Source organism: Telopea speciosissima, chromosome 1 (assembly GCF_018873765.1).
Source record: "Telopea speciosissima isolate NSW1024214 ecotype Mountain lineage chromosome 1, Tspe_v1, whole genome shotgun sequence".
Taxonomy (NCBI): Eukaryota; Viridiplantae; Streptophyta; class Magnoliopsida; order Proteales; family Proteaceae; genus Telopea; species Telopea speciosissima.
Genome location: NC_057916.1, coordinates 57256708 through 57328796, shown reverse-complemented (window position 1 = coordinate 57328796; position 72089 = coordinate 57256708). Strand labels below are relative to the sequence as shown.

At 40.8% G+C, this 72089-nt stretch overlaps 1 protein-coding gene across 1 annotated transcript; it reads right to left on the bottom strand.

Moving 5' to 3' along the window:
- Positions 1 to 32237: 32237 nt before the first annotated feature.
- Positions 32238 to 66089, bottom strand: LOC122648284 (T-complex protein 1 subunit alpha-like). The gene is made up of 17 exons (XM_043841517.1): positions 65911 to 66089; positions 65771 to 65835; positions 63231 to 63320; positions 62897 to 62983; positions 62725 to 62784; positions 62556 to 62606; positions 61960 to 62055; positions 48908 to 48973; positions 46027 to 46244; positions 45307 to 45403; positions 44083 to 44169; positions 41241 to 41375; positions 40729 to 40833; positions 37617 to 37745; positions 37419 to 37522; positions 32561 to 32651; positions 32238 to 32470 (listed from the first exon to the last, which is right to left on the bottom strand). The coding sequence occupies exons 1-17, from the start codon at positions 65981 to 65983 to the stop codon at positions 32387 to 32389; spliced, it is 1638 nt and encodes a 545-aa protein (XP_043697452.1). The 5' UTR covers positions 65984 to 66089; the 3' UTR covers positions 32238 to 32386.
- Between the last annotated feature and the right edge of the window lie 6000 nt (positions 66090 to 72089).

Genomic DNA, 72089 nt, shown 5'->3' with positions numbered 1-72089 from the left:
CCTTCTTCCTTCTTCTCCTTCTTGTTCTTTCTCTCCTTTCTTCCCTCTCATCTCTCTTTCGGATTCAGTTCTGCCAAGGGTTCTAAATGAATCCAAAAGCCTCCTATTTATAGCCACAAGCCAACTAAGGCATGTTTGGCAACAGTCCCCTCTTTTAAAAACTGATTTTTGAAACTGATTCTGTTCAGTTCAGGGTCTACTGGTGGGGTCCACACTAAACCAGGGATATGAGGTGGTCCCTCAGAGTCCCCACTATCACTAGAGAGTGTCCATGGTCAAGTTGGGTGGTCCCCATAATTATATTAATTAAATATATGCAAAATCAGCCACTGGGCGATGTCTCTGGGCATGGCTGCATTGCCCAGTGCCATCGCCCAGAGAATTCCTGCAACATAATTCAAAGGGGAAAAGCACAGGGGTTTGACCCTGGGTTAGGGTATTGTCCCCACATGCCCACCATGGGTTTTTATATAATTTTTCAGAGGTGGGTCCCACCACTTGAAGGAGAAGAGAGATTACCTGGGATCCAAGTCATACATCAGGCTGTGAGCTGTACAAGAGCAGGGGTCTGCTGTCCATCTTCTCACAAGTGTATAGGAGGACATGCACTGAGTTTCCTCATTGATCCATACCACTGGAGTGATGCTCCACAGTGAATCTGATTGCTTGATCAGAGGTTCCTGCACTTCAGTCAGATTCCAGCCAGTTAGAGGGCAGGGTTTGACATTTCTCCCCACCTTACAAAAATTTTGTCCTCGAAATTTGCTTACCTAGTAATCCAAAAAGTTGAGGATACTTCTCCTTCATTTCTTCCTCAAGTTCCCATGAAGCTTCTTCTGCTGGGTTTTTTTCCCATTGAACTTTCACGAAAGCGACGGTGCGGTTTCAGAGGTTATGCTCTTTTCTGTCCAATATCTCTGTGAGATTTTCCTCATAAGTCATATCCAAGTCCAACTGTTTGGGTTCAGCTGATAATACATGCGTCGGATTGTTCATGTTTTTTCGTAGCATTGACACATGAAAAACATCGTGGACACATGATAAAGATGGCGGTAGAATCTGTATGCTGCAGGTCCCACTCTATTGAGAATTTCATATGGACCAATAAATCTTGGGCTCAACTTGCCTTTCTTGTTGAAGCGCAGTAGTCCTTTGGTTGGAGACACTCGAAGAAACACCTTTTCTCCGATCTCAAATTCAGTATCCTTCCTTCGGTTGTCCGCATAACTCTTCTGTCTCGACTGGGCTGCCTTGATCTTCTCTCTTATGACATCTACTTTGTTGCAGGTCGCTTATATCATCTCAGGTCCGAGATACTTCCGCTCACCAACTTCATCCCAATAAAGAGGAGTTCGACTCTTCATGCCATAGAGTGCTTCGAACGGTGCCATGCCAATGGTGGAGTGGTAACTGTTATTGTATGCAAATTCCACCAGTGGCATGTGAGCATCCCAACTGTCGTTCATTTCCAAAATACAGGCTCGGAGCATGTCTTCCAGAGTCTGAATGGTTCTTTTTTACTGTCCGTCCGTCTGCGGATGAAAAGCTGTACTGAGATTCAATTGAGATCCCAATGCCTTTTGTAGACTTCTCCAAAACCTTGAAGTAAATCGAGGATCTCTGTCAGACACAATACTGACAAGCACGCCATGTAAGCAGACTATGTTGTCAATGTATATCTGGGCAAGCTTTTCCATCGGATAGCTTATTTTAATCGGTATGAAATGAGCTACCTTTGTCAGTCTATCTACGATCACCCAAATTGCATTCATGCCCTTCCTAGTGTTGGGCAAATTTGTTACGAAATCCATAGTGATTCTTTCTCACTTCCACTCAGGTATGGGAAGTGGTTGCAAGAGTCTATACGGTCGGTGTCTTTCCACTTTTATTTGTTGACAGGTAAGGCACTTAGACACGTAGATTGCTATGGTCTGATTCGTTCCAATCCACTAGTAATATTTCTTCAAATCCTTGTACATCTTCGTACTCTCAGGGTGGATGGTATAGGGTGAGCTGTGCGCCTCTTTAAGAATCCGGTCATGGACATCAAAATCCTCAAGCACGCATAATCTATCCTGAAACTTCAATGCTCCATCTTGGGCCAGTGTAAAGTCCGAGTCCTTGTGGACCCCTTGTTGAATTTCCCAAATTATTTTTGCCAGCTCGAGATCCAATGGTTGTTTCGTAATTATCTCCTCTCATATCGATGGTTGCAGATCCAATGCTGCTAGTTGTACGGCTGCTTCCCCGATCACGAGCTCCAAATCAAATTTACGAGCTTCCTCCATTAGTTGCTCACTTACGACCAAAGATGCGAGAGACACAATCTGGGATTTTCTGCTTAATGCGTCCGCCACGACATTGGTCTTGCCAGGGTGGTACTGGATTTCACTGTCATAATCTTTTACTAGTTCTAACCACCGCCTCTGTCTCATGTTAAGCTCCTTCTGGGTGAAGAAATACTTCAGACTTTTATGATCGCTGAAGATTTCACTCTTTTCACCGTAGAGATAGTGTCTCCAAATTTTCAATGCAAAGACTACTGTTGCTAACTCCAAATCATGAGTAGGGTAATTCTTCTCGTGTTCTTTCAATTGTCTGGAGGCATATGCGACTACTTTACCTCTCTACATCAGGATGCCGCCTAAGCCTATTCTAGATGCATCCGTATACACTACCATTCCTCCTGTTCCATCTGGAATGGTCAGAACAGGAGCTGACACTAAATAGTTCTTTAATTCCTGGAAGCTTTTCTCGCACGCTCCATTCCACTTAAACTTAGTACCCTTCCTCGTGAGTTTTGTCATGGGTGCCGAAATGCATGAGAAGTTCTCAATAAATCGGCTGTAATAACCGGCCAATCCTAAGAAACTTCGGATCTCAATGGCATTTTGTGGAGTCTCCCATTCGAGTACCGCTTTCACCCCGCTAGGGTCTACCTTGATGCCATCTTTGGTGACGATATGCCCCAGGAAACCAATTTGATTGAGCCAAAATTCACACTTACTAAATTTGGCATAGAGCTGGTGTTCCCGCAATCGCTGCAACACGAATGTAAGATGTTGTGCGTGCTCTTCCTCACTCTTGGAGTACACCAGAATGTCGTCAATGAACACTATCACGAACTTATCTAGCACGTCATGGAATTTGCTATTCATCATATCCATGAATGCTGCAGGGGCATTGGTTAGTTCGAATGACAATACTAAAAATTCATAATGTCCGTACCGAGTTCGGAATGCCATTTTATGGATCACCACTCTTGATCTTCAGTTGATGGTATCCGGACCTAAGATCAATCTTAGAGAAAACTCTTGCTCCTTGTAGCTGATCAAAAAGGTCGTCGATACGCGGCAACGGATATCGATTCTTGATTGTCAGCTTATTCAACTTGCGGTAGTCGATACACAGCCGCATGCTTCCATCTTTCTTCTTCACGAGTAGCACAGGTGCTCCCCAGGGTGACACACTGGGCCAAATAAATCCCTTCTTCAGCAGATCTTGAAGTTGTATCTGCAACTCTTTCAATTCAACTGGTGCCATCCTGTATGGTGCCTTAGATACCGATGTTGCACCAGGAATCAGATCAATCGCGAACTCTATATCGCGGTCCGGTGGCAATTGTGTCAGATCTTCTGAAAATACATTAAAAAATTCTTTGACTATATGAAGCTCTTCCAAAGGTCTTATCTTTGCCTCCGTATCAAGTACAGTGGCCAAGAACCCTTGGCATCCTTCTCCTAGTAACTTCTGTGCTTGGAGTGCAGACAACGTTATCCTTCTAGATTTTCTCCTTGGTTCACTTTGGTAGGTGAACTCTGATCCATCTTCCAATCTAAACCTTATCTTTTTCTCCGCACATAAGACGTTTGCACCATAGGCAAACAACCAATCCATGCCTAGTATCACGTCAAAATCATTTATTTCCATTTTTATCAAACGGGCGGTTAATCCCTTCCCATAAATTTTGACTCGACAGGGGTCGTAGACCTCTTTCAATCTTACAATGCTTCCTGTTGGTGTGCTGACTACTAGCTCATGCCCAATGTCCCTTGGTTGGTCTTCCATCTTACTCGCAAAGGTTGAGGAGACGGAAGAGTGGGTTGCGCCCGAGTCAAATAATACTCGTGCGGGTATGGTTGAGACATTCAGGGTACCTTGGGTTTGTAGGTAATTTAAGTTATATGACATAAACCAATTTCTCCCTAGTTAAGTAGCGTTTAGCAACATACCTATCATTACGTCGGGATTCACCTTAGCTTCTTCATTGGTTAGAGCGTACACCTTCCCTTGCATTCGATTGTCTCGTGGCCAAAATGGCCTAGTGTAGGACTGATTAAATGAATATTACCATACCCACGCGATTTGCAATCTCTGGCCATATGCCCTTCCTTGTTGCACAGATAGCATTTGAAGGGTGGGGCTCCAAGTGCTACGACTATGCTCGCTTGACTTGCTGCTAGTTGGGCTGGCGAAGCTGCTGTCGTCACTTAACTCGTAGCAAGTTGAACAGGTCGACTGAATGTGGAGCGGAATGGATTCTATCCCACGATCAGCCTACGATACAGAGTCAAAGTAGGGCCTGAGCTTGTTCCTCGGTAAACCTTATTTGGCCAGCCATAGGTTTGGAAATTGTTTGGCCTTTTGTTTAGCCCGGACGACATCACAACCTTCTCCTTCTCCTTTTCTTTAAATCTATCCTCCATTGTCTTCTCCTTATCAACCATTTGGGCATATTCTTGGATATCCATTATCGACAAAACAGATCCAATCTCGGTCTTAAGTCCCTTCTCAAATTTCTTGGCCTTACCAACTTCTCCTTTCAAATGCTCCGGAGCAAAATGGAACAGATCTTTGAAACGCTGTTGATAATCTAATACCGATTTATTCCCTTACACCAGTGCAATGAATTCTGCTTCCTTTCTATCCTTGAAACTTTTAGGAAAATAATTCTTAAAGAAAACCTCTTTAAACGGCTCCCAATTGAGATTCGGGTGTGCAGCTTCTAAATTAGGTCTAGTGGCCTTCCACCAAGCTTCAGCTTCATTCTGCAACTGATATCCTGCACAAATAATCTTTTGTGCGTCCGTACACTCCAGTATCTCAAATGCCTTTTCTAGGGCACTAATCCACTATTCCAGCTGCATTGCTTCAGAGGTTATTTTAAAAAATGCAGGCGGTTGGAGTTTCTTAAATCGTTCCATCACCTTGGCGGTGGAATTCTCCGCTAGGTGCTGAGGCACAGGTGGTGGAAACAGTACGGGTCGATTAGGTGGTGGTGGTGGTTCAGCGCGTTCGTGCATCATAGTTGCAAATTGTGTAGACATCTGACCAAGCAACTCCTGTTGTTGTTGCATGGTTCGCATCATCGTGGTCATGAACGCAGTCATGTCGCCGGCTGCCACACTTGACTGAGGTGCTGTTGCAGTAGCTTGTGCAGCCACTGGTGCTTCTGATGAAGCAGCCGATGCCTCAGAATTTTGATCCTCAGTCCCATTGGGCAGCTCCACTTCTGGCACAACTCTAGGTTGTTTACCTTTCCGACCTCCATGAGAACTTCTAGTGTTGACCATTCTTGCTTCTCTGAAAAGAAGAGCGAGTTCAATATTCCAATTTATCTATGTAGGTAAATAGTTGTTTTCTAACTTAAGCAGGTTCAAATCTAGTCCACAGTTCCAATGAGTAACATGAGTCATACCAGTAAGGTGGAATTTGTTAGATTCTTTATCTTGGTTCATTAGGTGATGTGTTTCAATATGCTATGATGTTTTTATGTATCAATATGCTATGCATGGTGCTATATAAAATTTCAAGCTTTTAATTAAAGACTTTTAATTAATTACCTGATCTAGCAGACAAGCATCTCCAGCCTCTCCCCGGTCTCGAACTCCACTGCCCGTAAAAATTCTATGTCAGCTATTACCTCTCTAGTTAACCTCAGAAAATGCTCTTGCTCCTCGGGTCCACTAATGGTAGCAATGGTTAAGTACAAGTCTAGTCGGTTTTCAGCTCGGGGTAATACTATTCGTATCCGCCTCAGTCTCTCTCGTAGATGTCTAATATAAAGCATGGTACTGGGGTCTCCAGATCGAATGAGGTTTTAGGTCCTGTTACACAAAATGGTTCTAGGCATGAGGGCATACTTAATTAAAAGAATTAAGTACTTGACTATGGAAATTTAATTCACCATACACCAACATAACAAATTCTTGGGTTGGCTCGAGGTACCTTAACGTCTAAGTGACCGATTGACTAAGAGGTACTATTAGGTCCTGTTCTTAGGTATTCTAACCTGAGTTTGGATAGGATTTACGCCTCTCACACGTACTACGCACGTATCACAACATACCTAGGTAGCTATGTTCTGTTTGCATCACAACATTTCAATTGGGTTCATACATTGCAACAAACAAGTATATTATATACTTATAATACACACCATAGACTATATTTATATAACAAATTATATATAATTATACTTATTAGTATATAATACGCTTCCATTTTAAAACCTAATCATATAGGTCCTTTCCTTAGCCCCTATTTGTGAAGTTTTACCTTCTTGAGCTTATGAAACCTGAGTCCCTAAGTTATCAATTTCTTATTATGTAATATATTTTAATATTTTTATTATTTAATAATAATAATCAATTAATTTTTTTTTTTTAATAGTCCTTACTTTAATGTCCTATAAGGTTAGTATGCCAAAAAATAGAATCTACATGTGAAAATACTGATTTCCTACAATCTTACCTTCACTGGGCGATGTCTTTGGGCGTTGCCACATCGCCCAGTGCCATCGCCCAAAGAATCGGGCTCAAGCTTTTTAAGTCCGAGAGGGCCCCATTTGTTCCCTATTCTATTCCAAACTTCTCCAAACCTTAGGGAAGAGTTCTTGAAGGATAAGGGGACCACTTCCACACTATTTCTCATCGATTACTCGGGCTATTTGCAATCACATATGCGCTCCGGTAAGCTTTCTAGGTCAAACTTGTCTTTTTCATATCTCTATTCACTTCCCTCTTGTTTTAGTTTTGATTTTTACCAAATTGCTAGTCCTAACCATGGGGTTTCTTTCTCTTTTGTAGAGAATGTCCACTAGCAGGCGTACTACACGCAAATCAGTAGCCTAGAAGAGGCTACGGGCTGAATCTGAGGATTCTTCCTACTCAGAGATTCCTCCTCCATCTCCTAGGGAGGATTCATCTTCAGAGGAACCTGATTTTGACCACCATCTTTTCTCCAGGTATGAGTACGCTAAGGAGTGGAAAAACTTCATTTCCGTAAACATAGTGAATGGCCGGGTGGTGCAAGTAGAGGACTTCCACCAATATGGCCTCTTTTCCAAATTTGATGCCCTAGGCTGGGCATCTATGTTATCTCCTACCGAGCCTTGTTATCCCAACCTGGTTCGGTACTCCCAAATCAGAGATCGTCTATAAGCCTAGTGCGAGGGTCATTGATGAACACATTTATGTGTGAAATCTTAGGACATAAAGCATACATTTTACCACATTGGACAGAGTTACTCGGTGCTTTCTTGTGCTTTTCAGGTTTTAGGTGAATTCTTGTGAAAATGGAGGAGATGATGCTAATGAAATGTTTTTAAGCTATTTAAAGGTGTTAATGGCTTGGATATGTAGCCCATCGAGTCAGCTTCGTAACGGTTCAAACGGCACCGGATTGCGAGTTGAAACGAAGAAGTTACGACTGTTTCAGTAACGAAGCAGGAAAATGGTATATAGGGGTTTAGTTGTAATTATTGACAGACGGCTGGGGACAAAGTGAAGCGAAAGTTCAGATTTCAGGGGCCTTAACGCAATTATTAGAAGTTATATTTCTTGTACCTGAAAGATTCCATTTGGAGGGCTCTGGACAGTCCAACTTCAACTTGAGATATCTTGGGCTCCCGAACTCCAAATTGGACGAAATTTGGGTCTATTTTGGGTGATTTTTCGCAAGGAACACAATGGTGAGGCCTATATAAGCACCTCATGCTCCACGTTTTCTGAATGACAGAATGGGTATTTTATTTATTCTTGAAGGAATCCTAGTCATCACCTTTACTCTCTCTCTCCTCCAACTTCTCAAGGGCACTTCTGAAACTCTACTTGGGATAGATTTATTTTGAAAGATATTTTCTCATCTATGGAAGGTTGAAAAATCAAAGATGCTTTGATTTTATTGCTTGGAGAAGATATCTACAAAGAAAAGGAAGCACAAGTTAGAATTAGAAATTTACTTTTCTAAAAATAGAAGGTCTATGTAAATAATCTTCTCTTCTTCTTCTTTCTATTTTTTTCTTTTTTCTTAGGATTCAAGGCATTGTAAAAGAGGAAGGGTAAGAGAATATTCTCTTTTCTTAGGGAATATTTCTCCTACACTTCCCCCTTCTCTCTTCTCCTCTCTTCCCCTATAAATACCCCTTGCCCTTTGGGTTGTGAGAAGTTAGTTTTTTAGTTCAGTTTTTAGTTAGTTTTTAGTTCAATTTTAATTCAGTTTTTTAGTGTAATTTTTACTTCATTCACTTAGTGAAATTTTCTCTTCTTTTCCTATTTTTGGCTTAAGTTCTTAGTTTTGATTTCAAGTTCTTAGTTTTGATTTCATAAGTCTAGTTTAATGGTTGTAATAGTTTTAGTTTAAAGCTTTCTAGTCTAAGTTCTTAAGTTGATGACAAGACTTGAAGATTTAGAAGAGGAGGCCATGGTAAGTTTATGCAAGTATTCAAGCTTTTCAAATACATTCATGCAAGCACATCTAGGTTTTACTATCTAAACTCTCAATCTCATTCTCCCTCTCCTCGATCTCTCTCTATCTTCTTCTTTTTCTCCCTCTATTTCATTTATTTTTTTTATATGATTGTGGTATGTGGATGCACTTTTATTCCCTTATTTCTTTTTATGTGATTATGAAGTGTGGCTGCGTTTTTGTTATTCCTTCCAATTTACGATAGTTTGATAGGTTAGATGCTCATGTGTTAGGACGCCAACTTAATCCCTTAATTTTGTTAGATACTTATGAGTTAGGATGCATTAATTTTCATTAGTTTCATTAGTTTAATTTAACACTTTGATTTGGTTCACCTTGCATTACTTTTAAGTTAATTAAATAGAGTGGCGTATATCTCCTCGTGTTCGACCCGTAGCTACGATTAACCCGTATGCTTGCGGTATTATTTTAACTCAAACAGTCATTAGTAGATGTGTAACCTATAACATCTACCCGAAGGGCGGTAACATGGGTAGCATTTCTAGGCCTATATTACCTATTGCCTATTAGGTACAGATCAGGGGGGTCCAATCATCAACCTCCCATATTTACTACTTCAGGTGATGCTTTACCACGCGCGGAATCCAGCCGATGGTAACCTTCCTTATGGGAAGTTCCTTACATTGGTCTTTCGATACTTTGGGGTTCCGTTAGAGGGGGAGTACATTGACAAGGCCAGATCCAGGCCAATAGACAAGACCTCTATTCTGAAGATGAAGGTGCCTGGGTAGGATCCAGTAGTGGATGAGGAGCAGGTGATGGCTGAGGGTATGCAACAGGACGAGGAGCAAGGTGGTGATGTACAGATGTGGATCAGATTGGAGAGGAGCTGGGTGACATCGGGGGTGGCGCTTAGGGCATGTACACAAAGGAGCAGGGGTTAGGTCCAGATGATCTCGAGGGTTTTGACAGATAGTTTACAATATTACCTGCTTATGAGATGACCGGTGCCACTAGGTCACAGATTCCAGGGCCTCTAGATTAGGCTCAGGTGATGACATAGCTTCAGAGCCTCAGCACACAAATGTCAAACCTGGGGTCTAGAGTTGATCAGGGTTTCACTTCTTTGGGCGGCAAAGTAGGTGCAGTTGAGCAGAGACCAGACTTCTGGGACCGCTACTTTCGTGTTGACTCACGCCAGCCTCAGCCTCCTACTGATGACCTGTCTCCTACAGAGTAGCTCCTAGCATCTTCCAGACACTTGAGGCTACATGATTATGATCATCTTTTTTTTGAGTAATTTATGTATTTTAGTCCTTTACCTAATGTACTTAGGTTTTTTTTTTTTCTTCAACTTGTGTACTTGTTGAATTGCAGTTTATGCAATCAAACTTTTATTAATATTGTTAAATTAATGAAAGTTTTGTGTCCTTGCTTATTTGCATCTACCTCCCTTGTAGCTTTTACTTATTATGCATTTTATGAGTTATATCTTGTTAACCCTGGTCTGCACGTCATGAATGTAAGAAGAGCCTCACGTTCTGATACCCAGCTCTGTCACACCCCAAACCACCCCCTGGGAGGATTGGGTAGGTGACCCAAATTACACGACGGTAATCCGCCAAATCCCACGGATCTAGAAGTAGTGCTTACATTCATGAACCAACATCCACATCTTAACCACAAGTAAGATCAGAGTAATGCAGAACATCTACATTTTAAACAAATAACCGAAAGAATAGCAATACGGGAAATGGTGTTAATATATATATATAGAAACTTGTTTGTTACATTTCCCAGCACACACAACCCACAACAAAAGAAAACATAAGCCGATAAGCACAGTACTATATACATGATTATATACAGGGTTAGGGTACCCAACCCCAAAAGAAAGAAAGAAAACAAAAGCAGTAACTAAAACCGATCCACGGTCAAAATAGGAAACCTCCTAACAAATCAAAAAGGAGTTCCCAGTACAAAACATCAGAAGCACTCCTCAACGGTCTTCATCCATAACCACCGAGAAAGTACGCAGAATTGGTATGACCTCCGTCGGGGTCCATACCAACATCATCATACACACTAGGACTCTCCTCCTCGAGATAGCCCGCCATGCCACAGCGGCATCTACCTGGAAGACCATCTAAGAACAAAGCAATATATAACAGAGTGTGCGCCCCACCGAGCTCGTGAGCAAATAACATCCATCATGCATGCATAAGCAATCACAATCCATAGTTCACATGATCTACATGAAATGCAAGTCCAGTTTTATTATTAGCCACCTATTATTACAACTAAGTCAGGTCTGTGCTACTACAATCCCAATACATGTATCCCTGGTGTAGGCTTGGTTACCTCTTCCCGCGATACACTCATGGGGTTGTCGGAGAAAACCAGTTGGCTCCAGCATCCCTTCCTACGTCAGCCCGACTAGCCCTCTGTGATTATCTTGGTAAACAACCATTTCTTCCCTCATGCACCATATAGGTGTTCTGTATCTATGCACCTTTCAGTGTTCCGATATATGCACCTTCCGGTGTTCTGATCCTATTTACTCCCTGATAATTGCTTCCCAGGCATCCAGCACCTTAACCCCTACTGGCAAGGGTTCGTAGCACGGGTGATGAAACTCTAGCTCCATGTCTATATGGTATAGTATGAGTCAAGCAATGTCAACCGCATTCATACTACGGGCTACTGTAGGCCTCACTTCCAAGCCGAGTACGGAATCTATTCTAACAATCACAATCATCATAATCATTTCAGTGTTGATGGACAACAGTCATTATGCAGTGATTTGAGTAACTTTGATTATAAGAATGTAAATAGCATAACAGACAAGATTCAATTATTAATAGCCGGCATCAGATCATAATTACATTTGCACATATAATAGTATCATTTACTCACCAGTACTTGGCTCTAGGAACTCAGTCACAGATTCAATTCCAAATGTTGTCTGATTGTTGTCCTCGAGCACTGGATCAGATCCTAAGCATAAAAATCAAACAATGTTTTATTCAGTTATTGGCCCTACACTGGTGCCCTAGGGTTACCCTCTCTTACTGGGTCGACCCGAGGTGTGGTTGGTCTCATTTGTAAACATCGGGCCTTGCACTGGGTCTTAGGTCATGTCCCGGTGCATGGGCCAATGCCTAGGGCATAGGGGCAATTTGGTCATTTATAGTGCCCACACCTACCTCTAAGTCAGATTTGGTCCACAATATATTTTGCATTACAACATACTGCTGTCCAACGCAGGACAGTGCAGTATGATCAAGCACAACAACGCACAGCTGCCTGCGGGTCCCACTTAGGGTTCCAACCAATTTTCACATATGGACAAATGTGGGGGAAGGTCATTTTTATCATTTCCCACACCCCATAGTGTCCAAGGATCAAATCCCATAGGAAATTACAATTCTACCCTTTTGTATCAAAAGATTCCTTCATGGGTGATGTCTCTGGGCCTTGCTGCATCGCCCAGTGCATCACCTAGTGCCTGCAATTGATAGCAGGGCTGAGCTTCTAAGGCTGGGCTTTGCAGGGCCAAGGGTCCAACGGATCCTCTACATGTTGGGGTGGTTGGGTAGCCCTAGTGGTGGTCTACCATTTGCCATAGGCTGATCGCCTGGCAAATCCACCATCAGGCTGGATCTGGCTGCCTAAATAACCCTGGTGAATAGTATTCAGGGTTTTGCAAATCTGAGAACTTGGGATTCAGCCACATGAAAAGCTGGAAATGAATGCAAAATAAGGTTCCAGGGCTACAACCACCTAGGGTTTGGTCTCTGTAGCCCTGGCTTGCAGTTTGGGCTTCAATCCAACAGCCAGAAGAGGGGTCTGGGAAGTGCATGCATGCACAGTTGGATTTCGGCCAAGGGAGCAGCACATCAGAATATTGATTTGCAATAAAATGCCCAGATCTACCATGCACAAGGTCTACATGGCTGATCTGGACCCAGACTAGGCAAACCCTAGCTTGTCTGGGCTGCCCAGGGTTGAGGAAATGCAAAGAATGAAAGAGGAGAACAGATACTGCAGGTATACATATAATTTTTATACCTGAAAACAGCAGTGGAGGGGCTCAAATCAGTCCCTATGGGTGATGGCAGCAGCCTCCCCTCTTCCTTGCTTCTTCCTTCTTCTCCTTCTTCTTCGTTCTCTCCTTTCTTCCCTCTCTTCTCTCTTTCGGATTCAGTTCTGCCAAGGGTTCTAAATGAACCCAAAAGCCTCCTATTTATAGCCACAAGCCAACTAAGGCCTGTTTGGCAATAGTCCCCTCTTTTAAAAACTGATTTTTGGAACTGATTCTGTTCAGTTCAGGGTCCACACTGAACCAGGGATATGAGGTGGTCCCTTGGAGTCCCCTCTATCACTAGAGAGTGTCCATGGTCTAGTTGGGTGGTCCCCATAATTATAATAATTAAATATATGCAAAATCAGCCACTGGGCGATGTCTCTGGGCGTTGCTGTATCGCCCAGTGCCATCGCCCAGAGAATTCCTGCAATAGAATTCATAGGGGAAAAGCACAGGGGTTTGACCCTGGGTTAGGGTATTGTCCCCACATGCCCACAATGGGTTTTTATATGATTTTTCAAAGGTGGGTCCCACCACTTGAAGGAGGAGAGTGATTACCTGGGATCCAAGTCATACATCAGGCTGTGAGTTGTACAAGAGCAGGGGTCTGCTGTCCATCTTCTCACAGGTGTGTAGGAGGACATTCACTGAGTTTCCTCATTGATCCATACCACTGGAGCGATGCTCCACAGTGAATCTGATTGCTTGATCGGAGGTTCCTGCACTTTAGTCAGATTCTAGCCAATCAGAGGGCAGGGTTTGACATCGGTCTAGGCTGCTGAAGGAGCCCCCGATCGCTCTGCATCAAGATTTTTGTCCGGGATGTGTTCAGCGGTGTGCACTCGAGGCTCCTCTCCCTTCTTTTATCTTCCACTCGATCAAATCTTCATTTATTTCTCTTGACCTCTCTGATCATCCTTCTCAGGGGGCGATTTCTTCCTTTCTTGGACTCATTATTCCACCGTCTTCCGTGCTTCTAGAACATCAGCCATGTTGGCAAATTGATAGCACTTTTGTTGCAGCTCCATCATAGTATTGAGGTGATCCAAGGCCATGGATTGGATGAGTTCTTTCTCTATAATGCCAGTATAGAGCGCATTATACGCCATGGTATTGTCTAAAACCTTGATATCCAAGGATTCTTTGGTGAACCTTGTGATGTACTCACAGATGGGCTCATCATCTTCCTGTCTTATGGCCAAGAGGTTGACAACGGTCTTCTTTTGCTTGACACTGCTCTAAAAGCGGAGGACAAAGGCCTTCCTGAGATTCACAAAGCTCTTGATTGAGCCCGACTTCAGACGTGAGAACCACGAAGTTGCTGCCCCTGCAGGGATCCAAGGAAAGCTCTGCAAGACACCAAGTCGACTCCTCTGTATATGGTCATCATGGCATTGAAGTAGTTGATGTGGTCATTTGGATCTGTGGTTCCATTGTATGGAATGAAGTTGGGCGGCTTAAATCCATGTGGCAACTCAGCATTCATGATCTTTGCGGAGAATGGGTCATCTCCCAGGAGGGAATACCTGGGAGGTAACACCGGTCGGCCTTGGCTCTGGAATCGTGCATCAAGCTCTTGTATCGTTCTCTCCAGATCTTGGTTCGTTTGTCTGCTAGATACTGTGATCTGTTGACTGGGCCCATAGCTTCGCCTATGGGTCCTCTTGTGGTCACCGAGTGGGCTTTGCCGAGTGGGAGCTTCGATGCACTCCCTAGATTTGTACTGGTTCTCGACGCACGACTCTCTAATTGGGAGTCCTTCGGTTCCAATCGGGTTGGCTTCCGCGCTCCTTGGAATGGGCCAGTCTCATTGGAAAATGCTCTTCAAGCATCTCCGTTTGGATAGTGGGAGTTGTCAACCTGAGGGAGGATGATTGAGATGACCCTGCTCTGCTTTCTGATCTTCGTGCCTAAGATGATGCTTATACCAGTGGCCCTCATGAATCTTGGGCCATCAACACTTGCTGCAGGAGCACAACGGAAGGTGGTATGGGGAACCTAAGGGGGCCTCCCTGCCTAACAATGTCTCTAAGGAAGGCATTGATCTGCAAGATCCTGAGCTACAAATCTCAAACTTTTGTGTTGGTGGCCGGAGCTTCAGGATCCAACGCTTCTAGTATCATCATGACCGGAACAAGTGGTGGTGGTGGAAGCTCCGTCATTGGGATGGAGCATCCCCCGTGTAGATTATCAGGGGCTGGCACCACCAATTCTTCGATTGGATCTTCCAGCTTCATCTGTTGCTCTACCTATGAAGCTATCCTCCTGGGGTAGTTGGTTCCACCGGTGCTTCCTCTGGGAGGACAGCCGCTATCCCTCCTGTGGGAGGAGCTAGGCTGTAAGTTTGTTGTCATCTTGGTCATTGACAGAGGGTATTCAAGTGGGTTGGATTGAATAGTATCGTTCCCACAGACGGCGCCAATCTGTTGCATCAATAAACCTCCAGTCTTTGGGTCCATCCATGGGTGCCACCTGCACAAAGTAGCAAACGGGCAAGGGTGAGGCAAGTGTCGGGCTATGGGGTGCCGGTAGGGGACTCTTTGATGCCTAAGTTAGGTCTCTCTCTAGCAAACAGATGAAACAATGAGGGTTCTCAAAGTCTTGATCTCTTTCTACGGGGTATTACCTTCCCTTTTATAGGCTTGATCTCTTTGGGACGTGGTGACTATGTAAAGGTCCTGTTGTGACCAATGAAGAAGCCTTCCTCAGGAGAGGAGGTGCAATGTTTCCCTGTTTCTGATGTGGAGAGTCTCGTATGGAGAGTTCCTTATTGGGGTGAGGTCTCCTATGAGCGTAGGAGCTCCTTTTCTGGTGTGCATCATGAAACAATTAGGAGCAATTAAACCATGGGGGCAAAAATTGCCAATTTTTCTTTGGGGATAGAATTGTCAAAATTATCAGCCAATCTTTGGGGGCAAAATTACCAAAGCCTTCTGTTGAAGCAGGAGAGGGATTGCCAAACTTCTCAATTACACTTCTGAAAAGAAAAATTGTCAAAATCTCCCAACAAGATCAATTACCAGATTCTTGGTTGAATTTTGGGAACAGAAGTGTCAACTCATGGTTGGACCCTAGGGGTACATTTGAGCCTTTACCATCCTTTGGAACCAAGTCCTAAGCCCCATTACATCCTAATAAAATCCTCTTGGGCTAAATGACAGTGAGATCCTCATCAACAGCTTTGATCTCACCCGGTTATGATGAAACTTAATTATCAAGACTTTGACAGTGAGACATCTTGGTCCTAAACTACGTTCGACCTGATCCCTAATTAGGGTACATAGGCAACTTGATAAAAGAATAATCAAGTTTGGTCCTCCCACATGTACAGTTCTCCATTCATCCATCTACTTTTCCATCTTTTTTTGCTCTCCATATTTCCGCTTACACTCTTCTTCGTCAGTATCTCTCTCTTTGATGGGGTCCAATGATACAAAAAAAAAGCCTATTAATAAGATCAAGGAGATTTGTGGCTTATGAAGTTATGATGATCGGAATGTCAGCAGCAGTGTACTCACTCTTTTAACTAGCAAGGTGACCAAGGGAATACCAGAAGAAGAAAAATCAAGTTGTTGCTGGGGCACTATCCAAGATAAGGAGGATGATGGGGGGCATAGAGAAGAAGATTCATTTCCTTAGGGCAGTCTACCAGGAGGGAAGGACAATGCTACCCATGGAGGAAGAGAAGAATGATCTATCCACCCATCTCGTTCATAGCCATTCTGACTCACTGGGCAAAGTTCTACCCATTCGATCTTGGCCCCTCAATGTTTGTCGAGCCTACCCGTGTAACGAGGATTTGAATAGTGTGCCTGTGCGGAATTGTGCATTACTAAGTAAGAATATGAAGGACCATAGATTTTCAAAATGCTCAAAGGACTCACAAATCATCCCCTCAAGTTAGAGAATTCAAAGGTCTTTTTTTTATCACATGTAATTGTGTACTAACCGTTTGTGTAGAACAGGTGTTGTGCAATACGAAGAATGAGAAATATTTGGTAAGCATCATCATCTATTCGTGGTTATACACATTTGCATAAAAAAAATGTTGCATAAAATGTTCCTTTGTATGATATTATTTTTTTTCTTTTCATTTTTGCAAAAAAAAAAAAAAAAAAGAATCCAAAGAGAAACCAAAGCCAAAGGTCTAATCATCACCATCTGAGGATATAACCTCATCATCACCATTATACCCATCATACCTAGCATGCAACATAAATAGACTAGGGTCGAGTCCCGTGGATGCCATTTGTCTCCGGAGTCGTCCTATCTCCTCTGCATAGATTCGGCTGCGATCCTCAAAGAGATCTCGAGCTTCTCTCATATTGCCGTATTTAACACCCTAGCAAAGAAGGGCATAAGTTTGTTCCAAGGAAATAAGCTCTCAATAATAATGAGGGAATACTCACCAGTTGCCGAATGAGACCTGTCCGCTCAGAAAGCATCACGTCCATGCTCACCTATGTCCGACGCATGTCAGCATAGCGCTCAGCATTGATCTGCTCAGACAAGGACCATAGTCAATATCATAGTCAAGGGATCCAATAAGGGTGAGGAGACATACCCCATCAAAAGGAAGCGGGAGCCGTAAGCCGTGGTCGGGGACATTATAAAAAGGTAGGGTAGTGTGGAGATTGGCATCTGTTAAAGAAGGCATGATCCATCCTCGGTAGCCTAGAACATGGTCACTTATGTCGGCAATACGAAGATTGGGACCCCTACCCTGAGGCGGACGGGAAATAGCACTGCTACCAGAAGAAAGGGCCAATCCGTACACACCTGGGATCAAGCGCCGACCTAGATACTGCAAAAAAAAAAAAGAAGAGAAAAGTTTCAAAAACAGGAATGGATAAGGAAAATAATCAAGGAAAGAAAAGTATGAAAGAATACCACAGGACCTTCCCGAGTCAAAGGGACAAAGTCTGTCTCCCGATAAAGGAATTCCTGGTAGTTTTGATCTGACAAAGTCAGCCCCATGGTGGGAATCCCAACCCTCAGCTCATCAAGGTCGGGTGATAAAAGGGGAGTGTGCATAAAAGGAGGAAGAGGCCGCGGCACCATCTGAACAGTGGATAACTGAAGAGTGACCCTCTCTCCTAGGTAGAGCTCGACACTGATCGGACTATCAAAAGCTATCCACCTCTGAGTGAGTGCAAGAGCATATGTGTACTCATTCCCATCACCATCCTCGATCGCTTCATCCTCATCATAAGGCCGCCACTTGATATAAGGGCAGTTCCAAGAAAAGATCAGTCATCATAATACATGGGCAATGAAAGCAAGAAAGGTTTGGCATTACTTGCTGGGTGGTCAAGTCATTAAGCTAAAGATGCATTTGGTTCTCATCAATGTCGGTATATTTCCTCACCCCCCCAATGAAACATGGGGAACCTCCTCATCCTGCAAGGAAGGGACATGAATCCCCAGCACCTCATAACACCACACCTGTCAGGAAGGGTAACATGAGGAAGTAGCATCAAAATAAAAGAAAGAAAAAATGAGCGAGTCAAGATGTACCCAGAGCACATAGGCACAACCGGCAAGACTAGGTGCCCCCAAAGGTAACCGATTTATCATCTCCAGAAAATGGGCGTAAGCTGATCCGACCCAATCAAAAGTTCTAGCATCATCGAAATCTGTAAAGAAATTGGAAAAGGAAGTGTCTGTGAGTCCTCGACCATCGCAGAAGAGGATGTTAGAAATCAAGTAGAGGAGGAAACTCCTAGCAGCCTGATCCAGCAACTCATCAGAAGAATCGTTGTCTATCTATCGACCATCCCACTACTTCTTCAAGGCAGACAGAAGCATGACCCGCTCCTTCACCTTGAAGCCAAGGATCTTGCTAATATCCCCCAATGACCTCATTCGGTCTGTCGGAGTCAAGGAAACAGGCTTTCGGGAAAAAGGCAGCCCGATAATCATGTACAAATTTAGGGGAGTAATGGTTACCTCTCCTACAGGCAGGTGAAAGTGTGTGTCCCTGGCTAAGGGAGTTAAACAGTCTAGTTTTGATTAAACGGTTCGGTTCAGTTCAGTTTTGACTACTTGAGGGTAGAAACTGTAATCAGACCGTTTAACTAAACGGTCTCATAATCAAAACCTGGACCGTTTGGTAAACGATTTCGATTAAATGGTTCCATACGGTTTTACACGATTTTGGTTAGATGGTTCTATACACATTTTCTACTCTATTTATTATTACTAGTTATTAGTTATTACTTATTACTTATTACTTACTAAGTTATTAGTTTTTTTTTTTTTGGAAAAAGGAAATCATTAATGAAGAAATATGACTATTTATTAGTTGTTATTTGCTAGGTTTTGACTTTTTGTTTATAAAAAAAAAAAATTTCTTAAGTTTTTAAACGGTTAGACAGTTTGGTTATAATCGGTTTTAATTAGATTACACGGTTTGAAACCATTGGATTAATCGGCCTAAACCAAACCAAACCGATTAAATAAACAGTGTCATTTCTAAAACCATAACCGGACCATTTAACTAAATGGTCTGCCGGTTTTGGTTTAAATGGTTCCGTTTAGTTTCGATAAATGGTTTCGGCTTTGTTTTGACACCCTCATCCCCGGTCGCCAGCAATCCACAAGGGCTCGTACCACCGGTGTCTCAAGCTTTAGAGCGACTACCTGGGTTGTGCGGCCAAGCCCTATCCTGTCCACTCTCTCCCTCACCGCGGGATGGAGCTACAAGTACCATTCCCACACGTCACCTATACGGAAATACTTCTTGTAATGTGAGCAATAAAGGTCCTGCCACATGAAAAATAGAGATTAACACTGATCATGTAAAAGAAATTGAAAGACCAAAAGATACTTACATCCTTCAGCCCCTGCCCCCATACGGTGCAGGACTTGTGGCAGGCAGTATCCTTCAGGGTGGTACCCATATACCACTCCGCCTGCATATCGCCACTCGTCCCCATGGGGACTCCTCAACCCGAGCCCATTTCTACGAAGACATGGCAGGAGAGAGAGAGTGGGAAAAGAGCAACAAAAAGCCAAAGAGAGAACAGAGCAAAAGAAAAAAGGGGAAAAGCCAAATGAGAAGGTGAGAAATGAGAGGGGAGAACACCCCCCATTTATAGAAACTTTCCGACCACGGCTCTGCAAAGGAAGGGGCGCATGCTTGGCAGTGTTGTGCTAGGCCACGGCCCCATGTGGGGCCCGCACAAATCAGCGACGTAGTAGAAAAAGGAAAAAAAAATTTTGGTCGAGCAATGTTGTCTCATCCTCAAATGATCACACCCATAGTCCTCTGATTTTTTCTATTCAGCTCAATCACCCATAGTCTCTGATCCCTGCTATTTAGATCGATCACCCATAGTCTCTAATCTCTGCTGTTTAGCTTGATCACCCATAGTCTCTGATCTCTGCTATTTATCTTGATCACCCATAGTCTCTAATCTTTGCTATTCAGCTCGATCACCCATAGTCTCTGATCCCTGCTATTCAGCTCGATCACCTATAGTCTTTGATCTCTGTTGTTTAGCTCGATCACCCATAGTCGTTGATCCCTGCTATTCAGCTTGATCACCCATAGTCTCTAATCCCTGCTATTCAGCTCAATCACCCATAGTCTCTGATCTCTGTTGTTTAGCTCGATCACTCATAGTCTCTGATCTCCCGATCACCCATTATCTCTGCTCTCTCGATTACCCATAGTCTCTGATCTCTGTTGTTTAGCTCGATCACCCATAGTCTCTGATCTCTATTGTATAGCTCGATCACCCATAGTCTCTGATCTCTGTTGTTTAGCTCGATCACCCATAGTCTCTGATCTCCCAATTACCCATAATCTCTGATCTCCCGATCACCCATAGTCTCTGATCTCTTGATTACCCATAGTCTCTGATCTCTGTTGTTTAGCTCGATCACCTATAGTCTCTAATCTCTGTTATTAGCTCGATCACCCAGTGATCCTTTGACTTACTGGACGAAAAATGACATCTCATCCTCACAGGACTGATAATGATCAAATGATAGGTTTTTACCAAATATGGTTTTTGCTATCGACTTTACCAAACATAGCTCTATTATCAGTTTTAATGAAGATTTACCAAATGCATTTATTGTTCAACTCCATCACCTATAAGCAAAGTGACGGTGGTACATGCTCTTGGTGACAAAATCAAGCGGTCTTTTATCTTTGCCCTTCAGCTGTTGGCATAGGCCTCAGTCAAAGAGGGGTAAACTGTAGATGCTGAATTTTGTCACCCCCCAGCTATGATGATGACTGGACACGAGTGATTGACAATGTCCTTACGGATGTCTCCCCAACATCCCAAGAAAGGAAGTAAGCCCACCTGAGCTTGACTCGAGCCAAAACCCTTGCAAAATACCTTTGTACCCCACTGGCACGATGACACGCGCAGGCCCACAACACTATAGCCCCACAAGAACCTAGCCCAGCATGGCGCAAAAGGGCCACGACATCGTAGCGCAGTGACTCAAATCTATGCGGCACCGCATGGCGGCATCGTAGATCCGCGTGGCGCCACAGGCGCAACACTGCACGAATCCACGACACCAATTCTTGAGAATTCTCTATGGCGTAGTTATTCCGTCTGAGGATCGAGCATTTGGCTCCCAAAACCTCGTGATGTTGTTACTCTACCCGAGGTTCCCAGACCCAATACTTGTAAGCCATTATTCTGTCCAAGATTCCAAGATTCAATACTTTGCAAGCCATTACTCTATCCGACAGAGGATAAGCTAGTCATTTATCTCTACCTGAGCTGGGGAACGCTTTCCATCTAACATTTTTTATAATCATATTGCTTTAGTGTACAACTATACATTTCTATCGTTAACCTTTGATTTCGGCACAATGTAGACTCTCAAGTATTCATGTGTAGTATACATAGTAGTTAGTATAATGTAGTTTAGTTTTATTTAAATAATTTGTTTATCATTATTTAGCCATGCATGTTGATATAGGACATTCATAAAGGGAGAGTATTTGAAAACAAGCATCTAGTAGGAAGACCGGTTTACCCGGGCAAGGTGGGTGCCTAACACCTTCCCACTCTCGTAACCTGATCACTTACCCCGAATCTCTGACTAGACCAAATGAAATCTTGTAGCCCTTCACAAACCTACACCAATCGGGTCCTAGGCCCTAACCATAGTTGGCGACTCCATTTCATATGATTGCATGACCCCCATCCCCTAATAATTGACATAAACCCTTTCCTTCCATTGAGGAGTGTGGGTGACCAACAACCATCCGCAGAACAATCTGGACCCCTCAGGAATGACGTCCTACGCACTACAAAGTTCAGAATGGATCCTCACACTTACCCGTCGGATCTGTTGTGGGCCTTCAGGCGAATAGTTCTTACCCGTCGACTCTTCTTGATCATCCCTTCCTGTGCCACGAGTCGAGGGTCTTTTGGGTGGCCATTATATGGTATAACACACATAGAGGACACGGAAACACACACCATTCCCACTAATTTTCTTGTAAACGTATGATTCATCAATGTTTTGTTTAAACCCAAACTCTTTGACAGTTTGATCAAAATGGATGTTCCAACTCTTGGAAGGCTGTTTCAATCCACAATTGGACCTTAACAATCTGCACACTTTGTTTTCTTCCCCTGAGGAAAAAAAACCTTCTGGCTGATGCATGTATATGACCTCATCTAAATGTCCATTAAGGAAAGCGGTCTTTACATCAATATGTCATATCTCATAATCGTAATGTGCTGCGATCGATAATAAAATCCTAATGGATTTAATCATCACCACTGGTAAAAATGTTTCATCATAAAGAATATCCTCTTTTTGAGTGTATCCCTTTGCCACCATTTTTTCTTTGAAACATTCCACTTTTCCATCCACACCTCTCTTCCTCTTGAAGATCCACTTGCATCTAATGGGCTTTACCCTTAAGGTGGATCCTCAAAAGTTCAGACATGGTTGGAATTCATTGAATGCATTTCAGAATGCATTGCTTCCAACCATTTTACAGAATCAACATGCATCAGACACCATGTGGAACTCTTCCACTTTCTAATCCTCTTTAGTAGGAAGATTCAAATGGGTTGGAGGCTTGATAGACCTCCCACTGCATCAAGGCTCTTGAGGTTGTTGTTCCTCAGTGGGTATATTGATTGAAGGTACTACAAGTGCAGAAGATTCTTGATCATTAGTTACCTCTTTAATGACTATTGGATCAGATTTACAAGAAATCATATCATCCTCCAAGAATGTCGCAAGTTTACTTACTATAACCTTTTGTTCAATGGGGTCATAAAAGAAATATCCAATAGTAGTCTTAGGGTATCCAAGAAAGTAGCATCTATCAGTAGGAGATCCCAACTTGTATGTCTGCTGCTTACATACATGTGCAATATAGCCCCATACCCTAATATTTTGTATTTTGTAGACTGAGCTTGTGCCCTTACCACAACTCAAAGGGTGTTTTGGGTACAAATTTTTTTGGCACTCTATTCAATGCATAGATTGCAATTTCCAAGGTAAAACCCCAAAATGATAAAAGTAATTTTGAATAACTTAACATACACCAGACCATATCCAATAAGGTTTGGTTTCATCTCTTTGAAACACCATTCTGTTGAAGTGTTCCTGGGGCCGTTAACAAAGACATATAATCACAACATCTTTTAGATAGTCCCTCAACTCATTTGATAAATACTCTCCTCCTCGATCTGATCTGAGGCACTTGATACACTTACCTAATTGCTTCTCAACTTCAGTTTAAAACTTTTTAAAATTTTCAAAGGTTTTCAATTTATGGTGTTTTAGGTATATCAAGAGTAATCATTAGTGAGAACCAAAATGTGAGAACCAGAATTTTATTTTGGCAGAATATGGCTAGACCTAACAGCTTTTGTGGTGTCATCACTGGCATTTTACCTTCTCTAATTGTTTGGGAGCTTTGGTGTGAATGAAATAATCGAAGGCATGGTGAAGCTCCTTGCACTACAGGGACAATTATTTGGAAAATCAAAGAGTGGGTGAAAAGTCTTCATTATTCTCCCCAACCTAAGCATTCGACTAACCGTAGAGAGTCTCTTATATTAAGTTGCTTTGGTTTACAGGACATTCCTCCTACGAGGAAACCCCCTTTCCTTGTTTATTGGTGCCCGCCTTTTGTAACTGTTAAACTTAATGTTGATGGTGCTTGTAAAGGGAAATCCAGGGTTAGGGGGTGGAGGAGGAATAATTAGGAACCAGGAAGGTGTTGTCATGCAAGTGTTCTCTCATTTTTATAGGGAATGCACTAATTCGGTTGTAGAGTTGAGAGCTCTTCATGATGGGTTAAAAATGTGTTGAGACATGGGTTTTTCTAATTTTATAGTTAATTCTGACTCAGCCATGATTGTGAAGAGGGCTAACCAGAAAAAATTGCAGCTTATGGAAGGGGTCGTACTGGTTCCAGGACATCATAAGGATTTGCAACTCCATCTGGCCTACCATCACTTTTGCTTATCGGGAAAGCAACAAAGCAGCCAACTGGCTTGCTAATTTGGCCTGCGAGATGGCTATGAGCAGTATTTTCCACGTTGGTTCAGTGCTTCCAGGGGACCTTAGCCGAATTATCTGGGAAGACAAATCAGGATGGCCAATTCTTAGGAAATAGTTTTCTTTGTTTTGTTTCTCTCCTGATGTAAGGGTTTGGATCCTCTTGTGTGCTTGAGAGTTGCTATGTTTGCTCCTTGGGTTGGGGGAAGGTAGGTTATGTCCCCCCCTTGTATTCTTTTTTCATATCTTAATAAAATCTCAAGGGCCAGCCCGAGTCCCAGATAATATTCGGGTTAAAAAAAAGAAAAAATCATCAGTGAAGGTTATGAAATACTTGTATACATACCTCACTTAAACGTTAATGGGTTCACATCCATCCGAATGTATCAATTCTAACAAATCTTTAGCCCTCTTGCCCTTATTGAAAAATGGCTTCTTGGTCATTTTTCTGTGCAGGCATGATTCACAGGTTGGATAAGGCTCTACCTTTAGACTATTGAAAGGACCATCCTTTACCAATCTCTTTATCCTGTCTACTCCAATATGACTGTGGAGAGAGAGAGAGAGAGTTTTAGATTTAAGGGAGCAGATTGAGGGGTCAAGAAGAGGAAGTGGAGTAGATTGAGGGGTTAGGAAGAGAAGTAGAGTGAAGTAGAGTCATCACAACTGATGGTAGCTGAAGAAGAAGAAGTAGGACGGGCTGAAGTGTGGGATGAGCAATGGATTGGGTGGCTATTCTACGGGTGGGAGCTAAGGGAAGGACCAAGACTGGAGCTCAGCAGCTACGCCATGCTGCAAAATGCCATTGGGCCTTGTTGAGTATTGACTACTTGAGGGGAAGAAAGGAGGATGAGGGAATGGATTATGGATTTAGGAAGAAAAGAGTACAAGAGACATTAGTCATAAAAACCTCTCTCTCTCTCTCTCTCTCTAGGGGGAACTTGGGTTTTGAGGATTTGGGGAGCATCGAGTATGGATATTCACAGGAGTGCATGACTCTCTACCTTGGAGGTTCAAGGCACCTAAACCTCCCCCTCAGTTCTCTCTCTCCATCTCTCCCAACACTCTCTCTCTCCCCCTCCCTGACTCTCTTTCTCTCTATACTGATCAGAAGTTTTCTCGACAGAAAATCAGGGAGATCAAGGTAAAGGTGATGATTATAGACATTATGAAATGGACATGGTCAAAGATTTGATTGAATTGAAGCAGCAACAACCTCTGGATATCTCTTCTTCTCCTCTACAGATCAGTAGCATCGCCACCACCGTCTCTACCTCTAGTATTAATAGCAACAATAGTAATTAACGTTAATAGTTGGCCAAATTGTGATTTTACATCTAAATATTTACAGTCATCTGACAGTAGCTTTGAGTACATAGATGAAAATGAGGGTGAGGAAGGTAAAGAATGCTCAATAAAGGAGAAGATGACCAGCAACATAGGATGCAATGCGATCAGTGAGGATTCCATGGGGACAATGACCTACTCGGTAGACCCAAAGGTGAGCTTCTTATTCAATGCTTCACCATTCATAAGAGTAAGATATATCATCTCTGTCGTGAGAGTTTCTTGATGGGTTAGTTTCAAAAGATTTAAAGTTTTTAGATTCGACAGCAAGTCCACGAATGTAGTAAATACAACATTTTTTCTTGTCATTTCTCGACTCTGTAGAAAGAGAATTTTAACAGTGGCAAATAGGCGATAGGAATTTTACCATGCTCAAGGTGAAATTAAAAAAACATCAAATACAAAATCTTCTCTTGCCTTTTTTTTTTTTTTTTGGTAAAAGGAAATCATTTATTGCAAACATGAGAGGTAATGTTTGTGAATTACATAACTCAAGTAGCCATGGATCGGAACTAGGCCACACCATCATACATGTTACCGATAGGGCCTTCCTTGCTAGGGAGTCAGCCAAACTATCAGACTCCCTTAGAATTAAGTTGAAATTACAAACATAAAATTAGTAAGATGAACAATATCCTCCATGATAGACCTCAAATGAAGAGGAGACGTTGTGATTCCTTTTTGGAGATAGGAAATCACACTCTTACCCTTCCAAAACTGTGAGAAAACTGCCGAATTCAAGAAAATCGTATAGAATTTTAGGATGTGTTTGGTTGGATGAAAATGGATAGAAAATAAAAGAAAAAAGAATCTAGAAACAAAAGAAAAGAAAAAAAAATAGAAAGAAAAGGGAAAAAAATTTCTTAAGCTTGTTTGGTTAGATAGAAAAGAAAGAAAATTTGAATGTTTGATGGGTTGTTATTCACGTAACAAGGATGGGTTACGTTTGGAAAAATAACAAAATTGAGAAAAGACCAATACGTAACGAGTGGTAGGGCATGGAAGGATTGAGTGTTTGGGGTAATTTAGACATTTCATTTCCTTTTAGTAGAATCCCACAATAACATTATAAAATGGGTATTTCAATCATTTCATAACCTGGTAGTTTAGAAAATGATAGTAAATAGAGACCATTTTCCTCTAAGTATCTCTTTCTCGTCTCTGACCAAATACTTCCTGCCTTACCTTTCTCTCATTTCCAACATAGCTCAATTCTCCTTCAAGTTGTCGTCGATGGTTGAATAATTCCTATGCAGCAAAGATTTATTAATCCAGTTGATATTTCCAAAAAGAAAGGCAGGGGTTTTAGAAATCTGGAATCATCTTTGTCCTTGTTGGTAGTGAGTTACAAAAGTTGATAGATGTCATTCGGGAGGAGAAACAACAAGATCTAGACTTTACTTTGGTAGAGGATGTTCTCCTTCGATTTAGGGGTAGATTGTGTATACCCAATGATGACAAGTTGAGAAAGGGCATATTCAGCGAAGCTCATTGTTCATCATATTCTGTACATCCTGGCAGTACCAAGATGTACAAGTACTTGAAGGAGAACTATTGGTGGATCGGAATGAAGGCCGATGTGGTGACATTTGTATTAAAGTGTCTTACCTATAAATAAGTCAGGCGGTGAGGCATTCACCACATAGACTTTTGCAATCACTTCCCATTCCAAAGTGAAAGTGGGAGAATATTACCATGGACTTTGTCACAGGGCTACCCCGTACAGCTAGAGGTGGGGATGCAATTTGGGTCATGGTTGACTGGCTTACCAAGACAACACACTTTATTCCGATGAAGGTGACATATCCAATGGACAAGTAGGCTAAATTGTATATGGATAATGTAGTTCGCTTACATGGAGTCCTAGTGAGTATCATCTCTGATCGTGATCCCAGATTCACATCGAAATTCTGGGGTGGTTTCTAGAAAGCCATGGGTACACTGTTGAATTTTAGTATGACTTTCCATCCACAGATTGACGGCTAGTCAAAGAGGACCATACAAACATTGGAAGACAAGCTCAAGGCGTGTGCCATAGATATAAAGGGTAGTTGGGACGAGCACATCTCACTCATAGAGTTTGCTTACAACAACAGCTACCGGGCTATTATTGATATGACACCATTTGAAGCACAGTATGGTAGAAAATGTCGGACACCATTGTACTGGGATGAAGTTGGTGAGCGAAGAATTTTGGGGCCAGAGTTAATTCAAGCCACTTGTGAAAAGATAGATTTGATAAGGGACCGAATCAAGGCGGCCTAGTCTAGGCAAAAGAGCTATGTCGACTTAAGATGGAAGGAACTTGAGTTCGCTGTGGGCGATCATATATTCTTATGAGTGTAACCAAGCAAAAGGGTGATGTGGTTGAACAAGAAAGTAAAGTTGAGTCCGAGATTCATTAGACCATATGAGATCCTAGCAAGGATTGGACCGGTGGCTTACAGACTGGCACTACCCCCATCTCTAGCAGGTGTGCATGATGTTTCCTACATGTCCATGTTGAGGAAATATGTCCATGATCTAACGCATGTCCTATCTCAGGAGCCACCCGAGCTCGCTACCGACATGACTTACCAAGAGCAGACCGGAGAAAATACTTGACAGCAAAATACTTCACCTCCGTAATCGTCCTATCTTTTATGTGAAGGTGAAGTGGAATAATCACACGGACAAAGAGGCATCTTGGGAATCCGAAGTTGAGATGTGGGCGAAGTATCCTTCCCTTTTCGAATTACAAGCTAGGTCAATTTCGGGGGTGAAATTCTTGTAAGGTGGGGGGAACGTTATACCCGTACCCAAGACCATACTAATTAAATCCTATTTATGTACCATGTAGATGAGGTGGCAGTCTACACCGGTAAATTGTTTTCTATGGTCGTCAAGCCAACTCATAAGATTGTTGATCGGTATACAAGGTTAGTTTTTTAGGATAGATTTCTCAACCGCAATTGGGGATAGTTTATCGATGATGATTTCATTGACTACCCTACTAGCAATAGCCCCGAGAGTGAGGAGTTTCGGAAGGTGAACCCAGTACCCTACAACATTGACAATGGGTGTCGATACAACGTATGCATTGAGATGAGGAAACTCTTCATAGTCCTGGAGGAAGGCTTCGACTAGGTGAGCTGCTAATTATGTATCTTTAAGTTTTAAGCATGATTAGTAGCTTTTATTGTACTTTAGTTGGTGGTGGGCCCAATCTACTTCCTCCTTACACTGACTTGGGCTTGGGGCCTTAGAACCTTTCTTCTTTAAAATTAGAAACTGGGCCAAGGGCCTAAGTGGGTTAAAAGGCCCAAAACTTAAATTAGGGCTTAGGGTCTTAGTGCCTAGCCAAACATGCCCTAGTGGCCATGTGAAGTAAATAGGGCCAAGACCACTATTCACTTCACTTTTTAGAAACCCCCAAATCGGTTTGGAGAAGGAGGGAAGGAGGAGAAGAAGAAGAATAAGAAGGGGAAGAAGGGAGGTGTACTCAACCTATCCTCACTAATACCTTGGTGAGTGTCTCCTCTCCTAACTCTATCTCTCTCTCTCCCTCCATTTATTACTTTTGGGTTTATGTTGTAAGTGTCCTACCATTAATGGAGCTTCAACCACCTAAGTGAGGAATCCATTAATGGAAGGTACCAATGCCATCAATGGAAGGTTATATAAACCTATGGTACCCTTAGCTTCACTTTCATTCAATGACCTAGACTATTTATGTAAACCTAGGTTAGAAATGGGTAAACTAGGGTTTATCTTAGGGTTTGTGTGTAAATCCTTCATGGCTATGTATTAAGCCAAGTTTAGGGACCTTAAGTCCTTCTACCCCTAAGTACATCCCCATGTACTTTCCTTCCCTTGTGTTGATGTTTAAATCCATTGAAACCATAGGGTTTATTAACCTAAGTGGTTGGAACACATTAAACCTTAGATTAAGGTGTTCCTAATAGTTAGGAGGTCATATGAGGCCTTTAGGAAGCCAAAAACTAAGACTTTCAAAACCAATTTCATAGTTGTGTGTTCAGCTCTAACCGGCAGGAACAAACTGGGCAGGCCGGCAGATGCAACCCAGGTGCCTTCCTACCGGTCTAGCAGAATACATCTGCCGAATTCATTCTGCCTCTGACCAGTAGGAGTGACCGGCAGATATAGTAGTGAACTACATTGCCGGTCTGAGCAGAATATATCTATTGGTTTGTAGTTTTGATGTTTAAATGCCTTTGATGGCTTCCCTTCTTTTGGGAATCTAATTAGTGATTAATTGTATGCTTGTACATGTACCTAGGGCACACAAATACACATGTCAGCGTATCGGAACCTAGGGTTTCAGACCTTTTATTGGACAACCGTATTGGAGTACTATTTTTAGGTGAGAAAATTGGATACTCGAATTTGTTTTGGAGTGTTTTGCACCCACATTATGTGAATGCCATTCATGCACGTGTTTGTCTAATTGCCAAGAGTGTATAACTACTATGGTTAGTTATTAAGGATAACTATGTAGGATTACTTCCATGTCGAATGTAGATGCTTAGGATGTGATTTACTTTCGATTTATTATGATGAGATTGTGAATGTGGCTGTGAGAATGTGTTGAGACATGCATGTGAATAATGAATGGATTGTGGGTGGGTGTTGAACGGTGATTTTGGGATGTGTGCGCTTGTTGGGATCAAAGTGTCGTAAGTGTACGCTGGACTTGGGATCGATAAGTAAAATAACTGTATGTGCATGTGTAAAGCTAGAGGGGGCGAGAGGATAGCAAGGTCGACATAGGTACTATGGACTCGACCTCCGGCCTATGCATGTGTGTACCTTATCATGCATCTAGTTGTACGTTGGCTAGGATGTTTCGTACCCAGTGCTACGACCCTTGTCAACAGGGGTTTATTTGTTGGATCCAAGCCACATTATTCAATAGGACTTTAGACATGCTTTTTTTTATGATGTATGAATTTGAAATTGTATTTTGGATTATATTAGATGATATGTCTTGGAACTTATAATGATTTCTAAATATATATGCATTAATGTTGGATGTTATAGATGTTTTGGAACATTAGATGCAGGTATTCAGATAATGATTCCACAATTTATAGAAATATATATATATATATATATATATTTTTTTTTTTTTTAATTGGGAGTTTTACGCCGTTTAAAATTCATCCAGTCCATTTCCTGCTCCCCCATCCCTTCTCAGTCACTTCTCTCAATCTCCAAGGTTTCAACCTTGCGAACAATTTCTTCAAACAGCCCATCCCTCTTCCATCTCTCTCAGTGTAGCACTTTGGAAACATTGAACCTCAGCAACAATCTCATATGGGAAACTATCCCAGAACAGATTTCTCAGTATTGTACTTGACAGCGCTTTAATTGAGCAGAACAGCCCAGAAACAGCCCAGAACTCATGTGGATATCCAATTTTTTAATTTAATTACACTATTTATTGGGTTCCCTTGTTGGCAGACTGGCATCGACCATTTCGGTCAACACCCTTCTTCCTAAGGTGCTACATCCAGCCCATGGAAAATTAATTCAACACCATCATGCCCTTCAATGGAAAGACCCAAACCAGACCACCGGCATATCCACCCAGCGCTGTAGCATCTCCCTTCTCGACAACGTCATAGCCCACACTACCTGGAGCACCCCTGGAAGAATAACTCCAGCACTGTCATCATGCAATCCCAAAACATAGCCACCTTTGTGAACCCCCAAGCTGGACCCTTTGGCTTCCCAACACCCTAAATCCACCGTCTTCGAGTACCACAACACGGCCTATTTCAATCCTCGACAACCAGGTCGAATGGGAGGGCTACAAGCCTGCAATCATAGGCCTCCAAGTTCATTTCTTCCTTCATTCAGGGCTCCCGACTGTTTGCCCCAAACAATAGTCGCTTATGACATCTCGTTACAACTCCCAACTTATTTCGAAACCTTGATCGTGGATTCACAGACAAACACAAACACAAACTTAAACTTCATCAGGAAGGGAGAGGGATGGGAGTTGGGACAGGACAGGGGAGATGTAGAGGTGGTCAGCAAGAGGGGAGGGATCAAGGACTCCGGAAATTCTGAGATTTTAAATTAGGAGAAAGTTTTCATACACGACTGTGTAAACCGTGTATATGAGAGGGTGGGAGTTTCAAGGCATCAATTAATGAATGGGAGTTTGACTTTTCCAACTCTTTGTGAGAGGGGACACGACCGTGCATGCTTACACGGCCGTGTATGAAAACTTTCCCCTTTAAATTATCAAGGGAGAAAAAGATGTAGAAGGTTGCTTTTTTTTTTTTTTTTTTTGGTCAAGAAAAAAAGCAACAATGGGAAATGTAGTATGGCTTCAGCCCCAAACCCGAATCTCCCAAGCCAATCAACAAACAAACACAACACCACCCACCGCCACCCCCCCCCCCCCCCCCAAAAAAAAAAACACTACAAAAGAAAAACGATTAAGGGTGGCACTCTTGCAGTCGGGTATAAACGATGGCAATTGAATTGACTTGTACCAAAAGTATACGCTTGAATCACTAAATATATCAACGTCAATCACCACTATTAAATCCAAAACTTGTGTCTTCTAAGTTCTATCAGCAGGCATGGGTTGACAACAACCGTTCCCACATCACCCAACATCAAATATGGGTAATATAACACCACCATTCAGTTTCACAGCAATAACTCCAAATACCGAGCAAAACTTTCACCTGGGTCAATGTCTAGGAATGAGACTTGGGAGCTCTACTCTTCATTGTCACGTTCATCTTTCACAAGCTTGATCATGTCATCTATTCGCAAAATTGTAATGGCAGCTTCGGTTGCGAACTGAAATAGAGAAATCAGAAAATAAATATATTGCTAAGAGAACCAACTTCAATCTCATACAAATTGACGTCACCGTCTTTTTGTCTCTACCTGTAAAATCTTAACTTTGCTCATTGCAGGCTCAATGACCCCAGCTTCTAAGTTGTTGCGGATGATTCCCTTGGATAGGTCTAACCCCATGCTGCAATACATAAAAAATAAGAGTTAAAAACAAAGACAACCATTTTCAAAATTCAGGATTTTTTTTAAACCAAAACTGATCGTATCTTGATCATTGGTACTATCGACACCCACAGAGGAGTCCACCCCCAACATATGATTGGATTTTTCCCCCCACTCAATTATATTCAAATGTGCTTATTAGTCATGTCCAACCCAAAAAAGCCAAATGACAGGAAAATATTAGATAATAATTGTGTTTTCATAAAATATTCTACAGCAAAACAAACGCAGCCAAGCAGAATAGGATATCCTACTTGAGGTGAAACTAAAGCAGCATGTTTCACATCTTTCTTAATTATCTTAAAAAGTATTATGACAGGAAATTATAGATACAAATATATTAATGCACAGGTACTTTGACTTCCCTCTCATTCAATATTAAGGATCTCTACATAAAAAAGAAACGGAGGAAAAAGAAAAACACAAACGAACTAGGGTTGCCCAAGGATTGCCTTCATTCTAAAGAAAGAAAGGACAAGGAACAAGGGTAGTCACTCTGTCAGTGTCACATTTTTCAAGATGATTAAAATGTTCTCTCAACAACTCCCGAATTTTGGGAGAAAAGCCTCGGATTAGAAAACAATGGTAAAATTACAGACGAGGAATGTGACGCAATTCAGAAGAACAAGAAGGCCAGAAGCAAACCAGGCCATTGGACTAGACAAAGAATGGACCAATATGTTTAATTTTGAGTGCTCATTGAGTGGGCTTTAGTAATTTTGGATTTACTATTGTAATGTACATAGTTGTCAAGGCGTCTAGGCAACCCCAGGCATTGGAGGGGGCCTAGACGCAAGGTGACACCAGCAAGTTGCCCACCTAGGCGATCAAGACACATTGGCACCTAGACAACTCCTTGACAACTATGGGTAATGAGTCTTGGGTCTAGTAAGATTTTAGGAAGTTTATTTTATTTGAGAAAGTATTATATAATCTTTTAATTTGGGTAGGATACATAGGAGATAGATAGCAGGAGATAGATAGCAAGTTATTTCAGTTTCAGTTTTAGAGTCTAACTAGGAGTCATTGAGTCTTTGGTTTTTTTGTCTTTGTTTTTTCCTTAAAATACTTGCATTGTAACCAACGTGAGAACAGATTGAATAGGGAATAGTTGAGTTATGGTTTGAAGCCAGTGTGACCGTGCATGTGCACTCCCCCCCCCCCCCTCTTCTTCTTATGTGATTTCCTCTCCTCCCCTGCAACTCGAAGACCCCTCTCAGATTTCTTCCCAGTCCCTACCGGCCATCCACCAACTTGGTATCAAAGCTGAAGGACCCCATCTTCCTCCTTCATTTGTGTTGCTTCTTGAACTTCCATATTACAGTTTTGCCCTTTTTTGGAACTTTTACTTATTTACAATTCTGCCATTATTGTCATGAACTCCATCTATTTACTGTTTTGCCATTAACTCTTGATTTGTGTATCCTTTATTTGTGTGGACCCTTACCAATTCCGAATACAAACATGGCCATGGACTCCTTTGTATTCAAGTGTAGAGTTCGATTGCCCAATGGAAAACTTGCTATGTTGTTTATTGATGAAGGGCAAAACGACAATTTCATCTCTCAGTCTGTGGTAGAGGTGTTATCAAAGAACGACCAGATCATTACTCACTCTAAGGATTATATATTCGTTGAATTCTTCGTTTCTTATTATGTGACGGTGCACATTGTGACGTGTTTAATTCTCCTCAGAGCATTATTAAATTGAGTCGCGAATAGTTGGAAGCACGAAAAGGCATCATTGATGGTGACAAAAACTTGTGCACCTTACATCCTTTTTACATGCGCCAGATATTCAAGCTTCATGGGTTAGTTGAAACGTTTGTTCTAAGCCAACAGAGGCAACACCAGAGATGCAGCCTCAACCAAAACAACAAATAGTGCCAACAGAAGACGAGAAGATCGTGGATCAAGTAATGACGGAATCCAGTGCAGTGAAAGCTACTCTCCATCATGAGTCCGTCCTTCCCCATGATTTTCCAGACATTGATGCAACCCCAAAGCTTCATATTTTGGATTTTCTTCAAGTTGCAGACACGGAGTCAATAGCCCCTACTCGTGAGCTTTCAATTCTTCCATTCTACAAAAGTCGTGGAAGAGTTTTATTCACCACCGGGGGAATTGATGCAGGTGCACTATTTTGGATCGACCCAAACCCAGTTGGGTATCCAAATGGAGATGAATAGGGTCAGTTTGAGTCATGGGTCGACTAAGATTTTAGAAAGTTTATTTTATTTGGAAAATTATGTAATATTTCAATTTGGGTAGGATACATAGGAGATATAGCAAGTTATTTCAGTTTCAGTTTTAGAGTCTAACTAGGAGTCATTGAGTCTTTGGTTTTTTGTCTTTGTTTTTTCCTTTAAATACTTGCATTGTAATCAACATGAGAATATATTGAAAATGGAATAGTTGAGTTATGGTTTGAAGCCAGTGTGGATGTGTGTGTGTGTACTCTCCCCCCCCCCCCTTTCTTCTTATGTGATTTCCTCTCCTCCCCTGCAACTCTTACACCCCTCTCAGAATTCTTCCTACTCCCTACCGGCCCTCCACCACTTATGCTTTCTCTGGGGATCACGACCTGAGAAAGGAAACTACTATTTCAGAGAGAACGAATTTGGGTTTATGCCAAGACGATCCACGATGGAAGCTATTTTCTTACTTAGGAGGCTCATAGAAAGATATAGGGAGGGAAAGAAGGATCTGCGTATGGTCTTTATTGACCTAGAAAATGCCTATGAAAGCCTAGAGAGGTAATCTAGCATATACTAGAGAAGAGAAGGGACTCGAATAAATATCTAGACATAATTAAAGATATTTATAATGGTGTGGTGACTAGCGTAAGAACTATTGCATGTGGGGGGGGTCAAGGTATTGATATCCACCTTGTTTGCGCTTAACATGGCTTAGTTAACAAGATGAGGTCCTTTGGTGTATGTTTTTTTGCTGATCGATACTGTTTTGGTGGATTAGACAAAAGCAGGGTTTAACGCCAAATTGGAGTTATGAAGATCAACCTAGGAATCAAAAGGTTTTAAGATAAATAGAACAAAGATGGAGTACATGGTTTAACTTTAGTTACACTGAATATTGACTATAAGGAGATTTCACAAGGTGGTGATTTTAGGTATCTAGGCTCAATCGTAAATAAAGAAGGAATATAGAGGATGATGTTGCTCAAAGAATTAAAATAGGATGGATGAAGTGGACAAGTTAGTGCGGAGTGCTGTGTGATCTGCGTATTCCTTTAAACCTTAAAAGGGAAATTTTTATAGGATTGTCATACAATGTATGGTGCGGAATGTTGGGCAATTAAGAAGCATCATAGATAAACTAGGTGTAGACAAGAGGAGGAAGTTGAGATGGATGTTTGGGAAAACTAAGAACGACAAAGGAATGAAGACCATTTTAGAGCTGAGTTGGGAGAAGTTCCGATACATGATAAGCTACGAGAAAATCGTTTGAGGTGGCATGGTCATGTTTAACGGAGGCCTTGGGATGCTCCAGTACAGAGGAGTGATTTGATTCAGATTGAAGGATCTAAAAGAGCAAGGGGCAAGCCTAAAATAACCCTAGGAGAAGTGAGGAAAGACATGCATAGCTTAGGCCTCGTATAATGTATGACTTCGAATAGCGCTGATTGGAGAGCAAGGATCCATGTAGCCAACCCCATTTAGTTGGGATTAGGCTATGTTGTTGTATACTTGCTGATTTCTGAGAGTTTCAGAAGTCCTTTGTTGTGAGATGCAGTGAAAGCCCTTGGTGGGATGCCAAGTCGGACTGGTGAGCTGCTAGTCAAATTGTATGTAGGAAGCCTAGTTAATATCCTCCTCCTCCTATCTTCAAATTCCTTCTTTCAAACCTTCAAGGTTAGATCTCTTATTTCCTCCTCCTGTGCGTACAAGTTTCCAGTTTCTGTTTTTATCTCGACTTGCTATTCTAATCTCTAACCATTATCAGTTTTGTCCTCAGTTTCAGATCTGGTTTAACTGCTGATATACCCTTCAGTTCAGCCCATTGGTTCCAAATTTTATGCTAGGGTTTTTATTTGCTGGATTACTTGCCAACTCTGTTCAGCCTAGTTACTAATTCACTCCTTCGCTTATATTTTGAACCCTACTTGCTATATCCCTTTGGCTTAGTTTGCTATTTCCTGTAGTTACTACAAGTGAGTTTCTCATTTCAGCAACTTGCTATTTTGGCAACGCTGTGATTTCCCTGAATCTGACAATTAGATTACATCCTACTTTTGCTAGATCATTCCTTATACCAACTAGCCCTTTGACCTGAACTTAAGCCAAATCTGATGACCTGCTGTTCTAGAACTTTGTAGGTTAATGGTTCCAGGCTTTGGGTTATCAGATAGCCATCACTGGGACTGTAGTCACAAGCTTGGGTAACTCAACTCTTCAGAATTTAAGTAGCTCATTACCATTCTTTCCAAAGTAAGGGAACATAGTACGACTTCATGAGATATCTCCTATGGATGGCAGGTGGTGATTTTCTCACAGTAATGTGTGCAGTTCCCATTGTTCCATCCAAATCTATGAACTACATTTGGGCACACATGCATAGTGGCATTATTGAATGCCGCACACACTACACTGAGGCAGCTATGGTGACGTTAGTAGTACAAAATCCATCCTCTAGCTTAACCGAGCTGTTTAAACTTAAACAGAGTCAAATATAATGAAATAAGAAATAAACTGAGCAGACAAGAATACCTTGATAAATGCTGCTTATCTGCCTTGGTTTGTGCAGTATGGTGGTATGCCCTAAGTTTTGCAACCAACTCAGTAGCATCCTTTGCAGCATTTACTGCAAGAACCTGCAGCCGACAAAAGTGTCACACATTTCACCTTCGAATTTATCTTTTACTTTATTATAGCCCGAAACCAAAAAAAAAAGAGTCAAGAGAGGACCTTTGGTATAATCAGAAGTGATTCAGCAAATTCTGCAATTGCCAACTGCTCTCGAGATCCTAAAGTCGTTGCAAGATACTCCAAGTACACAGACAGAGCAGCCTCAACTGCACCGCCACCAGCAACCACCTGTATTGCCCCAAATTTATGGCCATAAGGGGGGAAAAAAGAAACAGGAAATAAAAGGATTCACTCCCGACAATGATGAACAACTTCCTTGTGAACAGTGTTGTAATTTCCTTTTGCACCAAGCCAAAAACTCTTGGTACTTTCCACAGGAAATGGAAAAGTTGAAATGTTCAATTTATAGATAAAATTCAATCTAGGAAGTTGATGCTGTTGCATAAGCATGGTTGGACCGGAACGACCCACTTTGGAGATCCAAGCCGAGACGCAACTGGCCTAACCCGAATTTTTGGTCTAAAGGTGGCTGGTAGTTTAAATAGGATGCAATCTTTTATTTTATTTTATCTTATTTCGGTGGGCGGCTTACGTAAGAGTTAATTGGTAGTTTCTTTATTTGAGATATTGCATAGTTTGTTAGTTTCTTGTTTTGAGTTGGTTTCCATTAATATGTTTTGCTCTTTCCTTTATATTGACTATGTAATATGATGGAGAATATAATGAAGTTGAAGGATTACTGAAGTTGCAGTGGGTTGTTGTGGCCTGTTGGCTGGTTGTGCGTTCTTCTTTTCCCTCTACTCTTTCTCTCCGGAGTTGCAGTGAGTTGTTGTGTGGCCTGTTGGCTGGTTGTGCGTTCTTCTTTTCCCTCTACTCTTTCTCTCCTCCCTCCTCTAAGGTACAACATCCCTTCTCACTCTGTTTCCTTTCTTTCTTCCACGGTTTCTTATTTTTAACCCTTGTCTTCGCTCATCTGTTAAGCACCTTGCCCTATAGTTGCATTGATGGAAGTTTGACTTGATTAAGTTCATTGGATTCCCAATTCTTAACAACTCCCTTATTGTTAATCGATTGCTGCCATCAAGTTAATCTCTGTCTCTCCTGCCAGCGACCATTGTTCAGACCTATATAGTTTATTGAGATTCCCAAACCCTATCGTTCCTCTCACCATGAGATCAAACACTGCAGCAATCTTCTTGGTTCTCCCACCAGAGGAAGTTTCAGAGTTTGACACAGGAAAAGCTGCAGGAGGGGTTTACTATTACCTGAGTTTAGGCTCTTCAGTTGCAGTCAAACTGTCAAGTCCCCCCATCGCCGGCTTTCTGGATCACATGTACTGGAGGTCTCCCCGTACGCATTGTGAACCCTTGCAACTACCAGTTCCTTATCCTGGTGTTGAAGACGACCTCGTTTCTTCCCCTTCCCCTTTTTGACATAACTTTTAAGTTTAACCATAGTTCGAGATCTCGATTTTGTGGGGAGGTCAAGTCGAGTTGGTATACGAGTTTACAAAGTACCCCAACTTGGTCGAGATCTCGACCCAAACTCTTTTATATGAGTGTCAGATCTCGAGATCTTGGCGAGAAATCTTGGTATACAGAATTATAGACACCTATCTATGCAAACCTTGGAATACAGACACTTGAAACCAGGACAGACACTTACACTTGTTTATGCCTAATATCATTTAAGTAAATGTTTTTGTATTTCATTTACTCAAGATATTATTCATAAATAAGCAAATACCCTCCGATTTGAATCCAAAGAAAATTAGTTAAAAAATCAAATTCCAAAAGGAAAAAAAGTCAACCCCCCTGTTCAAGAACAAAAGTTGGATTTTTGGCGGTAGGTGCAATTTGCAACTTTCTAATGCTGAGGTTTTTCTCAAATCTAAAAATTCCATAAATCTTAATATGGTAAAACATTGCTAAAACCCAAAAATGCGGTAAAATATTCATTTGTTTTGATGTCCAAAAAAATATTTTCATTCAGAGTGATTTTGACAGTATTCGCGCACACCAAAATAAGTTTGACCGGTACATAACTCCTTCAATATAAATCATATTTAAGCAATCTTGGACTTGTTGGAAAGCTTTCAAAACAAAGCTTAATTGTGTCATTGTGTTTAATTGAATGTTTTGCTTGCTTTCTATTACTAAAGTATGTGTAGAGTAGGGTATTTTAGTACGTCGTTACCTATCAACTTAGGGTCCGAAGTAAAACTCCTATTTGGACTTTGTTTTTGCAAAATTTGATAATGCAATTGTGTTTAAATGGTCTAAAATAGGCTGAATACCAAGTTTCAGACCCAAACTAGGCCTAAAACCCATCAAATTGAGGTTTCGAGTTGAAAAAAAATGCACCAACTCAACCGAGATCTCGGTTTTTCCCAGGGTCGAGTTCCGAGTTTTAGTACTTTGGTTTTAACCCATATTTCTATTGACCTTAATACCCTTTTTATTCTTGTTTATTATAAGATTCCTTTTCTTTTTATTATTGTTACGAAATACCCCTCCCCCAAGTAATTGCTTCTTTTGTGTTCTAACTCCACTCCAGTTCACGTGGTTGCTTTTGGAATTGGAGAAAATTACAGCATTGCCCCTAAGTTAGATTTTAGGTTTAGGAGGTAAGAAGAGAGAAGGAAGAAGTTGGAGGAGGAAGAAGATAGCAAGAGAAGAGAGAGAAGAGAGAAGAGAATATTTGGGTTGTAATCGATTGTGTTGGAGAGGCTTCTCCATACACCTATATTAATTCAATCATAACAAATAGGAAATTACATCCACCTCCCTAGGGAGGTACAAGGAAAATAAAGAAGAAAAACATAATTACATAATAAGGCAACTGGTAATGGAACTAGTTCCTAAACTACCCCTATTACATGACTTCTAACAATATCTTTGTTTTGGATTTTCTATTATTTTTGTGGACCCTAGAGAACCCAAACATGATTTTTGAACCCCAGGATCGCATCAGAAGCATCCTGAGACCAATATTGAAATATTATGACAAACCCTGACTAAGATGTACTGATATTGCATGGGATATGAAGTTATACCTCAGAAAATGGATTTCATGAAAAATGCACTTTTATGAATATTTTAAAGATTAAATTCAAACCCAGAAAACAAGAGGAAATGAATAATAATCAGTAAAACGAGGGTCTATAAAAGATCAAACAGCAAAAGAAAGATCAACAAGTGAGGCTTTTTACCACATTGGACTCAAGGGTCCTCTTTACAATGCTCAAAGCATCATGCAAAGCTCGCTCCATCTCGTCAAGCATATGGTCATTTGCACCTCTGAGGATCAAAGAGACCTGTAAAGAAGTACATAATTAATTAAGGAAGCCAAGAAGAATCAAACATGTAAAATTGTCTTTGCTTCGAGTAAAATAACGTGTGATCAAGTTTGCTGGCACAGTCATGGGAATGGTAGGCCCAAAGTATCAGATTAACAATCCCTAAAAAAAAGCTTAAAATATAACATGAGTATATAATTAAATCCAATAACTGAATATACTTTTCAGTTTGAAAATACATTTTGTTCTCATGTCTAGTACAAACATTGGTGGTTAAGCATGGGCTTCAAAAGTGAGATTTTATTATATTCCTAGACTAGACTAAGCATCGGCCTGGCCAAATTGAATTCCAAGCAGACAGGAAACAGGTTGCCGTGTTCATCAGAGTAATTTCGAAACATTATTAAATAAAATAAGACACATACTGCGCTTGTGGTTTTGGTCCCTTTTATCAAGATGACATCATCATCTGAAATGCGCTCCTCCACAACTTCATCTGCATATCCAAGAAGTGACGAGTCAAATGTTTCCTCTCCTTCCATATCAGCAAATGTGGAAACCTACAGTGCATATTGAAGATGGAAATCCAATCAAAGAACAGATAATGTTATAACTTTTCCAGAACAAATAAAAGACATTGGACCAACACGTGGAGGAGATGGATTCAATAATTTTACCATACTTGAGTTAACTGACATTTTCCATCACAAATTCTAAGTGAACTTTATTTTGCCATTCTCTAAAAACCAAAGTGACGTGAATTATATAGCACAGAACACCCCTTCCCCCACTAGTAAACACTGTGAGACCAATAAGCTTTGGATACTAGAAAGGTTTCCTGTTATACATTTCCAGGCCAGAGGAGTGGAGGGATCAGATGGAAAATTATCTCCTGCAATTCTCTACCCGGTCCATTTCCCAAGTCCCTCTAATAGGGGGGGTGGACCCCACCCAGACAGTGTGTTCGGGAAGGGGGTAGGATGGTCATTTCCGGCCCCCCTATGTGAGGAATTGCAGGAAATGGACGGGCAGGGAATTGTAGGGGATGCAAGTGGTAATGGCTACACAGAAACTAAAACTGTCAGGTTAGAAGGGGGAAAAAAAGGATATCAAGGCTGTCATGAACTTAGTAAGTTCAGGAACGGCAACTGAACAGGAACGGATACGTACGGCAATTAAATGGACTAGACGGCAATAACACTTTTAAAAAATCCGGCTTAATAAAATGCATACGGCAATAATACGATACGCGTTTAATATGGCCACTCTATAAGCAAAAATAGGGGCATATATTCACTATGTAACAGACATTCATTATGTAACAGACATTCACCACCTAATAAACAAAATAATAACATATACACAATGATTTTAGTGTGTGGTTCTTTTAAAATCTATAACCAAAATCAGAAACGATCATCATATCTCCAAGATAATTGAAGCATTGGGGAACCAGAATTTTCTATCATTCTCTGTTCTCAACTTGTGTTACTTCCACTAATTACAGCCTTAATCAGAGAGCTAAGCTTAAATCTTCAGATTAACATTCAATGTACTTTTAAAAAAACAAAAAAGGCAAATCGAACCAATGCAAGTACACCTTTATTCTGGATTAAAGTGGGTGGTTCTTTTAGAATCTTTGTCCTGTAGCATAGCTTAGCAGGGTTATTTGTTCCATATAAATCTTCAAATCTGCAATTGCCATCTCCAAATCTCTAAAGCAATGGTGCTTGATTTGAGTATAATTGATTAAAAATTAGTCAAAACACTCAGGCCACCACCACCTATTCCCATTACTTAAGTTTCAAATACTTCCAAAACGGAAAGCTATTTTAAGATTGAAGAACTTATTGGGTTTGAAATGATGATCAGAACTTGGGTTCTTTCATTAATTCACATCTGGCTTTCGAATTGAAAAATACAAAAGATGTTATATTGACTAACACAACAATGGAACCAAGAGAAAAAAGAGGGGGGTTGAGGAGTAAAGAAATAAGAAGCGGCAGAAAGACATGGTCACATGAGACCCAAAAAAAAATCATAAAGGGCTTAACATTCAATAATGCTATTTACATTCACAGCAGATAGTATAACTTACAGGAGCGAGAGGAGGAGAAAGGGGCAAAGAATGGAAGAGGAACAGAGCTTGTCTGCCACTCCACCGCTGCAATTAACCTTGAACGGAGATGGAGAATAGGAAGGGAGCAGGGGCTAGGGGTATTGAACCTTATATGAAGTCTCACCGGCCGCCGTTGAACGGAGACGGAGACGAAGTAGGTGATCGAGCAGCACCGCAGCAGACGGCTAGTGCTCGAAGAGTGAAGAGAGGACCAGAGCTTTTTTCCCTTTTTGCAAACTGAAGGGGTTTTGCGTGTTTTCTCACTTTACCTTTAGTTATTTTTTTTTTAACATATTATACGCGATCAATACCTATTTATACGGGTATAAAACAGAAGCACTCAAAAAACGCATTTTTTAGCAAATATATGAATATATACGGTATAATATGTTTTTTGAATTAAACGCTCGGATACGCGTTTAATACACGTATAATACGCGAACTTACTAACTAAGGTCATGAACACCTCTCCAACTGAATTAGCAGCTTCTAAAAGCAGAGAGTTCCATAACAAAAACAGCATTCTGCAGTGAGACCCGATTGATTTGGTTTCAATTTTCTATTAGCTTTCCTTTCTGAAAATTTTAGTATGTCAACCAAGGGAATAAAAAAGGATTAACAGCTGAGAAAAATGAGGGAGGGGAGGGGGAGGACAAAAGGACCAGAAAGGCAGAATAGCGAAAACTCATCGCTCTGCCATATAGGGAGCCAATTGTCACTAGGGTCCCACAGGACATACACAGGGAGAGCTAGGGTTAGTGAGTTGAAGTTTTATGAAATATTCTACATCTACAAAATTTCTTACTCCCTAGGTACCATGGGAATAGGCAATGATGTTTTGTCTGGTGTCAAATTATGGTTTCACCAAAAACTTGCCAACATCTTCTTGATTCCAAATATTAAAAAAAGAAAGAAATAAAAGCAAGCAAGAAAATCATCGCAAACAAATTTGTTGACCACTTCTGTGTCCCAGAACTACCGAAAAAACAGATGGGAAAGTACAATATGCCAAAGTTCCATCTTACAGGCTATGCAGCAAAATAGAGTAACTCTAAACTTATCTTTAGCAGGCAGTCAGAGTATCAATTCACAAGCACTATTTACATTTGTCATTTGCAGGATAGGTTCAGAAAAATAATGAAACATACCACTGTGGCACCAGTAGCCTTGGCAACATGGCGCAAATCCTCTTTGCGGACACGCCTTACAGCAATAGCCCCAGCCTCTACAAAGTACTGAAATACAAATTGAAAAAACCATTTTCATCAGGATCATGCGAGATATCAAATGTCCATCCAAGATATTCATATCAGGAATAGACAAGATATTTACTTAAGAGACAGCTTATTAAATTGAAAAAACAAATGTTGCGATTAAATAGACTGGGATCTCTGTTTAACAGGGATGACAAGTATGGGTCAAGGTGGTTGGATCCACCTGACTACCAAATTAGTATATAGGACATGTATATGTAAAAAAGGTAGAGCAACAGGACTCAGCTAAAATGTGACAGAAAGAGTGTTTATGTTTCAAAAAAGGGGCTGGGGTGGGGGTTGTAATGTGTAACTAAACAAGAAAATGTGACAAAAAAAAGAATGGGTAAATCTTCTTCTTCTTCATCATAGCTATGGCTGAGTGTCCAACTACAAGTGCATGCCAGCTACATACCAAACTCATACCCATGCCGTTGTCATGTCGACACGGGCACCCCATGGGTCCATTAAGTGTCTGCGTAATAGGGACTGGAAAGGAATTTGATGCTTGGCACACAGTTGCATTTGTTCACTACCATTTCACCTAAAAGCTCGAACTGTTAGGGAAGGGCAGTGTCAATGTATACATCAACACTCCCCGCACGTGCAGGCCAAGATCCCATGATCCTTGCATGTGGAGCTCATGGGGCATTTCCTTCGTGCGGCAGCGACAAAGAAGAAATGTCGAGAAAACTCTTCCGATGCACTTCCCAGGAGTATATGCTCCCTGCTCTGATACCAAGTTCACTAACATTTCACCTAAAAGCTCAAACTGTTAGGGAAGGGCAGCGTCAATGTATACATCAACAGCATTTCCTTCTTAAAAGGGTAAGAAGATACACGATGTATGATCTAGACATGTGTTGCCATAAAATGGGAGAAGTACTCGAAATGACACAAGATAAAATTCAGTACGCAGAATACGAAAACACTCTATACACAACAAAACAACGAAGATACACCCACAAAATAGCCAAATATACAGCATCATAGTAGACCATGTCAATACTCCAGTGAATAGGAAGTTCATATTATAGCACCCTCGCCGCAGTGTATGCTGGATAATGCACACACCGAAGCTCAAACACATAAAAAAGAACTACATCACAACATGGTTACCTTAAGTGCCATGTCATCAATCCCTTTTGATGTGAGAACAACATTGGCTCCAGCTTTCAGAAGCTTTTCAATACGCTCTTTAGTCATGTCAGCCTCTCTGCAAATGTAAAAATACTGTTAGTGCTGCACTGCGAACAACCTAGAAAAACAATTATGGTCATGATGCAGAAGAGGGAGAAATCTTTGTGGCGCCAGGGACAGTTGCATGGTGCTCATGATCAGCTCATGGTGGTATTCTGTAACATGCAATGCTATTCATATTATGCTAGAAGCTGTGATTATTTCAAGGCTTGGAAAACTTGATCAGAGGTCAAAGAGACAATCAAAGCCTGAGCTAACTTAAATTCAACAACAAATTGCCGCAACCAACATATCAAATTTCAATACTGAGTTGCAGCCCAAGTCATGGACCATGTTTGTCACCGGGCTTGGGTCAAGTCCAAATTTGGAACCAGATCATACCAGGTATTTTAAGAAGGAAAAGGTGTACATTAATTGCTATGTATAAGCTCCTTAATTGTAACAATTCAATCAAAACTTAGCAGCTCTGTCCTACCCAAATCTCCACAAACCACATTCATGATACTCCCAGATGTGTAAGTGTAAACTCCTTCCACAAACAGTCCGAGATTTAAGTGTAGTCTATACCCACTCCAAATTCATCTTTTACTTTTACAATGCCATACACTATTTCAAAAGATCCAAAGTTTATCAAATTACCTTTGACGAATTTTTTCAAGCTCCCTGGGATCACTGACAAGGACTTGAACACCCATTTGCATTTTCGTTTTCTGAAGATTAAAATCTAGGCAGGCAATCCTTGCAGGGGCAACTCTAAGGGGCATTCCTTGGGCAGCACGGCCTGTATTTAGAGCATAACCATTCAGCAAGTAGCTATCTTTTGCACTTTTACCATGTGCTTTCAAAATATTGATGCCCTGAAACATGAAAGAAGAACCATATTTAATATATATACATGTATATATGCAAGTAAAGTGGGCACTTTGCTTTCCACCAGGTTGCACAGGATTTTAGCAAATTAATTTTCTAAGTAGGAAAACTGGGACTAGCACACGTAAAAGAAAGACCAGCACTGATCTCACATCAGCCTTACATAGACAACATACATTTCCTTCAACCCTTTGATGCAGGAGCATCTGATCAATCAAAAAAATATCACAACTGACTGTGCTTTGGGTCATTAGGAGCACTTTAATATGTGACGGTACAGAATGCAGAATTTCTGTTGGGGTGATATTTAATTTTGTTCCTTTCATAGAAGTGTCCAGGACCTATTAATAAGTTTTTACCCAAAAAAAAATTATTACTAAGTTGAGTCAAGTTAGATATGGAATCTCACATGTTAGGAGTCTTACAATTCAACAGTTGGGCCACCTTCATAAAGTCTATAAAGTTTTTGTGCTTCTTTTATTATTATTATTATTTTTTTTACATCATACTTTTTTTATAAAAAAAAAAAAAAAGAGATTTCAGTTATAGACAGTAGCTGCACAGAGTCCGTTCCTATTTTGCTTCTATCTTATTTTGAGTATTTGAACTCTTTAAATAGTGAAAATGTATGGAATGCAATCAGAGTTTGAGTTTGAAATTTTCAGTTCAGAAGCCAGTGGTTTTTCTTTTTAGGGCTGACTGCGATCTTCCAATTTCTTACCTAGGGTCAAGATTGTTGGGTTTTATCTAGACCAGTTGAAGGTTCAGTTCAATGGTCTAGATGGTCTAATGGAGAAGGTAGAGAATTTGTTGGTGTTGGACCATTTGGGTTCAAGTCCATGTGTGCAAGTGCCATATGAGTGGGTCACTCGGGGATATGAGTGCAGTGAATTTTCTCTATCATAAGAAGAAGAAAGAGAATGAGTGGATGCTTTCAATGTTGAGTCTTCCAAGACAGTGAAAGAGGTGGAGCCTTTCAAGTAGTGGAGTTTTCCAAAGAGGTAGAGTCTTCAAGGAGGTGAAGTCTTCAAGAAGGTGGAGTCTTCACAAGGTTGAGTTTTCCAAGTAAGTGGAAGAATGGAGTCTTCAACAAGTTTAGGTCTTCCAAGAGAGTGGAAGTGGGTTGGTGGTTGAAGACATTAAGCAAGGTAAAGGAGAAAGAGAGTTAATGGGTTTTCTCTAAAAGAGATAAAACTACAAGGTGGAAAATGACTCTTATAAAAGGAGAGAGGTGTCTACAAAGAGAGTAGTGTTGATCCAAGTGAGGAGCCAAGATGAGAGGATCCAAGTGAGAGTCCAAGAGGTACAATGTTGGTGCAACATGTGTACAATGACTAAGCAAGGAGTCAAGGTGAGGGTATGTAGAGTGAATGGGAGATGAGAGAAGGGAGTACATGGGGCTTGGGTTTGGGTGTCAAATCGTAAGGGTTGTACTATTTTTCTCTTATCTTGATTCATGTGAAAGTTGGATCACTCCGTGGATGTAGGCGGTTTTGCCGAACCACTTAAATCTTTTGCCTCTTCTCGTGTATGTATTTGTTTTTCTATTTGTGTTGTTTTGTTAATCTTGCACATACTGCTTTAGTGCGTTTCTCACATCCCATAGAGAATGTTGGAAATCTTGTGTTTCCAACCCCAACAAAGATCTCCTAGCTAAAGAGAGGAGCAGACTTGTTTCCCCTGGCTGTAATTAGCATTTGCTCCCTTCACTGGTATTCTGATGTTATTGTCATCATATAATGATTCCTATCTCTTAATCTTCATTGGTTTTCTGTTAAGCACAGTTGTCAAGGTATTGCCTAGGCGTCCAGGCACCCTTTGCTGGAGGACGCTTTGGTCGCCTAGGCCCTTGTTGCGGTCGCCTTGGTTTTTTTCCCTCTGCCACCGCCTCGGATCGCCTTGTCGGCGTGCCAACTACGCTGTTAAGGCATTGCCTAGGCGTCCAGTCGCCCTTTACTGGAAGGGCACTTGATTGGTCACCTAGGCGCCTTGTTGGTGGCGCCTTGGTTTTCCCCCTCTTCTGCCACCTCAGATCGCCTTGTCGCCATGACAACTATGCTGTTAAGCAACATTACTTGCTGTTGGTGGTGTATCTGGTAAGGTAACTATCTATCCGATTTATTATTTATATCGGAGCTGATAGCATCAGATTCTCTTATACTACTTTCTTCTTCCTCTTCTCTCCTCCTCCATCTTCTCAGACATTACTGTTCAAAACCTTAAAATGATGCCTAATTTCTTCTTTTCTTAGTTTCTTCTACTCCTATAATCAGCCAGTCTGTCTCCCAAAACCTAACGAAAAGAAGCGTTATGCCTGTCCAGCGTTACCCTCCAGTAACGAAGAAGGCTTCTAATAGCAATTTTGAGGAACCCAAATTTGGAACCTACAATTGGTGAACGTCATCATATTCTTTGTAGGCAGCTAGGCATTGAATATCCAGCATCAGAAGCCACCCCATGCATGATTTTCATTTCATGATCCATGATATACTTGTGTAGATTCTAACCCTGATCAATATAATTCTAAAATTATGGGACAATGAGAACAAAAGATTCTTTTACAAAAATAAAAACAACTGTTAAACAATTATAGTTACTCTTCAAAAGCACCATCATCAAGAATGAAATTGAATAAGATAAAACATCTAACCTTGATCGGATATTTTATCTCACCCCGAGCATTGGTTGTCTTAATAGCTAGAACTGCATCTACAACCTGCAGAAGAAACAAAGAAAAAAACACAAGGACCAAATAACTATGGCAATATTCTCATAGCTTCCAAGAGAGGAGTGGGGAGGAAGCCAAAGAAAAGAGACACACTGCTTAACTTAGTGAGCAATTTAACCCATTTAAGCATCTTTACAAAGAATCCCAAATAAATTTCTATATATTCCCGAAATAAGGCAAGGAGCTCCAATTATTTTAGGCTTAGAAACATTAGTTAAATTAATTAGTAAAAATATCAGAAATCTTTTATAGTTCCAGAAAAGAACAATAATTTTCTTAAGGTCAAAGATTACATTAATGTTTACACATGTAACTCCATATTGGAGGGAACTTAGGAGTCTTCAACTGAGTAAAGGGGAAAAAAATAGAAATCATAATTAGCTCCTAAAAAGACAATTTTACAAAAAACTAGTAGATTCCATCAACTCATTCATACTTGATAGTAATGATAGTGAAGAAAAAGCATGGTATCAAATTCCCCGTTTCAATATATACGACTTAAGAGTCAGAAAATTATTTTCTGATTTCTTCTAACAAAAGCTTTGGAATTTACTTAGAATATAACCAGAAACCTTTAACTGTGGCCCAAAATACCAGTAATTGTTACTTTGGCTAAATAAGATTTATGATCGACAGAGATAGGAGATTTACGCTGATTAAAGGTCCACATTCATCTACCATTGACCACCTAAGGTGAGTTAGTGAGCTATGTTATTTATTGCCATTGCTAATACGGCATAAACATTGATATTTAGTTAGATTCTCATCATCTCAAACGTGTACATCAGCCCCAACCAACAATTTTTTTCCTCATTTCAAACCAATGGTAGTCAACCAAGTTCTAAGTTCAGTTTTGCAACAATTTTAATATTTTAATCATTTCCTAAATTTCTTGGCCTACGGACTTTTTTTTTTCTTTTTTGGTTGGCCCCTACGGATGCTTTAGTTCTAAATTTTTAAAGACTTCGATAATCTTTCATAGTTTCGTATAAATACAGCCATCAACCATAATACCACAATGCTTAAAATAACAAGGATAATTAAAAGAAGAAACAACATGTATCAGGGTGTCAAACACAAATTAATCCCACAAACTCGACATCATCTCAAATTCAATGCCTGTTCAGGCATAACATGTATTGCATAGATAATGCCTGAATTCTTAATAAGAGCTAAAATACAAATTAGATGATTTAATATTTGCAATTGATATGCATCACACTGTTCAATAGATACATTTAGCTATTGTGGCTCTAAAAAAATTATGTATACGACTGCACTTTGTATCAGATGCCACCTAGAAAATACAAACGGGCAGCTATTTCATCATATATTTGACATTCGATTGTTATTAATTTATTTGTTTTTCTTTCTTTGATGTTGGGATGGAGGAATGTAGTAAGCAATATGAGCACATCAAATTTCCTGTTCATTTGGTAAACTTCAACTCAAAGAATCCAGGACAATAAACAAAACTCCAATTAAGTAGAGAATCAAAGTAAGGCAATTTAAATCCAAAAACAAACAATCCCTACCACAAGCATGGGTAAGTCATGAGCCATCAACTGATGTAAATAAGTCACTTAGAGGGCTTATTTTATTGAAAATAAGCTTTGGGTTGAGTTATGTATGTGTTGGGCTTTTGATCTCACGGGTTTACTTTGTAATTGGCCAATTTAATGGGCCTAAAATATGGGTAGAAATTAGGAAAACGGGATTTACTTCATTAGTTTAGTTAGTCATGTTTTGAGTCTGTATTCTTTATTATTTCACTTTCCTAGTCAATTTAGGTTACCTTATTAGTTAAGGATAGGGTTAGGCCTTTATTTTTTAGTGTCTAAGTCTATTTTTGAATCTTCTATATAAGTTTGTAAGGGAGGCTAGTAATGCACACGAATTTGATTAATGAAATATATGATTTAGCCTTTGTGAAAATCCTGAGATAGGTTGGGTGAGATGCCCAGGCCCTTCCCAACCCCATTCCATCTCTCCATTCAAGCTCCAGTTCTGCCCTAGCTAATCTCTGGAAGAAACATATTCAGTTGCTGGAAATTCTCTACAAGGTTCAAGATATTTTCAAACAAGTAGTCTGAAATTGAAACTCTGCAATTATTCTTCTTCCCTTCTAGAAGGTCACATGCAAGGTGATTTTCGCGAGAATTCTGCCCAGCCAAATCTAACCATTAGAACCTGCTGAAATTTTGATTTAATCTTCCTCAAATCCTAAGAGAGACTTGATCCAAATTTCATTACCATCCACCCAGCCGATTGTCTGAAATTACCTTTTTACCCCTCCATCCTATTTCTACTAGGATTCCTCAATAATTTCAGATTTAGTCATCTGATTTAACTATAACTTTCAGCATCTCTTCTCTTCCATATAATCCACTCTCCTAACTTAACCCTAACATCTAACCCTAGGTCCCATCAAACCCTAACCCTAATTTTACAATTTTCACATATTTGACCTAGTCGAATTACCCATTCAAGAACAGATCCTGGTTATTGGCTTCTAGTTGGTCTTCTACCAATCTAGAACTACATTATCAACCATCAAACTACACAGTCGTATAAAATAGTGCATCAATATAACTTAATTAAAGTGATAAGCATGGATCAAGGAATTGGGATCGGATCCGCGGAATCAGATGATTTGGATTGGGATCGGATCCGCGGAATCAATAGATTTGGATTGGGATCAGGACGGCGGAATCGATAGATCCGGATCGGAATCAATCGAGCCCAATACTGATCCCAACCTTCAGAACAGCCTATTTTGGATCAACTAATCCGATCCGGAAGATGCATTGATTAACATGTCACTTCTAAGGATTTTTTAAAAAATGTATAACAAAAGTTCCAGAAGAACCAAGAAAGAGGAAGTGGAAGGAAGAGAGTTGAAATCCGGGGTTCCGAAAACCCAATTCGGATTGCTTATGGGCCCTCTCAAACAATTAAAATCCAAATATAAGGAAAGCAGTGGTCATTCTGTTAAAAAATCTGAAGTTTTCAAAGGGGATGACCTTTAAGGTAACTTAGGAAACAATGAAGAAAAGGAATTATAGATTAAAGAGGGAGGGCTAACTTGGAATAAAAGTAAAATAAAGGACTAAACGGACTATGGCCAAAAGGTAGTGGTAATATTGGCAAACCAAATATGAGAAAGGATTGAAGAACAACCGAGAGGTTGTCTTCAACCTCCAGAACTCGAACCAGCATTGACGATGAGGGGAAAGATCGACTGGGGATTTCGAGAATGGCCTTAGATGGCCCTATAGCTCTCAGCCAGTTAATGCCTAAGAGTTCCCTTGTTCCACACCTCAATATCGGATAGATCCAGCATCCAAAGACTGGAACAACGCTGAAGTCGAAGCCAGCAATAGGTTAGAGTTGGAAGTTAAGGGATGCAAGAAAACAAGGAGAGAAATGAAGGTGGAAGGTTGAAGAAGAAGAAGGAGAAGAAGAGAATATGGTGCAATGTTGTGTATTGGAGTCTGGAGAATAGACTCCAACACACCTATATTACTTCACTAATGAGCTAAAAGAAATTACATATACCTCCCTAAGGAGGTAAAAGGTAAAACAGAAAAAATACAATATATGGCAACTAGTTAACTAACTAGTTCCTAAAGTACCCCTACAACATATAAACTCTAACACTCCCCCTCAAGCTGGAGAATAAATATCAAGCATTCCCAACTTGCATAATAGGGTACCAAACTGAAGAGAAGAAAGCCTTTTAGTAAAGATGTCTGCCAATTAATCACCAGTCTTCACAAAAGGGGTGCAAATGCAACCAGAGTCTATTTTCTCCTTGATGAAGTGCATGTCCACTTCGATGTGCTTTGTTCTGTCGTGTTGCACCGGATTGTGAGCAATGCTTATGGCTGCCTTGTTATCACAATAGAGCCGCATAGGATAATTAGTATCAAACCCCAACTCTTGAACCAATCGTTTCAGCCCTAAACTCTGCCTCTGCACTGGATCTAGCTACAACAGGTTGTTTCTTACTTCTCCATGTGACTAAATTACCACCAACAAATGTGCAACAGCCAGACGTAGATCTTCTGTCTGAGATGGATCCAGCCCAGTCAGCATCTGTGAAGCCCTCTATCCTCAAGTGATCATGTCTGGCATACAATAGTCCTTTCCCTGGGGAGGACTTCAAGTATCTAAGGATACGGTATACAGCATCCAAGTGCCCACTCTTGGGGGCATGCATAAACTGACTCACAACTCCCACTGCATAAGAAATATTTGGTCGAGTCATAGATAGGTAGATGAGTTTCCCCACTAATCTCTGGTACTTCCCTGCATCAACAAGAGAGGGACCACAATCTTCTCCTAGTTTGTGATTTTGCTCAATAGGAGAACTTGCTGGTTTGCAGCCTAACATCCCTGTCTCTGTCAGCAAATCAAGAACAAACTTCCGTTGACATATGTTGATTCCTCTCTTGGTCCTTGATACTTCAATGCCTAAGAAATACTTCAAGGGACCCAGATCTTTGATTTCAAATTGTTGAGCTAAGTAGTTTTTCAATTTATCTATCTCAGCCATATCATCTCCAGTGACTACAATATCATCAACATAGACAATGAGGGCTGTGATGGTACCATTGCCCCGCTTGGTAAAGAGAGTGTGGTCAGCTTGACTCTGGAAATATCCATTCTTCAGAATAGCCTGTCGGAAGCGCTCAAACGATGCCTTTGGTGACTGTTTGAGTCCATATAGTGCCTTCTTAAGGAGACACACTTTCCCTTCAGCTGAAGGTATTTTGAAGCCTGGTGGGGTTTGCATGTACACTTCCTCTTCCAAGTCACCATGAAGAAAGTCATTCTTCACATCTAACTGATATAATGGCCAATCTTTATTGGGAGCCAATGATAAAAGAACTCTTATAGAGTTGTGCTTAGCCACAGGAGCAAATGTCTCCTGATAGTCAATCTCATAGACTTGACTATACCCCTTAGCCACCAACCTTGCTTTGTATCTCTCAACAGTACCACCAGATTTATACTTGATTATGTAGACCCATCTGCATCCTACTGGGACACGTCCCTTGGGAAGATCCACCAATTGCCATGTACCATTCTTTTCAAGAGCCATCATCTCCTCAGACATAGCTTGTCTCCACTTTGGGTCAGACATAACATCAGTAACATTCTTGGGAATAGAAGCAGTAGAGAGAGCAGCAATAAAGGCAAGACCTGTAGGAGAAAGAGCATCATAGGAAACATACTGGGCTATAGGATTAGTACAAGCTCTTTTCCCTTTTCTAACAGCAATAGGAAGGTTTAAATCAGATGGAGGAGAAGGGATGTCACCTGATTGAGGAGAATGAATCTCAGGATGTGGATCTGGATTCAAAGAGGACTCTTGTCAGGTCTTCTTTCCTTCATTATGTAAGCCTTCACCTCGTTTGTATTTAATGTGGTAATCCTTCTCCTTACCAGAACCACTTTCAACAACCAATTTTGTATTCACATCCACATCCACAGTCTTGTGCTTTCCAATGTCAAGCATAAAGGGAGAGATAAGTAGAGGATAATGAAGGAAATCAGTAGCCTGTTCACTTCCACAATTCTCCCCCTGAAGAGGATGCTGAGAAGGAGCAAAGAAAGGGACAGACTCAAGGAAGGAGACATCTTTGGAGATTAGGCACTTGCGAGAAGAGGGGTGATAGCACTTGTAACACTTGGTAGTAGAAGAGTACCCAAGAAAGAGACACTTGAGAGCTTTGGGATCAAGTTTAGTACGATGGGGTTTGTTAACATGCACATAACAAACACATCCAAAGACTTTAGGAGGAAGAGAGAAAGCAGAAACCTGTGGAGACAAGATGTCTAAAGGAGATTTGAAATCAAGAAGTTTGGTAGGCATGCGATTATTAAGAAAGGAAGCAGTGAGAAGAGCTGCAGACCAGAAGGTCTTGGGAACATGCATGCCAAACAAGAGACTACGGGTGACCTCCAATAAATGGCGATTTTTCCTCTCAGCAACCCCATTTTGTTGGGGTGTGTCAACACACGCGAACTGATGGATAATGCCATTATTAGTAAAGAAGGCTTGGAGGCCACTAAACATGTATTCTCCTCCTTTATCAGACCGAACAATTTTGGTACGAGTATCAAGCTGAGTAAGAATCATCTAATAAAAATTCTGAAATGCATCACAAACATCACTTTTATGTTTCATAAGAACAGTTCAAGTAGCACGAGAAAAATCATCAACAAATGACACAAAGTAAAGATAGCCAAGTAAAGAGGCAGTAGGGGAAGGTCCCCAAACATATATGCACAATATGGAAGGGAACTGTGGATCTATTGCCACTGTAAGGATAAGAAGAGCGACAATGTTTAGCAAATAGACATGGTTCACACTGAAATACATGTGAAGAAGGAATGGAAGAAAACAAATGTGGCAATTTTTGCCTCATAACACTAAAGGAAGGGTGGCCCAACCGTTGATGCCACAACATCACAGAGCCAACAATACTATGGTCACTACACCCACATACGTAGGATTGGGCAGTAGATAGGGGTGATGATCCTGGATCAAGAAGGTAGAGTCCATTTTCCTCCCGTCCACTGCCAATAATCCTCTTTGTCACCAGATCCTGAAAAACACAATGAGAAGTAAAAAAGGTAACACAACAATTCAAGGATTTGGTGAGATGTTTTACAGATAACAGGTTAGTGGCAAGGTTAAGAACATGAAGAACAGAGTCAAGAGAAATAGTAGAAGTAACTCGAATAGTACCCTTACCAGAGATAGAAGAATGAGAACCATCAGCAATTCTAACCTTATCCTCACCAGAACAAATGGTGTAAGAATTAAAACACTGAGGCATCCCATTCATATGGTCTGTGGCACCAGAGTCAATGATCCAATGCTAGGAAGATGTAGAAGCCAATAAGGCAGAGGCCGAAGAATGGAACTCTACAGGAGTAGTAGAAGAGTGGTGGGGCTGCAATATCCGGTGTAGGGCTGCATTATCATCCTGAATGGTGTCTGTCTGCAGTCGAGATGGAAGTCCCATAGGCTCAACCTCAAGCCTCATAGAAGATGTTCTAGCTCCCCCTCTCCTACTGCCATGCATACCAGGGGGATAGCCATAAAGTATCCAACATCTCTCTTGGGTGTGTCCATATTTCCCACAGTAGTCACAGCTGAACCTATTTCCTCCAATAGCTGACATAATGTAGGAATGCACAAACAAAAGGGATGATACCCAAATCCAATGGGGAGTATATTCTCAACCCAAAAAGAAATTTTCAAACACTGGTAATTGCAGTCCAGGTAGCAATCCAAGCTAATACTTCAACTAGATCCAATTCCACTGTATGCTTCAAAGTGTAATGGCATCATACAACAACACGAGAGACTCAAACAACACACCTCACCAACACCAAGCAGCTAAAAGTATCACATACCATCTAGGTTGGTAGCTCCCTTCTTCACCAGTAGCACCTTCTATCCATTATAAAACAACCCATAATCTTGAAACAATATAACTCAGCAAATAAAACCCATCAAATAGGTTCAATACAGTAGTATATCACAAAACAATCATTATTTCAACAACTGGCAGCATTATAGAGCATCACAGTTTGGAGTAGCAAAGAAAGAGGGCCAGATATCACCAGCTGAGCCTATATAGGCTTGAAAGTAGACTCCAAGGCAACTCCACAGGACCTGATTTCATCTCCAACTGACCTTGGATGAAGGAGAAACAAGAAAAACTTCCCAGAACAGGCGGAGTTACTGTAGCAACAGCATAAAAAGTGAGTTGCAGACCTTGGGCTTTCCTCCTTTGCAACCAATGTTTTGGGGGCTTGAAAGGGGACCCTAGGGCGACTCCAATGGACCAGGTCCAAGCTTCAACAAAGCCAAGATGAGGGAGAACAAGGGCTGTTTCAGAAAAAGGAACAGTAATTTCTCGGGTTACTGTTCACAGAACAGTATTCTGGGTTGTCTTTCATTGATTTGGGCTACCAACAACCAAGTCTTCATATGAAGACCTAACTTAGTGCTTCCATAGGCTTCATCAAGAGATATGGCATGATTTCTTCAAAGTTTTCACATATCAGCCTCTTCCTTGGAACCCCTTTGTAAACTAGGGTTCCAAAGAGAGGGAAAGGAGGTGGAGAGCTTGTAGGACGACTCTCAAACCAGAAACGGAGGGCGCTCTGATACCAAGTTGGAAGTTAAGGGATGCAAGAAAACAAGGAGAGAAATGAAGGTGGAAGGTTGAAGAAGAAGAAGGAGAAGAAGAGAATATGGTGCAATGTTATGTATTGGAGAATAGACTCCAACACACCTATATTACTTCACTAATGAGCTAAAAGAAATTACATACACCTCCCTAGGGAGGTAAAAGGTAAAACAGGAAAAATACAATATAAGGCAACTAGTTAACTAACTAGTTCCTAAAGTACCCCTATAACATATAAACTCTAACAGTTCGATCATCCAAACAAGGATCGAGGTTTCGGTTTCAAGGCCAATTTCGGCCCTGGCCAAAACTGAGATATCTCGGGTTTTGACCGAAACCTGGGATAAATCTGGGCCAATCGAAACCTAGGTTTTGAAGGCCAAAAAAAAGGTTTTTTGACCCCATTTTTGTGTTGCCTATTTTTACCCTTTTAACACCTATTCTATGAATTAGTTTAACCCAAAAAAAAGGCCCCAAAATGGTACTTGTGGGTTGGACCCAACTTTGCTAGTGTACGTTGAATACTGTTTTACACTAGCCCTATTATAAAACTGACTACATATAATTTAGCTACTGGAAATGTAAACATACATTAGGCTAGGGAAATACAAGTATATAACTCTCACCACTCAATACATAGTGTCTTGGAGGGTCTAATCCACGATCTGTGTACACCATTGGAGATGTCAGTGATGCTCCTCCGAATGCAGCACATACATATCCCACGACATATTTTGTGCCCAGCACTATATCTATGTACTAATTCTTCCAAAAATTAGATTTGGAGAGAAAAACCCATTACCTCCAAGCTCCAATCACGCAAATCCAAGCTGTAGAAGGGTCAAATGAGAAGAAGAATGCCAAAAAGTAGGCAGAAATCAAGTGGTTTGGCAAGTTTTGGCAAAATCCCCCCTGGCAGTGTAGAAACTCGCAAATCTCCCAGCTCTTGGTCGAAACCTATTGAAACAAGGTCAAAACCTGGAGCAAACCAATTTCGACCCTTGGTTTCGTCTCGGACAAGGTCAAAACCGAGTTGTCACGGTCGAAACTGCGACCAAAAGTTAAAACCATGCTCCCAAAAGATGAGGGAAAACAGAAGAGGGGAGGGATTGATTGAATCTGATTTTGGGACCTCGGCGCAACGGTAAGATTGCTCCAATGCGACCCAGTGGTCCCAGGTTCAAGTGAAGAAACAGCCTCTTTGGGAAGCGAGGTTAAGGTTGCATACATTATGACCCTCCCCAGACCCCGCAATGGCGGAAGCCTCGTGCACTAGGCACGCCCTTTTTCTTTTTAAAGGTACCATTGGAACAGGGGAAAACAACAGTAGGGAGAAATAACATAAAAGAAAGGGTAAAGTACACGTATCCCCCTGTAATGCACCCAATATTCCTCGTACCCCCCTAAGCTTCTGATAAGTCCACGTACCACCCCTCAATATTCCACGTACCACCCCTGCTTTACCCCCCTAATGCCATTTAAGTCCACACCAAGTGTTAAATGCTAAAAAATGACCAAACTACCCTTTCTTTTATCTTCTCTAAAATTTGAAAAGACCTAATTGCCCTAACCTATTTGCTAAAATTTGAAAATACCAAAATGCCCTCATCTTCCCCAAATCATTATCTTCTTTTACATACCCAATACCACCACCACCACCACCACCAACACCACCACCCACCATTAACACCATCACCACCGTGAAGCCCCACCTCCAGCACCACCGCCACCCACCACCATTAATACCACCAACCATCTTCTTCCCCAGATCGTTTCTCCAAAAAATGAAACCCTAAACCCATTTTAGGGTTTCAAAACCTCACCATTTAAGAGTGTGTGGGGAGAGCAGAGAAATAGAGAGAGACAGGGAGCAGAGAGATAGAGAGACAGCAAAACAGAGAGAGAAGGAGGTACTTGGTTGCAGGGAGCAGTTCTTTGCCGTTCTCGTGAAGACGAAGAAGCCTCAAAGATCTCTTGAGCTAGGGTTTTGATTATATGAAGATTCACGACATTTTATACCCTAAAAATTTTGTATCGATTTGGATTTCAAAGATCTCACTTTTTAGGTTGAATCTCTCTAGATTTTGTAAATCTTAGGAATGTAATTCGCTTTTTTCAATCAAATGGTTTTTTAAAATCAGATTTGTGTCGGGAAAATTACATCCCACAGAATTAGGCAATCAAGCAACAAGCGTTTTTGTCCTATCACCTTTATTTCTCAAGTGAGACTATCCAACAACTCTGATGTTCCACTAAGTGTTTTTGTCCTATCACCTTTATCTTGTCATCGTTTCTCTCTCTCATTTCCTTTACCAATCATCTTTTTTTAGTTAGGATTTCGATCTGCTCTGTTATCGATGGCCGCTTCGAGTTCCAGTTACTGGATTTCCTTGCAGGATCATGGAGTGGTACCGATTTCGCGCGATAATAAATCCATTCCAAGTTGCGGTTTGGGGTTCTGCCATGGTTTCAAGCCTAGATTTCTAAGTCACCATTCGATCAAAAGGCTTCCTCTGTCTCCACATAATATTAATAATAATATTGGCATATGTGGAAATGACGGAAGGACGGGACTCTTCTTTAATTGCTATCTTTCCTGCGAAATGGAACTTGGGAGCGCCAGCGACCGTAACTCTGATAAGGATGAGCAGTCCGTAAGGTGGTTTCGAGAAGCTAAACACACTCTCTTAAATGGTGGGGTTTGAAACCCTAAAATGGGTTTAGGGTTTCATTTTTTGGAGAAACGATCTGGGGAAGAAGATGGTTGGTGGTATTAATGGTGGTGGGTGGCGGTGGTGCTGGAGGTGGGGCTTCACGGTGGTGATGGTGTTAACGGTGGGTGGTGGTGGTGGTGGTATTGGGTATGTAAAAGAAGATAATGATTTGGGGAAGATGAGGGCATTTTGGTATTTTCAAATTTTAGCAAATAGGTTAGGGCAATTAGGTCTTTTCAAATTTTAGAGAAGATAGAAGAAAGGATAGTTTGGTCATTTTTTAGCATTTAACACTTGGTGTGGACTTAAATGGCATTAGGGGGGTAAAGCAGGGGTGGTACGTGGACTTATCAGAAGCTTAGGGGGGTACGAGGAATATTGGGTGCATTACAGGGGGGTACGTGTACTTTACCCTAAAAGAAAAGAGGGACACGGGAAGATAACCATGAGGGTGAAGAGGAGAAAGGAGAAGACTCTCACAGCCACAATCATGGTAAGCAAACTCAATAAACTTTCTATTCCAAAATCCAATATCTGCCATTGATTACAAGTATATAAAGAGAAGAAATAAAACACTACTATTTATCAGTTCTAAAATTAAAATAGAATTCAAACTAACCAGTCTATCTCCTACGACTCTATCAACATAAATGAAATAATAAAAGAGAATAACCAAAAGAAGTAAAAAACTACTACTAGCCCTTATTAGACCAAAAACCCAGGTTAGGTCGGTTCCATCTGGGCTTTGGTTTCCAAACCTGGTCTTGCTGGTCCAACCATTCGAGTGCCACTGCATCAGGGAGCCAGAGAGGGAGGGAGAAGATGCTGAGGCGGTGGATGGAATTGGGTTCGCTGGTGGAGAAGATGCTAGAGAGCTTGTACGAGACGAAATCAGCATAACTAGGAGACATGAAAAGATTTTTTCTTTCCTATCGAATTTTCATATGAGAACATCAAGGTTTACCGCAATCAAGGAACATTAAGTAGGGCCATAGAACAAAATCCTAAGATTTTGCATAGGAAAGATAATTCTGGAGGAAGAAATTAGAATTTTAAGAGGTGGGTTTCTGGCCATTGTAGGGGTTAGGGGTTATAAGGTGCAAAAGTATTGTCACAATCAGAAAAGTTTGGAAATGGAGTACATTGTAAGGTAAGGTTCACAAGAAGAAAAGGCTTTCAAGAGTTAAATGATGAAACCAGGCTAGTTTTGAGAACTACCCTCAATTCCAGCCTCAGAGGAGAAGGCAACTGTGAGGAAACGGCTGTTGTGGATCCCTTTCTTGTCAACATGACCCATAAGGCCTTCCATTTCTTGCTCCTTAGGTGCTCCTATTCCTACAGGTGCCCTTGGTTGACTCTCTCTCTCTCTCTCTCTCTCTCTTTCGCTGAAGCTCTCTGCTACAATAGGAGTTTTGAAAATTCGCCAGAGGAGGAAGAAGATGGTGTCAAGTGGTGGCAGGGATCTCACAGCAAGGGGGAAGGAGAGATAGGGAATGGAGAGCCAGAGAGAATAGAGGATGCAAGAATGGAGAGAACAGGGAGGGAGAGCAGAGGACAGAGGAGAGATGGAAGAACCAAGAAGATTTTTTTAATTTTTAAATAAATAAAATAGCCAATTCCCAAGGGATCCCATAAAGTGGATCGGTGTAGGATAATTGGCCGATCTCGCCTATTCGGATCAGAATTGGTGGCAACCGACTCCATTGCCAATTCCGATTACTCGAACCCTGGTGACAAGAAAATCAAAAAAGTGTGCAATTTCGCCCCAAATAAAAAACATATAACCAACAACGAAGAATAGAAATTTTCCTATATTGTGATCTTGAAAAAGGAAACATGCTTGGAGAACTCCTATCTGCTCATGACCCTTAGATGGAAATTTAAAGTAGTTCACTTCAAAAATAAATTACCCTAGAAAGACTCAATAAATAACGTAGGATTCGCGGCATTATTCAATCCCAAAAACAGCATAATCTAACAACCAAAAGGAATCAAAATAAGATGAAAAGAAAATTCATACAGTTCAATTAACAAATTTGCTTACCAAATTTCCAAAGAAGTCGCTGTCCCTAGCTATCAGCTTAGAGGACATGCTTGTCTTGGCACAATTTATGAGGGCATCTTTTCCAAGCTTTTCAACCTGGGTATGCACATTATATGTATGAAGTCAACTAATGAGAAAAGACTTGTAATAACAACCAAGAAGGGGGTGTAAGAGAGAGATCTGCTTAAAATACATACATAGGACTCCAATGAATCAACTTGGTACATGCACATGTACAGGTGGCCTTGAAAGTCCATTAATTGAGTCCCTTCCTAGGGATTTAGGTCAAAATCAACCTAATGAATGATGAATCATCCATGATTGAAACTTTACGATAATCAGAGTTGACCAAGTTTTATATCAACCTACATGGAACTATTGAATCGTAGGTTCTGCCCTCACTAATTTGGCTGTGTCACAATGCATCCTAATAACTGAAGTTTATAGTCTATTAGGCCCAATGTTACACTTCTCAAAAGGATAGATATCACAAATAAGTCAATGAGCAGAGGCCCAACATGTAATACATGTCCAGAGTGTATGAATCCAAAAAGACAACACATATAATTTTCCAAAGTTGATCAGGGAAGTCATACCTTTATTGCAAGTTTCTCATCAACGTATTTGCATGCTTCCCTCATAGCAAGCTGTCAAAAACAAAAGCAAATTCCAGCGTCAATATAACTAGAGAAACATATAAAATAAATTTTCATATTACTATGCAGACTCCTAAACTGGAAACTGCTCAGAGAGTTAAAAACTCACTCTATATCCACTAATTATAGATGTTGGATGGATCTTGTTTCTCACTAAATCGTTTGCTCTCTGCAAGATTCAAGTTTAGAGCATCAATATTAATTCATCATCCTAAGAAAGATGCTCTAGAGACCATCTTAAATAGTGAAACATGTATATGATAAACTTCAATTACAATTACCTTCAGTAGCTCTGCAGCTACAATGACCACTGAGGTTGTTCCATCTCCAACTTCTCGATCTTGAAGCTCAGCCAACTCCACAAGTACCTATTTTCCGCAAGAAAAATGCTAAATGTAAGTGGTAGTCTGTAAGAGACACACACACACACACATACACACAGTTTTCGCCGATTTGATTTTTTTTTAAAAGGATTCTCAGGAAAGAAGAGAGATATTTTACCCATTTGTTAGTAGAATTTTGAATAAAATTTAAGTGTGTAAGAGGGGAGAGAGAGGTGGAATGTGGACAAATAAATAATATACAAGGAGCAGAATATTGATTGGAGGTATCCACCTTGGCAGCTGGATGCTCAACTTCTAACATCTTCAGTATTGTAGCACCATCATTGGTAATTGTTACATCACCAATATCATCAACAAGCATCTGAGAGTTAATCAACAACAGAAGTGTCAAAGGACGTAATAAAGAATGAACAAGTAATAGAGATGCAATGCAATGACATCCAAGGGGAAAGAAAACAAATAGAGAAATGGATAAGATAAAAAATACTTTGTTAGAACAGGATGTAGCAAGTAATGGGGAACTATTGCATGAGAATGCCTTTAACCATTGCAACAGAAGAAATGGTTTGGCTTTGGCAAACCGTGAAGAAGTAACATTTGAGATAAACAGGACTTGCACTGGATTCGTTCAGTTATATTCAATACTATGTTGTTGACGACCTAGCATCGATGCCTATATAACATTAGGATTAAGACAGCATGTTCAAAGCAGCTACTAGAAGTGACAGAACGAAAAAGGACCTATATATCTATATAATCAAACTCACTCCAAACTGTGGAACTGTAGTCATCATCATACCTCATCAATATGTTCAAAACTCTTTGTTTTTTAAAATTAACTAAAACATTAAAACTTCACAACAATGCACACTCTTTTATGTGGCAAGAAAGAGTTTTTACAATTATCCCTTTAGGCAATAATGCAAACAGAGAGTCAACATTCCGCAATCTAAAGCCGAAAGCAACCGAGATTCAGAGAGAGTCAGAGCCCCTTAACAGGCTAGAGTTCACCTCCATTAAAATCCTCACTGCCAGCAAGGCACAAAGAAGAATGGGTACCACCACCCTCATTGCCAAAAGAAATACTGGTGATCCTACATCATCAACTGTGCAGCAGATAGCAATCAATGTCCAACTAATGATTAAAGATAGGACTTGACAAAGATTCCCATTCTCTAGCATCCATGCAATTCCTCTTAAGGCATTACCCATGTTAACATAATATGATACCCATATCAATATTTCAACAATCTTCGAAGGGGAGAACCAAACCTTCTTACAAAGATCTTAAGCCCAGAGAAGAGTTATCAGACCCAGCACTTCAACTTTACTAGTGTCCCCAAAGCCAACAGGGAACAATCCCAAGGTACAGCAGATACACAAGAAAGAACGTTGAAGTTGAACTTCATATAATACACAGTGGGAAGAAACCAAGGACTACTGATCCATAACAGAGGCCAAAGATTTCACCAACAAAGTCCCTCATTCATCAGGGCATCCACACTAACCCTTACACAGATTTTTGTGCCCCCATCATGTAACATGATAATATGGTTGTCTAATGCATTATCATCCTGATAACCTCTTTGATCTCCTCAACAACACCAAGAGGACATCAATCATCTACAAATTTGTCCAATTTCTTTCCTCCCAACTTCTCTAGATGCCCACACTCACACAAAAGGGCACCTAAAAGAATCTGGGCTCATTTACCAAAAGGTATAAGATTCTATCTTCAAAGCCCTTCAAGTTCAAGATTAGAAAGCCCTTCTGAAAGCAATAGAAATGATGATTGAAATATAAGAAAACCAAATGTTAATCATTAATCGATTTCGTCCATTCAGTACTAGAAACTCCTTTTTTTTAAAGGTTCTATGAAGAAAATCCCAACCTGCAGGGGGCATAGGCAGTCCCCAATGAAGTATAGGATGAGGTACTTAACTTGTTCTGCCTGCCTTAGGTCATGCAAAGGGAAGTGAAAAGATTCCCTTGTTCTTGAAATTGCAGGTTTCAAATTGAAAGGGCAAATTAAAAACCTTAATTCCGTGAACAAGGCCTTTGAATTGACAGTTATACTTTGCAGCTCCTTGAGTTGCAGCTAAAGCTAGCAGTCAATAATTCTTAATGCTTCTTTCTGTAAATTTAAAAATTCAAACAGTTCAGGCATCAGGCCTAACTTTTATGCATAGGGATGCCTTATATAGTAGGGCAATGTGTCTCCTCTTCGATATTGAATGGGTTCCCCCAACACTTACATTAAAATACATTTATTTATCAAAATAAGAAACCCAACTTGCAAAACCAGCTTCCTTTTGTTTCACTCTCTCTTGTTCCTTTTTCTTTTATCATTTTTTTGTTGAGTTAAGATAACAGTAATAGATTTCACTAGAATGAATATCAAAACTGTACAATATGGGGTATGAAGTATACATAAGTGTGTAAGATAACACAACTACATTGCTTATGGTGGATTAGGCCTCCCCCTACCCCAGCTCCCCCCACCCACCCTGCAGGCCCCAAAAAAATTATTCAGTCCATTTTATCGTTCAGAGGTTAATTTTTACAATTGAGAGGCTCATCGATACCCCAAAATGCAGCAAAAGGAACTATTCTCCAAAGAGAATGACCTCCTTCACCAAAAGTAACACATGGGCCATGCTATAAACATCTCTTACTTGCATTGGGCATCACCCCATGCCATCGGAAAGCACATTATAAAACATAACCAGATCACTCTCATCACCCAATATTTCTTCTTCCTCATATCAAACATTTGTGTTACCTTGCTTATCTGGGAAACAGCGCAGTTACCTTGTCCAACCCAACGGGTCCGAGAGATGATTTCACAATGTTTGACACAGCTTGACAGGCCACCACTGCCAATACCGAATCCTCATTAGATTTCACAAAAAGAGAGAAACTTACAATGAAAAAATAAAGAACGAGCGTACCGTTTTGGGTGCGAACATCCTGACCGTACTGCCGTTCTCCCAAGATATCAGGAGTTTGTGCTGCAATAGCCATTTTCAACAGGAGTATTTAGAGCTTCAGTGAATAAAATGGAGCTTCCAAAGCCCTTAAGATAGGTTCTCAGAAACTACACAAACCCTCGATCTGCCAAGTAGAGAAGAAGAAACCAGTCCCGACCCTAGTTTAATAAAGGCTGTCAAAGAAGCCCGGCCGGACCGGATCCGACCCGACCCGACCCTGAGTTTTCAGCTTGAAAAACTTGTTGGGGTTTAGAAATAACCTGGCCCTGGCAGGGTCAGGTCGGGTCGGGATCAGGTTTAGGTCTTAGGTTCAGCCCATCTCGGCCCGACCAGACCCTGTATTTTTATAAGTATACATCATACTATCATATCATATCACACTATTATTATTATTATTATTATTATTATTATTATTATTATTATATAAAAGCATGTTATGGCAAATCTTTCAGTTACGTATTCTACCCTTCATTCTTATCTAAATTTTCATTCTTCAATTCTTAATCTTTGTGTCATTTTTCGTATAATTTCATAATTTTAGGTACCCTTAGTATTAATTATTACTTTTTTTAATGAGAAATTTATGAGACACCCCCTGAAAATGGGTCAAAACTCAGATCACCCCTTGAAATTTGAAAATACCCAGATCACCCCCTGAAATAGAGCCCAATACTCAGATTCAACCCTACCATTAGTGGTCCACCGTTAAACGATGAAGTCAGCCATTTAAATAATTTTTAAAACCCTAAACTACCCTTGTGCAATGTAAAGTTACAATACTACCCTTACAGAGAAAAACCCCCAAAGTCTAATATAGAGTTACTATTTTACCCTTGAATCTAAAACCCCCAATATCCATCTTCTTCCTCACATGCTCTGCAACTTAATCTCTGTCCAAGCTCCCCAAAAGCAATAATGGAAAACCAAAAAACAGATCGGCGCCCCATGATACCCACCTCTCTAAAGTGTGAAACAGCAGCCTGAGAGGAGAAAAACGCTCTTTAATTTTCTAGTTCAGTTTCAGTGTTTGAGGGCCTCAGAGAAAAACCAAAACCATGGTCCCTTCCTGCTTCGGTAGTCCAAACCAATTGACTCAAGAAACCCAGAAGCCATAAAACCTCATCACCTGCAGGTACCAAACTCAGCTCTGGAACTTCCCAACCTTCCTGACAATAACCTGGTCCAAAACCCTTTTCTCCCATTCTTTAATCATCCATGCCTTCGATTTAGAGAAGAGAGAAAATAGTGGATTCCTCTATGTTTAGAAGAAGAAGAATCCTCTTCACGGTTTTGGGGAGTAAAAGCTCCCACGTCTGGAGAGAAAATCCACAAGAGAGTATAGAGATTGAGAAGAAAAGAATGAACTTGGGAGATAGACAGTTCTTGATCTCTCCCTCCCAAGGTTTTATTTCTGAAGTTTTCTTCCTGGATATTGAGACCGGGATCCGACTATTTTCCCTGCCGTGGCTTGAATCGGGACAGAAGCACTTAGTGAAGCTAGCAAGATCTCTGCGATTTCATTGCCCAAACTAGGGATCAAAGAACCTGGTTTTGAACCTGGTTTTCTCCATGGGAAGTGCAAAGGTTCGAAACCGACTTGGCTCCAAATCTGTCTCCCTCACCCATCAACATCACCACCGAGTCAAGCTCTATTGGGATTTTTCTAAGGCAGAGTTCATCGGAAACTCGGCCGAGCCTGCCTCACGCTTCTACATTGCCATGATGCCCGCATCGAATTCTTCATCGTGATCTTAGAAAAGATGCACTGCGACACATCGCCGGAGCTAGCCGAATCTCTCCTTCCGCCGATTCCACATTGTTCGGAAATTTAAAAACACTCATTTAGAAAACAAAAATCAGGTGATTTGGTATACCGAATCTGAATTCGACATACCGAATGTGTTCATCCGGCTGTTCCAATGGCTTTGTTGGTTGACTAAAAGGGGTTTGAGGAGATGAATCTGAGAAATAGAGGGTTTTGATCTATGGGGCTTTTTGAGGAGATGAATCTCAGAACTAGAGGGTTTTGCAGAAAACCCAATTGCGTTGTTGAATTTTGCACGGTCCTCCTAATTGGGAGAAGATTCTTCAAGGGGAAATTATGCTTGAGATTGAGTTGCAGGTGTGAGTCACCATTGGAAGCAGCTGCCTCGCCGTTGAGTCACCATCAGAGCTGCTGTCTCTTGTTTTTTTTTTTTTTTCTCTTCTCTCCGGCAAACTTATGCTTGAGATTGAGTTGCAGGTGAGAGGAAGAGGATGAAATTAGGTTGAAGATGAAGGAAAGGGTAGTATTGTAAATTTAATTCTAATAATTTAGTACAAGGGTAAAATAGTCTTTTTACACCAATAACTAACAGTACACTAACATTGTTAGTGTAGAGAGGGTGATCTGAGTATTTTCAAATTTCAGGGGGTGATCTGAGTTTCGACCCATTTTCAGGGGGTGTTTTGTTAAAATTGCCCTTTTTTAATTAGTGGCAAATCAGAATTTGGAGACCAAAATAGTTTATAATTCTAACGATTTTCTTTCTCGCAAACCTTCTGATTCTCTTCGCGCGATCTCTGTTTCCCTATCTGCAAAAAAAAACAAATCTTTCTTTCCCTACCTTATTCTTTAATTTATTTTATAATTCTAACGATTTTCCTTTCTCGCAAACTTTCTGATTCTCTTCGCGTGATCTCTATTTCCCTACTTGCACCAAAAAAATGATCTCTGTTTCCCTACCAACGACCTTCCAATTCTCCCAAACCCTCTCTCTCCGCGCGATCTATCTTGCCTCTCTCCTTTTTGCACGATTGTCTACCTCTTTCTCCTGTCCCGTCTCTTGCATTCTCACTCTCACATAACTCATCCCCATGCCCTCTCTCCCTCCCATTCATTCCTATCTCCCTTTTGCACGATTGTCTCCCTCTCTCTCCTTTCCCGTTTCTTGCCTTCTCACTCTCACACGATTCTCTACTGATTCCTTCTTATCTCCCTCTCACTCCCATCTCTCACATGGATCTGCGCTGCATTCCTTCCACTGTTCGAGTGATTTCTGGTTCTGCTCTGCTGGACTAAGGTTGTTCATAATCCTCTCACAGTTTCCACGCCTGGTGAATCCAACAGTCTTAGGTATTCAATTTCAACCACTAACTACATATACCCCTGTTATTCCAGATTTATGAGAGAATTTCCAGATTCAGATTGTTCATGAGAAGTCGAGGGAAAGTTTCAAGTTTTATTGGGTGATAGCTATTGGTAGGGGACTCCAACGACAACATGTCTGAAGCAACTCTGCTGGACTAACTCTGTTTATATTCCTCTCACCGTTTTTTCCACGATTGGTCAATCCAACAGTCTATATCAGGTTTTATTGGGTGATGTACTCTCTCTCTCTCTCTCTCATCTACTATTGACGCGTGAATGTATCAGGTTTTATTGGGTGATGTACTCTCTCTCTGGATTTGTCAGGTTTCATTTTTTCTTCTTCAACCTTAATGTAAGTCTTTTGGAGCATCATAGTGGAGATTTATATGAAGAACGGTTCCTAATATTAAACTCCCTTGATTTCCTTGTTTGTGTTTCTCTTGTTTCAGCATCCATTTTTAGTGTTCTGCCTTTATTTGCAGTATCAGGGTTCTGACAAGACTCTGATTCGAATTCTGCATGTAGGTTCTTTACTGATTATAGTGAAAAACTAGAAATATGCATGTAATTGGGAAACTAAGAAGTTGCATATTTCATTTCTATGTACTATGTATTAATTTATCCTTTTCCTTCCTATTTTCATTGTATTTAAAATTTCTTCTTCTTTCTGTGTACTAATTTTTTATTTTTGTTATTTTCTGTGATGATTTGTGTAGTTAGCTCCATGAACTATAGGTTTATTGTTTTTAGTTTTGCAATCTTCTTCTTATGATTCAACTCAATTGTGGACTCCATGTCAAATGCTTCTATTATTTATTTATTTTTCTCTTATTTTCTCTTTTCCTGTATCCAAAACCTTCAATTTGTTTTTTTTTTTAGGAGAAAAAGGAAATTTATATTACTAGAAATGTATGTACATCATACATGAAGGGTTTGGAGTGAGAAGTGGTCCTAATTGATGTTAGAATGTGAGATTTTAAGGCTGCTGTCCATTGGTTATGCCGAAGATATATAGGTACAGTAGTAAAGTTTGAGGTGAGCTCCGCTAGTTCAACAAAAAGAGGGAGAAGTGTCCATGGTACCCCAGGGTTATACCCTGGTTGCAAAAAATGGCTAAGACTAAGACTAGAAACCCAAATTTCTTTTAAAAGGATCCCTTCCTTGAGAGCATGTTTCCACCCCTGCAAGATTCTTATCAGCTCAGCCTCCTTTGGATTGGTTGAACACGAAATTCCTGCAAATGTTAAAACACTCTGGCCATCTAACAAAAAGCAATACTCCCATCCGGTTATTCCCAGTGATGGTTCAAAAAGGCCTGCGCAGCAGAGAACAGGGAAGTTCACTTCGTTGTTAGGCAAATGGTGGGTGAAAACTGGAGTGCAATGTGTGGTTTGGTGGTAAGCCAAAGTGGGTGCATTTAAAGTAGGAGGGCATAGTTCAAAATAGGATATCCAATGAGTAACATTATATAAAGCCAAGTGTGGGTTAGGTGGAGCTAATCCAAGAGAAACCTTGTTTCTTACAATCCATATAAAATAGCAAGTCAAAATAACAACAGAAAAAAACCAAGAAGCAGAATTCAAATCCAAGGCCTTAGAATTGAGGAGGGAAGCACAGAGCTGTGCAATATTGGGGCTGCTAAGGTGCTCAGTTCTCAGCCCGAGGGGCCTAGATGCCCAGACACGCTTAGTCCATTCACAAGATATAAAAAGATGTCATTGGGTTTCATCACGAGCACCACAGAGAAAACATGTAGGCTCGATCGGCAACCATTGTGAGATAATATCCTTGACAGGTAAACCTGCATGTAAGACACGCCAAAAAAATAGCTTAAATTTTGGATGAATTTTTAAGTTTCCAAAAAAAATGCCACCATTTGGAAAGCAGCTGGTCATTATGAAAATGGGAATGCAGGTAAGAGGCAGCATATTGAGTGGAGAACGTCCCAGTTTTTGTCAAGGAGAATTTCCACTGATCCTCAGAGTCTGAAATGCACACTCTAGAAATTTCAGAAGTGAAACAAAGGGGGAATATATTCGAAAGTAAATTGAAATTCCAGTCAGAATTACTAGTGAGATCACATACCTTGTTGATCGAAGTATTCAGAAACATATTGGGGATACAGTGGGAGGGTATAGTTGGTACCCAAGGGTCTACCCAACAATAAGTACTCCTCCTGTTCCCAATTTCCTTCCAAACAATCCCTTTAAGAGATGGAAGAAGGACTGCAACGCTATTACAAACCCAAGTCCCCTTTTTCTTTTTAGTTTTTGGATCAAACACAGATCTATTGGGGAAATATCTGTATTTGAGGACTTGGGCCCAGAGTGATCTCTCTTCAGTGATTAGTCGCCACCCAAGCTTCAAGAGTAATGCTTTATTGTGAATGGAAGACTTGCGTAACCCAAGTCCACCCAAGGAGGTAGGTCTACACATCTTATCCCAACTAATAAGGTGGGCCCGCTTATGCCGAGATGTCCCATTCTTCCAAAAGTTAAGACAAATAGAATCCAGTTTGGAGCAACAAGTCTTAGGGAACAGAAAACAAGACATTTAGAAAGACGGGATGGAAGCCAGAATTGATTGGATCAACACCTTTCGGCCAGCATAGGAAAGGCAATTTGCCCTCCAGGTAGTCAATCTATTTTGGACCCTAAGGATTAGGGGGGATAGGTCTTTAACTCTAGAACGTGAATGAAACAAATTTGTGCCTAAATAGAGTGAGGTCGGTTTCATTTCCTTCATCTTAAGAATAGAGCAGAGGGATCTCTTTCTTTCAGGGGTAGTATTCTTACTAAAATGGACTTCACTTTTTGAAAAATTTATCTCTTGGCCTGTTAGGTCAGAGAAGAAATCAAGGGCAGCCTTAATGGAAAGGACATCATCTTCAGTGCTTCGACAAAAAATGAAAGTGTCATCCGCAAACAACAAGTGAGAAATTTCAGGAGCTCAACGAGCAACTCTAATTCCTCTAAAGAGTCCAGCATCGCGGCTAGCAAGTAAGATACGG

Bases quoted from the DNA above. Each gene is read 5' to 3' on its own strand.
- LOC122648284 (XM_043841517.1), bottom strand. From the start codon at position 65,983: ATGGCTATTGCAGCACAAACTCCTGATATCTTGGGAGAACGGCAGTAC. The intron at 62,607-62,724 runs GTGAGTTTTTAA...TGTTTTTGACAG, and splicing joins CTATAATTAGTGGATATAGA to CTTGCTATGAGGGAAGCATG. The intron at 32,652-37,418 runs GTATTCTTGTCT...TATGTATTGCAG, and splicing joins GATAAGCAGCATTTATCAAG to CATGGGGTTAGACCTATCCA.